The 61,300-nt window shown below is 48.7% G+C and overlaps 3 protein-coding genes across 4 annotated transcripts in view; 2 read left to right on the top strand and 1 right to left on the bottom strand.

Annotated features, from left to right (window-relative positions):
* The first annotated feature begins 12,167 nt into the window (after positions 1-12,167).
* GDAP1L1 (ganglioside induced differentiation associated protein 1 like 1) lies at positions 12,168-32,740 on the top strand. Its single transcript, XM_032605674.1, has 6 exons — positions 12,168-12,347; positions 17,785-17,977; positions 19,010-19,183; positions 21,940-22,037; positions 22,844-22,958; positions 32,370-32,740. The coding sequence occupies exons 1-6, from the start codon at positions 12,168-12,170 to the stop codon at positions 32,711-32,713; spliced, it is 1,104 nt and encodes a 367-aa protein (XP_032461565.1). The 3' UTR covers positions 32,714-32,740.
* Positions 32,741-40,381: 7,641 nt separating this feature from the next.
* FITM2 (fat storage inducing transmembrane protein 2) lies at positions 40,382-46,203 on the bottom strand. The gene is made up of 2 exons (XM_032606956.1): positions 45,941-46,203; positions 40,382-43,931 (listed from the first exon to the last, which is right to left on the bottom strand). Exons 1-2 carry the CDS (start codon positions 46,111-46,113, stop codon positions 43,316-43,318), a joined length of 789 nt encoding a protein of 262 aa, XP_032462847.1. The 5' UTR covers positions 46,114-46,203; the 3' UTR covers positions 40,382-43,315.
* A 13,897-nt stretch (positions 46,204-60,100) lies between these two features.
* Positions 60,101-61,300, top strand: part of R3HDML (R3H domain containing like) — a 13,657-nt gene continuing 12,457 nt past the window's right edge. Inside the window, exon 1 of one of the 2 annotated variants that reach the window (XR_004345996.1) lies at positions 60,101-60,273. The gene's annotated coding sequence lies outside the window, so the exon portion shown is untranslated. The remainder of the gene's footprint in view (positions 60,274-61,300) is intronic. The other variant, XM_032607201.1, reaches the window with a different exon arrangement.

The following is a 61,300-nucleotide window of genomic DNA, read 5'->3' as shown; positions in this document are numbered from 1 at the left end:
AAGATATGTATTGGATTAGGGTGACTGTTCTTTTTACCCCATAAATCTTAACCTTATCGGAGTCACAAGACCCTCTGAAAAAGACCCAAGGTTAAGAACTTTTGCAGCAGCAAAATGGAGAAAAGGAGCTAAGCACGTGAACAGAGAGTTCACCGAAAAAAGAAATACAAACATATGAAAAGATGCTTACTTTCAGTCTTCAAAAAAATGAATGCTTGTTAAAAGTGCACAGAGATACCAATTGTAACCTATCTGGTTGGCAACAATTCCAAAGTTTGAGAGCACATTCGGTGGGGTTGGAGGTAGGGGGTGGGCAGTAGGCAACAGGCTCGCTCAGATATTACTGGAGGGATTGTGAAATGACAAGTCTAGGAATCCACCCTGTAGATGACATTTGTAGATCCATGCAATGACTTATGTAAAGGGTTAGCCACTGCAGCATTGGTTGTAAGAGCGAAAAGATTGGAAACAACCCAGATGTCCATCTGTACAGGACCGGGCACAGAAACCGTGGTGCGGCTCCATGCAGAAGCGCTAGGTGGCTGGAAACAGAGGAAGCTCTTTGTGGACTGAGGAAAGCTCTCCAAGATACAGTAAGTAAACAACAAACAAACAAAAAACCAAGATGTGAGCTAAGAATATATATTTGTATTACTTGTGTGTGAATAAAGAAACACTGAAAAGGTATACAGGACAGCAAGAGAAGCAGGTCAGAGAATGGGGAGGGGGGGAGCCAGACTTTGTACCGTGGACCTTGGGTTCTGATTTTTGAATCCTGAAGTATCTTACCTATGCCAGACATCAGCCGCGGCAGATTTAAAGAGCCCTGTTCTGAAGCTGTTGAGCTAAGCTTCTAGGCTCTCATACTTATTATATCTGCCAACTGCACAATGGCTGGGTTTGGTTTTTTAACTTTGAATGAAGCTGTGTCTTGATGAGAGTCTTCAACTTATTCTGCATTTGAGCTGCTGTGTCACGGTTTCCCGGCTCAGCCTCAACTCCCAAGAATTCTTTCCTTGCCCTGCCTGTGCTCTAAACCAGTCTGCCGCCCTCTCAAGGGTTGACATCTACCTATAATTCATGAGCATCTTATTATGCCTGAGGGAAAAGGAAAAGGTTTCACCAAAAGAGTGCTCCTGTGCCCTCAGATGCCATCTGAGACCTTGGTCTTCGTCCGTTCACCTTTGCCTGTCTCTACCGCCATTCTTTTCCCTTCCCACCTCCTTAAAGTGTCTTCCCTCCAAGACCAGCCCCCACTGTAACGTCACTTTGGTTCCTGTCTCTTGCACCTTCTCTGGAAACTCACACCATTTTTTCTGTACGTGCTAACATACATCATGTCTTCTCCTGTATTTAAAAAAAGAAAAAATAAACAAAACACCCCCACAAAACCCAAACCCACAAAGCCCCTTTCTAGCTGGATTCCCCCTAAGTTCCCATCCTTTTTCTCCCCATTAGACCATAGTCAGTGTCTCTCCTTTGATTCTCATTGTTCAGTCTGCTGCAACCAGACTTCCATCCTCACTGAAACGCTTCTGGCCAAGGGCAGGAGTGGCTTCCTTGCTGCTGAATCCAGCGGCCCCTTTCTCAGCTCTCACGTTGCTTGAGTTCTGAGCACTGTCTGACGCTGGTCGTGGCCTCCTCCTCAACTCACCCCCCTTCCAGCTTCTGTGGTCCCTGTGCCCAGGGCCATCCTCGCCGCCTGTCCTGCTCCGTCTCCTCCCCAGGCTCCTCTTCTGCTCGTCTGCGGTCCTCAGGCCTCGCTGCACCACGCTTCTCACCTCATTCACTCCCTGGGTGAGCCTGTGTCAGAGAATAGAGAAATCCACTCTGACTAGCTTGAGTGGAAAAGGAATTTACTGGAAGGATATCAGAAAGCTCACTCAACAAAAGGGAATGCTGAACAGCCAGGCCTCATCAGACTGGGGACACAGCCTTTCCCAGGGGCCAGGAATTCGCAGGCAGCCTCTCTGGGGCGTCACCATCAGGTGCCATGCGTTTGTGATCCCGCCATGCCGCTCTGCACAGGATTCAGGTTCTGAGGGGAGAAGCCCTGGGTGGCCCTGCAGCAGCCGTCCGCCTTTGTCCCCCACTACCAGTACCCCGGGGATGACCACTGTCAGCGTTTTGTCGTAGAGCTGTGATGTGCCTAGGAGCCAGGCTGGCTCTGTTAGAAGTCCAGCTTCACCACACCCACCCCTCTGTGTGGCCTTGGACATGCTGCCCAAGCCCCTGTGCCTCCATTTACTGCTCTGAAAAATGGGGGTAATGATAAGACCCACCTCAGAGGGCTTGGAGAGGATCGAGTGAGTGATTTGATAGGACACTGCCAGGTTCCTGGTGAGTGTCCAACAAATGTTAGCTGCTATTATTATTATTATTTTAAATGTATCTATTTTTCTAATTTTTTTTTTTTTGGCTGCATCGTGCAGCATGTGGGATCTTAGTTCCCCGACCAGGGATCGAACCCGCAACCCCTGCAGTGGAATTGTGAAGTCTTAACCACTGGACTGCCAGGGAATTCCCTAAATGTATGTATTTTTATTGCTGATAAACTATGTATACAGTTTTATTTTTGCTTTTTTTTCATTAACTATTGTAAGCATCTTCCATGGCACAAAATATTCCTCAAAAACATTTTTTTTTTTTTTTTTTTTTTGGCCATGCTGTGCACGATGCGGGATCTTAGTTCCCCAACTAGGGATCAAACCCCTGCCCCCTGTAGTGGAATTGCAGAGTCTTTTTTTTTCTTTAAATTTATTTATTTATTATAAATAATAAACAAATTATTTATTATAAATATTATTATTTATAATAAATAAACTGGTTTTGGCTGCGTTGGGTCTTTGTTGCTGCACGCGGGCTTTCTCCGGTTGCGGCGAGCGGGGGCTACTCTTCTTTGCGGTGCGCGGGCTTCTCATTGCGTTGGCTTCTCTTCTTGCGGAGCAAGGGCTCTAGGCGTGCAGGTTTCAGTAGTTGTGGCATGCGGGCTCAGTAGCTGTGGCTCGCGGGCTCTAGAGCGCAGGCTCAGTAGTTGTGGTGCACGGGCTTAGTTGCTCCATGGCATGTGCGATCTTCCAGACCAGGGCTCGAACCCATGTCCCCTGCATTGGCAGGCATGTTCCTAACCACTGCACCACCAGGGAAGTCCAGGAAGCACAGAGTCTTAACCACTGGACTGCCAGGGAAGTCCCCAAAACATAATTTTAGTGACCGAATTCTAGTCCATTACTTATATTCATAATTTCTTCTGGAGTTAACCATTCCTTTATTTTTGGACAGTTGTGTCTGTGTGTGTTGTATATGTGTGTGTTTGCTATAATAAAGAACTCTGAAAAACAGCACATACTGTGTGATTCCATTTATATAAAGTGCAAAAATAGAAGTAATCTATGCTGTTAAAAGTCAGTATTGAGGTTATATGGTGCGGGGGGGCAGAAGTCACTGGAAGAGTGCAGGAGAGGGCAGTGATGCTGATAACATATAGTTTCTTTATCTGGGCGCTGGGCCCATGGGCCCGTTCTTGTTGTGAAAATTCATCAAGCTGTACTCTTAGGACATGTGCATTTTCTGTATGTATATTATACTTCAATAAAAACAAAAATAAAAATGAAAAGAACTCTGAGCTGAAAAATCCTTGTTTGTGTGTATATATACACATAAAAACGTGTGTGTATATATATCTAAGAATGATTATTTACTTAGAGTAGAATTTTACACCTGGAACACCTGAGTGAGAAGGAATGAGCTGTTTAAAGTCGCCAGTAACGCACTGATAAATTGCCTAAAAGAAAGGTTATCAGCCATTCACACACTCACGGTCCACCTCCCTACACCCTCTCCAGCAGTGAGATGATCTTGTTTAAGTCTGCCTGTTGTAGCTGTCATTCCTTTATAAGGTCACTTTTATTTACCACATTTCACTGAGATGGTAGGAGATGGTTCCCTGCCCAAGGTGCTTCTGCGTACGTTACCTTTTATAATGTTAATAAATTAACTGAGGAGTCCCATAAACCCTGGATAGACATATTAACTTGCTTCCTGCCAGAACCATTTTCCCGTGTGTGGAAATATAACCCATGGCACTGGTAGTACATTGGGTTTTCTTGTTTCCCTGTTCCCCCTGCCCTAAGATGTTTAGCATATGGCATCTCTTCCTGGGGACAGCACAGTTCCCCAATCCCAGTAATAGGCTCTAAAGGAACCTGGCTCAGGTAAGTTACAAGCTTAGATGGACAGACCCATTAATCTGAACTCTGCATGTGGCCGTCTCTTCTCAATACACCTGGCCAATCTTTGTCCATATTTCAAATTCAGATTTCCATTCAATGTACTGCTCTCACTTGCAGTTACCCTAGCAGTGTTATTCTAACCTCACAGAAAGGGAACTTTGTTAAAATGAACTACTGTTTCTAAGTCCTTTATATTTTACAAAATGCATTCACACACGACAGCTTGAATCCCCAAAACAATTCTGGGAGGTAGGTATGTTTATCTCCATTTTACAGTTGAGGCCCAGAGAGGTGAAGCCACTTGTCCAGCTGGAGATTGTCAAGGTCAGATCTTAAATCCCTGCTCTTCCTAAAGCATGGTGCCTTCAGCAAAGGAGAGCCAGAAGGCTGAGAATTACTTCAGGGAGAGGAGAACCCGCTTTGGTTGAAGGAATAATTGCTGAAGAGGAGTGGAGGATTAGAGGCCACAGAAGGAGTGCAAGCACGTTAGGCCTGTGGTTATGAGAGCCTGTGGCTGGACCTGCTCTCGTTATTATGGGGCCCGGGGGTGGGGGTAGGTCTCTGGGACTCCAGAGACCAGGGCTCCCTCTTGCTCTCTCCAGGGCCCCCATTTCTACCGCTTCCTGCTGCTCAGCCCTTGGGCAAGTCACTGTACTCTGAGTCTCAGTTTCTCCACCTGCAAAATGGATATAACTACCTCTCTCTGCCAATTTAGAGGAATTACTTTGAGGATCTGGTGAGATGGGGCATATGATGCTGCCCTGGGAATTTTATTTTATTATTTATTTATTTTTGGCTGCTTTGGGTCTTCTTTGCTGCACGCAGGCTTTCTCTAGTTGTGGCGAGCAGGGGCTGCTCTGTTGCGGTGACTTCTCTCATTGTGGAGCACAGCCTCTAGGCACGCGAGCTTCAGTAGTTGTGGCACGCTGGCTCAGTAGTTGTGGCTCGCGGGCTCTAGAGCGCAGGCTCAGTAGTTGTGGCGCACGGGCTTAGTTGCTCCGCGGCGTGTGGGATCTTCCCAGACCAGGGCTCGAACCTGTGTCCCCTGCATTGGCAGGCAGATTCTCAACCACTGCGCCACCAGGGAAGTCCCACCGCCTTGGGAATTTTAAAGTGTGGGGCACAAAGAAATCCCTTAAGCCATGTCAATTGTGCTGAGGTTGAAAAACCCTGACCTACACCTTTGCCAGTGCTGGATATTGCCATTCTTTTTAATCTTGCCAATCTGGTAGTTCTAAAAATGATACCTTATTTTACTTTGTACCTCTTCAGGAGAATGGAGTTATTTTTACTTCCTCCTTAATATGTTATTTGATTTGCTTGTTTGTTTTTTGGCCGAGGCTCACAGCTTGCAGAATTTTAGTTCCCCAACCAGGGATTGAACCCAGGCCCCAGCAGTGAAAGCGCCGAGTCCTAACCACTGGACCGCCAGGGAATTCCTTGCACTTGTTATAATGAACATGTAATATTTTTGTATTTTTTTGAAAAGCCATTAAAGGCTTTTTAAAAAGCTATATCTCTTTGCTGGTTTGTATGCAGTCTATTCTTAAGATTTGATCGTGTAAGTGCCTGCTTGTTTTTCCCTGATAAGATGTAGCAAGAAATCCTCAATGTGGGCCTTGAGAAGCTGTCAATATTTCAGGTTCAAGTACCCCATCCTCTGGCTTCAGAATTTCTCCATTTCTCTTCCAAAGTACCTTCTTCCAGCAGACACCCAGGCCCAGGAGCCTCCTCTGAGAATCATTTTAGCCAGAGACATTCCTCACCACAGACCAGGGCTCCAAGACAAAAGCTTTCCCAGGCTGACCTTAGGGCACCCGAACACCTGCCATGGACTCAGCTGCCCAGACGCCAGGAAAAATAAAATCCTCAGGCTCCTTTCTTAGCTGTGAAACCTGAGATCCATTCACCCTGTGCACCTCCCAGGCATTACAGCCAGTCAAGGGTTCTGCAGCCAGAACCTGGGGCTGCTGGTATCAGCTCTGGTGCGTCAAGGATGTGCTCACATTTCCCTCCTCTGGGTCCTGTCCAAATGGAAAAGGGCTAGAGCCCTGCCCCAAGCCCAGCCCAGCATGGCAAGGACCCCTAGAGAAGGGTCCCACTCCTTTTACTTGGCCCAGAGCAAGCCATAGCCAGCCTGAAGGAAGTGTCCATGGAGGACTTGTTGGTATTACCTGGATCCTCCTGAGAAAATGTCCCACATGGCAGAAATGGCATAGGCTTGCCTGAAGCCTTTGCACATGGCCCAGTAGCAGACTTTCAAAGTGGGCAGGCAGCTCCTCCTGGCCCAGGGCCAGGCAGGCAGAACTTCTGCCAGTGGTTCTACGCATTTGATGTGCAGCTCACTGTGGTTTTACAGGAAGTAAGGGCAGATGTGAGGCTGCCTCGTCTAATGGCTCTGTCCACTCTCTGGAATCCACACAGATCCATTCACACAGTGGGATGGAATGTCCACCCTGTGAGGCCATGGATGCCTGAGACACCCCTGCATTGTTGACTTAGAAAGAGAGAGAGAAGAGAAAGAGAGACTTAGAAAGAGAGAGAGAGAGAGAGAGAGAGAGAGAGAGCGCGCGCGCTGTTAAGAGGCTCCCAGAGGGAAGGGAAGGGAGTGATGTGAGGGAAAGAACACCCACCCACAAGTCAGGGCCTGAGTTCTGCTCCTGCCTGGCTCTTTCTCTGGGACACATAAACCACTTTACTTCTTTGGGCCTCAGCTTTCTTGCTAATCGGTTATGGATAGCACTAACTCTTTTCCAATTTGCAATTTTCTTAAATAAAAACATTGTCTAGATAAAGCTGGCTAAAATAAATGAGAGATTTTAAATGAAGTTTAGAACCAGTCCAGTTCCTGTTGGTTAGTTTTTCTTATTCAAAAGTAATAGGTGCTCAGAACAGGAAAAAAAAAAAAAATAGAAGATACAGCCAAGCGAAAAGTAGTTCACAGAGAATTCATAGAGAACACCCAGAATTCCACCAATCCAGAGACCGTGCTTGTTGGTGTCTTGTTGGGATCCTTCCAGAAAAGAGGTTCTTAACGTGTATTGGTGGATAGGCTTTGGGGGAAGAGAGCCCCTAAATGATTTAACAAACCCCCTCTCATGAGCCATTTAGGATATTTCCATTATTTTACCATTACAAAGAATGCCGTGCAGAGAGAAGCCAGATGAAAAAGAATTCGAACTTAATGAGAAAACAAGAAGAAAAACACAATCTGAACACCTGACCAAAATGCTTTAAAGGGCACAAAAGGAGTGCACAAAAGTTACCATTCAGAGACAAAGGATTAGTGCTCATTTTCATCCATTTACATTTAGGTCAACAAATATTTACCGGGCAGATGCTATTACATGCCAGACCCTGTGCCAGGTGCTTCCCACCTGAAGAAGAGATCTTCTTCAGGTGAAGCAACCAATCCCACGGTCTGGTCCTCAGGTCAATGCCCAGCATCTGTGATGTCCTGCCCTGGCAGGAAGGGCCTGCCAGCTCTCTGTTGAGTCATTGACCTGTGAGCATGCCCAGACCTTCCAACAAAGTATCCGTGAACAGATGGCCACGGCATGGGGGCAGCAAGGCCCAGACCTTTGAGGACAGACTATGCTGGTGACGCTAGAAAAGGTTCTGCAGCCTCAAGAGGGGATGAGTGGGGATGGAGAGAAGCTGAGTCAGCCCTGACTGGAGGATATAAACTGCTGTCCTCCCTGCAAAAAGCCCGTGTGCCTGAGAGCAGTGCTTTCCCACTCGTGTGTGTTGATCTCCTGGGGGTCTTGTTAATTGTGGATTTCGATTTAGCAGGTCTAGGGTTGGGCCTGAGATTCTGCATGTCTTACTAGTTCCCAGTGATGTGCTGATACTTCAGACCAGACTTTGAGTAGCAAAGCCCTAGGGCAGTGGAATCACAGTCTCCTGGAAGAACTTTAAAAATATGGAAAGTTTGGGGCTTCCCTGGTGGTGCAGTGGTTGAGAGTCAGCCTGCCTATGCAGGGGATCCGGCTTCGTGCCCCGGTGCGGGAAGATCCCACATGCCACGGAGCGGCTAGGCCCGTGAGCCATGGCCGCTGAGCCTGCGCGTCTGGAGCCTGTTCTCCGCAATGGGAGAGGACAAAACTGAGAGGCCCGCGTACCGCAAAGAAAAAAAGAAAAAAAAAATATGGAAAGTTTGTTTTCCCCCAAACCTACTGATTCAGAATCTTCTGGTCCATTTATTCAGTAGTTCTCAACCTGGACTGCATGTTTGAATCATTTGAATGGTTTTTTAAAAAGCCAATTCCCAGGGTCAAGAATCACATGATAGCCTCCCTTCCTCCTTCCCTCCCTGCCTCCCTCTCTCTCTTGCAGCTTTAGTTTGAAAGTCTCCCGCAGGTGACTCTGATGACCAGCCCAGCTTGCTTGGGGACCTGAGGCAGTGTTTCTTAGTCCTGGCTGCACATCAGAGTCACCCGAGAGCTTTACAACATGTTGATATCAGGGCCCCTCCCCGAAGACCAATTGATTGAGAATTTCTAGGGGCTGAAGCCAAGTGATTAGCGTTTCACAAAGTTCCCCAGGGTGCAGCCCCTAGGGTAGAGACTGATATAAAAATCATCTTGGGATTCTCAGTGGAAGTACAAGTTACCACACCCTCTCCCGAACATTCAGTTCAAGGTCTGGGGTGAGGGCCAGGAACCTGTATGTTTAACAACAGATGCTCATGAGATGGCAAGTTTGGGAAACGTTAAGGTAGAAAAAAGATCCTTGGCTTGGAGTCAGAAAGACAGTGCTCCTGGCTGTGTGACTTCTCACAGGTCACTTAGCCTGAGATTTGTATCTCCATTGATAAACCAGGGATGATAATAACTGCCTGAGGCAGGCATGGATAAGATCTGTTTACCCATCCATAGGACAGTTGTTGGAAAGTGGCTGCTACAGGCCAGGGACTCACATACCCGGCTCTGCTTTGCATTTGAGTGGGGCAGCCACAGGGTTCTGTCCAATGGAATGTGAGGAGTGCTCACCTGGTGTTCTGCTCTCTCTTTACTATCTGCCCATAAAGATCAATGCCCATTGGATATCAATGCCTGGATGATCTTGGAAGCCACAAAGGCAGGTTGACAGAACCCCCTGCCCCTCCCCCCACTGGCTGCTAATTGGACTTAATGTGAGTGAAAAAAAAACTTCAACTGGGGAAAGAAAGTCACTGGGATTTGGCAGTTTAGCTGTTACAGTAGCTAGTGCTATATTAACTAACACACTGCCTCGAGGATTGTGGCAAAAACTAAGTTATCAAAAGCAGAGGCTGCAAACAAACTACACGAGGGCTTAGCTCTGGCTCACAAGTATGTTTGTTACAAGACCAACTTGGGGTCTATGAGTCGCCACAATCCCCACCACACCCTGTGGGATCATACCTGGCCAGCCTCATATCTACAGCATTTATGGCATTTCTCTGATCTCTGTGGCTTCCTGAGTCAGCGGGCCCTGATGGGAGGTGGATTCTTAACCACTGCGCCACTAGGGAAGCCCCAACTTGAATTCTTTTGAAAAGATACAAATAATGCGCTTCTATTGTAGGTATATTAATCTGCCCTGGCTGCCATAACAAAATACCGGAAATTCGGTGGCTTAAACAACAGAGATGTAGAAGTTAGATGTATCCGCTGTTAGGATTTTTCACAGTGAATTCCTTTAGGTGACTTTTAATTCCCAGGAGAACCATTCATCCTGCCCAGAATTTGGAAGCAAAATCTCCTGAGTGATCCTTACTGGCTGAAGGATGTCGTCCAGTCCCACCCCACCCTGTGACCATTTCAGCATCTGTTCTATGGAGGTAGCAGGAGGAGGAGAAAAGGACTCAGGTGCTGGGACTTCCCTGGTGGCCCAGGGGTTAGGACTTCACCTTCCAATGCAGGGGGTGCGGGTTCGATCCCTGGTCGGGGAGGTAGGATCCCACATGCCTCGTGGCCAAAAAACCAAAACATAAAACAGAAGCAATATGGTCACAGATTCAATAAAGACTTTAAAAGTGGTCCAAATCCAAAAAAAAAAATCTTTAAGAAAAAACAGCAACAAAACCTCAGGTGTATCTGGGGATCAGGTAGACGCGGATCCCAGCTCCAGCTCTGCTGGTTCCTAGGTGGTGATACAAGGTGAGACATTTTCTGTTTGCCGAGCCTGTTTTCCCCTCTGTCAAGTGTGGACATTAATACTCTTCTTGTGGGATTTCTGTAAACCACCTGGCTAAAGGACACTGAGATGACCATGTTAATTCCTCCCTCTTTTCCTGTAGTGTGGGGACCAAGACCAGCTTTGCCCCCAGTAGTAAGGGGAAATCCAGTAGTATCTCTTTTTTTTATCAACTTTGAATTCTTTTTTTTTTTTAATTTATTTTTGGCTGCGTTGGGTCTTTGTTGCTGTGCGCGGGCTTTCTCTAGTTGCAGCGAGCGGGGGCTGCTCTGTTGCAGTGCGCGGGCTTCTCATCGCAGTGGCTTCTTTTGTCGCAGAGCACGGGCTCTAGGCCCGCAGTCTTCAGTAGTTGTAGCACGCGGTCTTCAGTAGTTGTGGCATGCGGGCTTCAGTAGTTGTGGCACGCGGGCTCTAGAGTGCAGGCTCAGTAGTTGTGGTGCATGGGGTTAGTCGCTCCGCGGCATGTGGGATCTTCCCAGACCAGGGCTCGAACCCGTGTCCCCTGCATTGGGAGGTGGATTCTTAACCACTGCACCACTAGGGAAGCCCCAACTTGAATTCTTTTGAAAAGATACAAATAATGCGCTTCTATTGTAGGTATATTAATCTGCTCTGGCTGCCATAACAAAATACTGGAAATTCGGTGGCTTAAACAACAGAGATGTATTTTCTCACAGTTCTGGAAGCTGAAAGTCCAAGATCAAAGTTGCCAATGGAGGGCAAACTGAGAAGCTTATTTTCCTGGTGCATCTAGTTGCTCAATGATAAATAAAACATTATAGCAAGGTAAGCAAGGATATATTAAGGAATTTATGTAAAGTTCCCATGAATGTTTAGGATAAACTATGTGTCAGCAAAGGCATTATGGGGCTCCTCTAGTCATGCCTCAGTCTCCTGGGGTGAAAGTGTGACCTTGAACCAATGAATGACTTGACATCGCTGAGCCTCACCTCCCTCATCTGGAAAAAATGATTACTGTGCAGGTGAAATGAGGTGATGCATGTAGAGTGCTTGGGTTGATAAGTGCTTGCTGTGCTGTTGTTTACATTAGTATCATGTTATGACCTTATGGCTAAAAACAGAGACTCTGGAGCTGGTCAGCCTGGATTCGAATCTCAGCTCCACCACTTTCTAGCTAGATGACCTTGGGCAAGGTCACTTAGCCTCTCCGTGCCTCAGTTTCCTCCTCTGTTAAGTGAGGCTAATAGGATTATTGTGAGGGTTAAATGAATTGATGGTGCCTGGACACACAGGAGTGCTATGTAAGTGTTTGTTCAATAAATCATAATGTGTTCCCTTCTGCCCTTAGAGGTCCTTCTGGAGAAAAGTTAGAAAATAACAGCTTCAAAGAGAGACGAGCTATTTCCAGACACTGATTTATAAAAGGAATGTATTTCTATAACACCAGTTGTCCTATTTGCCTTTTAGAAGATTTGAGAGGCAGAATGCGTTTATAATGGTGGGATCTTCGGCAGGTGGCTGGCCAGATTCGAGCTATCTGGGGACATGGCCCACTTCTGGTGCCCTTCCACCGAGCCTGACCTTGGACTGGTGGCTTTTCTGGCACGGGCCAGGGGTGGGCCAAGGGGAGGAGGAGGAAAGGAGCTCCCGGGATCCCCCTCGCCCCTCCCCCAGCCAGTGAGTAATGACATTCACGGGGATGGGAGGGAGGGAGCGAAGGAGAGGGGCAGGCTCGGCGAGGCCATGTGATGCTGGGCGAGAGAGAGCCGCCAGCGCCGGAGCCTCCTTCTTTCTTCCCTCTGATTTCGGGCTGTCATGGCGACCCCCAATAACCTGACCCCCACCAACTGCAGCTGGTGGCCCATCTCGGCGCTGGAGAGCGATGCGGCCAAGCCGGTGGAGGCCCCCGAAGCACCCGAAACGGCCAGCCACGCCCATTGGCCCAAGGAGAGCCTGGTTCTGTACCACTGGACCCAGTCCTTCAGCTCGCAGAAGGTAGAGCCCGGAGGGAGCAGGAGAACCCGACCGATGCACCAGGAGGCGTGGGGGAGGGGATCCGGGAGGGCTTAAGGGGTCTGAAGACCTGGTGAGAGACTGGAGGGTAGAATCGGGGGCTTCGGGGCCCGGAGGATGGGGGAAGCTGGGCTGCCCTCCCGGGAGGTGACTGGCCCTGTCTTGGGCCCCAGGAGCACCGTCCCTAATTCTAGGAACACCCGTTCTGCCTCTTTCCCTCCCAGAAAGACCCGGTCTGTTGAAGAGCTGAGAAGAGAGACAAAGGCAAGGGGAAGGGAATGGGCACTGCTGGAAAGGCGGCCTGTTGGAGGGGGCTGCTGCTGCGGGGAGGGGGGAGGGGCGCTTCCTGGGGTCCAGCCTCCGGCCCCAGTAGTCCCATCGCAGACCCTCCCCCCCACCCCCGCGCTGCTGTCCCCATGCCACAGGCCTGCGGGTCAAAGCTCCTCTGCCCTTCTGCCCGGCTGGGGGCCTTCTGATTGGGGCTTGAAGGGTCTGACCCTAGCCCTCCCCCCACCTCACCCCCAATCTTGAGCTGACAAGGAAGGAGTTAACCCATCTCCTCAAACCAGCTCAGCAGGCCCGTAAGGTCTGTGCTTTTCGCTCTTAAAGGCACAGACGGCCACACGGTCCCATCTCAGACTCAGGGGAGCTAGAAGGCGGTTGGGAATGCAGCCTGGTGTTGAGTTATCGGGGTTCCCGCTTCCTGGGGGTGAGGTCCAAGCACTGAGCCTGCAAGACCAGGGGCCTCTAGGAGCGCAGTCTCTCACCCTGGGCTGTCCTCTCTGTGGGGTACGAATTCAGCACCATGGCCAGGTCCCAGCAGCCGGTCCTGCTGGAGCCTAAGGGTCACCCATTGCCTGACCCTTCGACTTCTCTTCTCCCTGGAAGATCCTTTTGTTCCATTCACTCATTTTCCAGATGGAGAAACAGATTCCTTAAAGAGAAATGGCCTTGGAACCAGGCTCTTTGGTTTGATTCTTGGTCTAGGCTCAGTTCCATCATCTGGAAAATGGGATAATAATAACAATAATAGCAACTTCTTCTAATTGCAACCCCCTCTCAGGATTGCTGAGGGTTGTGGAACAGGCGGTACTGCTTAGTGTTCTACACTGGCACTGGTCAAACTTGAGCATACATTACTGGTTCAAGCACAGAATACTGGGTCCCACCCCAGAGATTTTGATTCAGCAGATCTGGAGTAGGGCCCAAGATGCTGCATTCTAACAGGCTACCAGGTGAGGCTGATGAAGCTGGTCCACTGATCCCCCTTTGAGTAGTTCCTAGTTTAAAGTACAGACTATGAGGCCAGAAAGTCCCCAGCAGGAGAGCCATCTTCTCCAATAATTCACCATGGAGTTTTTGGCAGGTCGCTTTGCTTCCCTAAAGTCTCAGTTTTATATTCTGTAAAATGGAGCTAGTGGCAGTACCTTCTTCAGAAGGCTATTGTGATGGTGAAATGAGATGACGCACAAAAAGTGCTGATCGCAGTGCCTGGCATGGTGTCAAGGCTCTGTTCATAACGGGTGTTACGATATCACTAAAGTGCTAGGTAAAGGAGGGGTTGGAGTTAACCAAGGTCACGCTGGGACTCTTCTGTACCTGCATGCTGAACACCTACTGCATGCCAGGCTCTATACAAGTTGCTGGGGGGTTTGGGAATGAATCAGACTGACCTCCAGATGCCAGGATGTCCTCCTCCCCAGAACCTCAGGAGCCAGGCCCCCCCCAGTGAACAGGAGGTAGGAGGGTGGCCCTTCCCATCACCATTTCCTGAGGGAGCCTCCTGAATATTCCTTATTCAGCATGAGCTCAGGGCTAAGGTGGCCCTTTAGTCAGGGATGGGACCACCCACTGCAATCCCATTTGTGACCAAACCTCTGACCAAGGCAGCCTAGCATTCTCCTGCCTCTCCTACCAGGGCCTTCCCCTTGCCCAGGGGCCTGTGGTGGGTTCTAGAGGCAGTGTAGCCTGATGGAAAACACATGGGCTCTGCAGTCAGATGGTCCTGGTTCCAGTCTCATCTTGAGTGCTTACTGGCTCTGTGACCTTGGACAAGTCACTTCACCTCCTCTGTGCCTCAACATCCTCATCTGGAAAAGGGGACGTTTACATCCGACCCTGTAGGATTCCTGGGGGACTGAAAGGACAGGGACACGTGTTAAGTGTCTGGCACACAGTATGGGCTTAGCAGGTGCATTTCCTTCTTTCGCATCAGTCCTAGAGGGCCTTGCCTGCATGCAGAGGGCCCTCCCAGACATGGCAGAAGGGAAGTAAATGACCTCTACCTGCCACCCTGGCCTTACTTTTCAAGCTCTTGGGCACTGGCGCCCCAGCCCTGTCCATGCTGCCCTTGACCATTTACCACCCCCTCTCCCACTCCCAGGAGGTCCACAGGCGAGAACTGCACATCTCACTACTCCTCTGCTCAGAAGCCTACAGTGGCTCACAAGTCCTTCCAGGAAAAAGCCGGAGTCCTCATAATGGCCTCAGGCCCTACTGCAGGATCTAACCTTGCCTGGGTCATGGACCCACTCATCATTCGGGGGAAGCCTATGGACTTTTCTCAGAATAGTACTTTTAATTGAATAACATCAAATACATAGGAGTATTAGATTAGAAGGAAAACCAATCCTACTGAAGTAAAGCTATTGACATATTTTCAAAACAAATTTGTTACATAATAATATGTGTTTCTGCATTAACCCATAGTATCACATGACCTAGTGGCAGGACTAATAACTGCTGTAATGCTGAAGTCGTGACGGATGTAATTGCAGCAACTGTGAAGTGATGAAAATATCTGCTTCCTAGTGGTGACAATATTACAGGCACTGCTAACACCACCATGCTTTGTTGCCTACACTCATAATTGAAGAGAATGCTAAGTGTCAGCTTGACATGACTGAAAATAAACCTGTAATTTTCCCATCCTAGTTTGAGGACTCCCTGAATTTATTCATAGACCCCTGGGTCTAGGAGTCTCAATTAAATGTCCCTGTGCCTGACCCTTTCTGACCTCCTCTCCTTTTGTCACCTTCATCCATCCTGCTCCAGCAGGATGGCCACCTCACCATTTTTCAAACATGTCAGACATGCTCCCACCTCAGGGCCTTTGCACTGGCTGTCCCCTCTGCCTGGATCCCTGTGTGGACTACTCTCTCTTTGTTCTTTGCTCAAATGTCACCTTCTCAGAGAGGCCTGCCCTGATGGGTCGCCCTACTTAAAATTGCCCTGATGCCCTGGCACCCCCAATTTCCCTTACCTTGCTCTATTTTTTCTTTTTTCCGATGAACTCACTATCTTTTGACACACCATCTCATTTTAACTGCTTCTCATCTGTCTGCCTCCACCAGAATGTCAGCTCCCTGAGGGCAGGGATCTTTGTTTTGTTCACGGCTGAGTCTTGAGCACTTAGAACAAGACCTGGCACAGAGTAGGCACTCAATAAATAAGTGTTGAAAAGTGGCGCATTTGTAAGCCATAAGATGTTACATAAAAAAGGCATTTGATTCTGTAGGCCTAAAACTGGTGTAAGAAATAAAGCTTATTAATTTTTTTAAAGTATTTGTGATAAATAAACTAAGACTCAGAGACTCTAAGTGTCTTTTACAAAGTCACACTGCAACTAAGTGGCTGGGCAGAGACGCCAACCCAGCCCATCACAGTTTTCTCATAAACATGGGCCCGGGTGAGCGGGGACAGTACCTAGCCATGACAATGAAGCACCAGTGGGTGACTTTCAGGCACCCACAGGGGGGATAGTTTGCCCAGAGTTGGCTGATGTCTGGTCACACTGAGTGGTGACCACCTAAGTCTGGCGCAGTTCCAGGAGGCAAAGAAGGCAGATGGCCTTGGTGGCTGCACGCCCTCCCCCTGGGCCTGGCTTCCTCCCCCGCCCCCTCCCCTGCAGGATGGCACATGGCTCTGGCCTGCAGCTCAGCTAAAGGAGAAAGTCTCCTTGGCTGCTTGCTGGTGTGATCCTGAGGCAGCTCCAAGCAGGACTGTTGTTCCTCTAAAGACAGTCCCCTCCCCAGGCAGGAGCCCCACCAGGCACCCTCACTGGAGTTCAAGGGCAGTGCCCAGGGAGTGGTCCCTGGGAGCAGATGCCCTGCCAGGATGGAAGGCCAAACGTCTGGACCCGCCAACGGCAAAGGCCTGATTTAGTTTCTGTTTCCGTCCGTTCAGAGATCCCAGCTTGACCCAGACGCTGGGTGGCTGGGCAGAACCTGCCAGGAGGATGCCAGGGCAGGCAGGAAGGGAATAGGAACTGCCACCTAGGTATGTACAGGGGTCATCGATGCTTAACAGGAATAGACCTTTGCCTCTCTCAGGGGTGCCCTCTCTTTCTCCTGGGCTGGAGCTAGAAGTAGGGAGGAGCAGGTGGGAGTGGAGCTTGCCATCCTTTTGCTGGGGGACCTTAGACAAGTCTAGCCTACTTTCTGCGCCTCAGTCCACAGGCAGGGGATAGTTGGGCTAGGTGATCGTTAACCACCTGCCAGCTCAGAACTGTTGGGCTGGGTCAGGAGGCTCTCCGTTCGCATCTACCAGGCCATATGTTTGTCTGGGACCTCCTGGAGATTAGGGAAAGACTCAGGAGGGGCCAGGCCCAGGACTCCCTGGAAGGATCCCCCGGGGCAGAGAACACTGGTCTGAGAGTCAGGAACCATTGCTTCTAGTTTTAGATCTACTGCTAAATTGGCTGTGTGGCTCTGGGTCAGTTAGTTGCCCTCTCTGGACTTTCGTTTTCTCATCAGCAAAAACGGGAGATAGTCTCTGCTCTGCCCTCCTCTGGAAGGCTATTGTGAGCATCCAACAACCAGATGGGAAGGTGTCTGGGGACGATAAAGGGCTAGGCTGATGTTGGCAAATTATTTTTCACTTCACTTTGTTTCTCAAATAATTTGAGAAATTTTGCTACTGATCATGGTGATGATAAGAATTTCTGCAAATTTCATGGCCAGATTCACGTTTGGAGGACAGGCTGAGAGCCCAATCCTGATAATGAGAATTATGAACTAAGCACTCTCTATATACCAGACACTGTGTTGGTGCTACTATTAATACTTCAATTCTGCAAATAAAAAAACCATGAAGCCCAGAAAGTGTAACGAATCCGCCCAAACTCACACAGAAGAGCCAGAAATCCTATCCCAGGTACGTCCAGCAGTGACACCCAGCCCCGTAACCACCAGGCAGCTCTGCCCCTTGTCCCCAGGGCAGAGCTCTGTTCCTCCCACCACCAGACCCCGGGGATGTATCTCCCCATCCCGTACCCCAGGGGCCCAAGAGTGGGCTGGAAGCAACACGGTCCCCTCCAGTGTGGGACCTCTGACCTCCCTCCCCGCGCGCCCCGCCCCACCTGGGCAGGGTGTCCCCGTGTGTCCGCCCGCCTTCCCTGCTCTGACCCTGGCGCCTGCAGGTGCGGCTGGTGATCGCCGAGAAGGGCCTGGCATGTGAGGAGCGGGACGTGAGCCTGCCGCAGAGCGAGCACAAGGAGCCCTGGTTCATGCGGCTCAACCTGGGCGAGGAGGTGCCCGTCATCATCCATCGCGACAATATCATCAGCGACTACGACCAGATCATCGACTACGTGGAGCGCACGTTCACGGGAGGTACGGCGGCCGCACGGGCCCAGACAGCGCCCCAGAACCTTGGGAAGCCTGGGCAAACCCCGCGGGCCCGGGCTCCCACACAAGGAACCACGGGCTACAGGCAGGGCTCAGATGCCCCCCAGGAACCACAGAGCATGGCCACAGGTCCCCGGGGACCCCATAGATCTGACCCCCCCTCCCCGGTACTGAGGGAAAGGGCATGGCCCAGACACCCCCCTTGGAGCGGCTAGGGCTATAGCCTCCTTGCCAGGGGCCTCTGGAGTCACAGGCTCGGCCACAGACACTCTGGAGCCCATCAGGCATGAACGGGACCCAAACCCCCTTCTAAGTCCCCACAGACAGGATCCAGATCTCCCGGGGATGCCAGGGCTCAGCCAGGACCCAGCCCCCTGAAACCCTGTAAGCATAGTCAGGGCCACAGGCTCTTCCGGAACCCCACAGACATGGGCCCGGATACCCGAGAACTTTGCAGACATGAGCAGGGCCCAGCACCCCAGAACCCCACAGAACCCTATGTCCTCCATCCCTCCTTCCCTCCCTCTGGCCTCGCTCAAGTCCAGAAGCTCAGTGCCCATGGCAGAGGCTGCCGATGCAGCTGAAAGGTCAGGGCCCGGACATGCACTGTTTTAAAAGAATATGAATTAGTTGCGAACATTTAAAAACCAAGGAGAGTGCAATTTCAAACATCCAGGTTTCCAGCTTCTCTCCAAGTCTGGCAACACTAGGCCTAGAGACCCACCTGGCAACAAGCCCGGGCAGGTGAGGAGTTGCCCCTCAGGGGACGGCTCGGCAGGGCTCCAGTGAGGAGAGGTAGGCGAGCAGGATCACTAGGGTCCCCTGTCAGCCTGGTGGGGACTTTCTCTCAAGAGTCAAGGAAAGGGGATGGGCCCCAAACTTCTGGACATGTCGCGGTTCCGGGATGCTGAGGTTGGGGGATGGGATGCCAGAGGCTGGCCTCTCTGAATCAGGGGGGCGGGAGGCCCGACACAGGGCCCTGCGTGGCGCCGCCCAGCCCCCGGCCGTGCCCCGCAGAGCACGTGGTGGCGCTGATGCCCGAGGCGGGCAGCCCCCAGCACGCACGGGTGCTGCAGTACCGTGAGCTGCTGGACGCGCTGCCCATGGACGCCTACACGCACGGCTGCATCCTGCACCCCGAACTCACCGCCGACTCCATGATCCCCAAGTACGCCACGGCCGAGATCCGCAGTGAGTCCCGGGGTCGGGGTCGGGGCGCAGAACCCTAGGGTAACCCGGTCTTCGCCCACCTCCTCCCTCTTCCTCCCATTCCTGTATCTCTTACTCACTTTCTTCCCTTTAACTCTCCTCTTCCCCATGGATATCCCTCTGCCTCTGCCTCTCTCTCCATCCCTGTGTCTGTCTCTGTCTCTCTCTCTCTCTCTGGCTCTCCATCTCACTCACCCTGTTACGAGCTGAATATGTCTCTCTCCCTCTCTGGCAGTCTCTCTCTCTCATTCCCTTCTCCTGCCCCCTCCTCTTGTCCTGCCATCCCATACAGAGGCCATAGGGCTATCTGTCCCCCTAGAGGCTTGCCTGTCCGTGGGAGCTGGGACACCTCCCCACAGGCATCTCAGCCCCAGACACCTGGGGTTGGCAGCCCAGGGTACTGAGTGACATCAGGGCTGGCATCACCAAGGAAGATTGCCCAGATATTGCAAGGCCCCGGGTCTCTGAGTTCTGATTCAAGCATCCCCATATACTGTCCTAACTGCCAGCCTGATTGTGCCCACAGCCTACTTTATCCTTTCATTTTTTTCAGTACTCAGTAAATAAGTGTTGGATTAAATCAGATCATCCATCAACAACTGTTTACAGACTTTGGTCCAGGCTCTGTGCAGCCACCATGGGGTCCAATACACAGATGAAGCATGATGATTCCAAGTAGATAATAGGTGCTCAGTAAATGGTCACTTCCTCTCTCTCAAAGGAATGAGGCTCACGTCCAAAGGTGGGCCAGGTTGTGGCACTCGATTTTGTCTCTTTAGAGTGCCCTTGAACAGGACTCAGGACATATTTATGTTGTCCTGTCCCCATTGAGTCAACAATATTTAACAACATTTATGAAGTCTCCTATGACCCAGGCCCTGGGCAGGGGGCTGGGGACAGAAGGGGACTGTCACAGCTTCTACCCTCCCAGGGTCACAGTTTCATGGAAGCAGAAAGACAAATGACCAGATGATTACAATGCAGGACTAAGTAAATTTGAACAACCTCTCAGGAGGGCAGTCTGGCCCTCTATATCGAGTATTAAAAGGCCCACACTTTGGAGACTGTCCTGCAATGACACTGGGATGTGTGCGCCAAAGAAGTACGTACAAGGATATGCATTGCAGCATAAGGGGTAATAGCAAGAGGCTGGAAATAACCCAGTTGACCGTGATTTGGGGACTGGGTAGATAAATTCTGGTACATACAAACAATGAAATACTGGGCAGCTGTTAAAAAAATAACAGGCATGTGGAATGCGCTCTAAGATATATTAGTAAGTAGGAAGAAAGTGAAGGGCAAAAAAATGCATCTAGTGTACTATCATTAATATATGTAAAAGGGGGGTCGAATGGATACACAGTGCTTGCAAACACAAGGAGTACTTCTGGAAGGACGCATGAGAAGATTGGGAGAGCAGAACTAAGGGACTGCAGATTGAGAGGAGAGAGATTTACTTTTCACTGTACGTTCCTTAATATTGTTTGAATTTTTAAACAAGCATGCATGTATAATCTATTCAAAACTAATTGATTTTGGGACTTCCCTGGTGGTCCAGTCGTTAAAACACCGTGCTTCCATTGCAGGGGGCATGGGTTTGATCCCTGGTCAGAGAACTCAGATTCCGCGTGCCACACAGTGTGGCAAAAAAACAAACAAACAAACAACCCACACTGATTAAAAATTTTCTAACCTAGTACCAATCAGTGTTATGATAAGGGGAACATAGAGGCAGTGGGGCCAGAGAAGATGCCCATCCCAGTCCAAGAGATGTCCAAGGGGGACTGGGACCCGGGGAGAGGGCAGGCCAGGTTTGGGTCCCACCACACACCTGCCCACCATGTCCCATACTTACTGGCTAAGAGTTTCCAGAGAAATCCTGCCCCAATCATGGAACAGACCTTAGGATTCTTATCCCACGTAATGCTTCCACCTCCTCTTGTAAAACCCACAGCTTACAGCTAGACTTTTAATGTCAGATTATAGGACACTTTGTCTCTCCCATTAAGTATAATTCTCAAGGTGCTGCCTTGAGTTCCATCATTGATCCACATTCCATCACCCAGGCCTTTTCAGCATCTTTAAAAGGCCAATTTCCCAGGAAAGGTGGTCAATACGTCCCTGAATCTTCAGGAAAGTTGCCTCACCAGAAGTGGAAGTTTCAAGACACCAAGCTCTCTATAGTTTTTTTTTAAAAACAAGTTTTTTCCCTGTGGATTACAGTGAGTGAGCTCTAGACTGAGAATTGGACAGATCCTGATTCAAAATCTGCTTGTCGTTTACTGGTGTGGAATTTACTAGCCTCTCTGAATCCGTTTCTTCACTACAGAAAGGGGTGAGGGAGACGTTCACTGAAGCATGAGCTTGTCCACATTTAGGGTGATATTCATTTCCGGCAAACTCCTACTCATCCCCTAGAGTCTCCTCCTCAGTGAGGTTTCTTGACCCCTTGTGCCCCAGGCAGGTGGCCCTCTGGGTCCCACAGCATTCTGTTCACTCTTCATTAGAGATTGATCATGCTATGTCGTAGGTATCTCTTTTATGGTCTAGGGCAGGATGGCATCTCATCCATCCCTATGTCCCAGCCTGTAATGACATAGTGTCTCCCAGTTATGCCTGTTGATATTGTTACTTCCTGGACTAGTGTTTGAATTGGACCTATTCCAAGTTGTTGGGGGGAAGGGAAAGGAAGAGTACCAGGTATCAGAAGAACGGGACCTTTCCTATTCTCTCCCCAGGACATTTAGCCAACGCCACCATGGACTTCATGAAATTGGACCATGAAGAGGAGCCCCAGCTCTCTGAGCCCTACCTTTCTAAACAGAAGAAGCTCATGGTGAGTGACCCCAGACCTGCTCATTCCCCTTTCCCACCATCTTTTCCATGGAAAAGAAGAACTGGAAGAAGCTGGTTCTAAGTAGAGAGTCAGCTGATGACATGAAATGGGAAAACCACTGGTTTGCTTTCCCAATCCTGTCTCCTCTGTCATTTACTGACTCTTTGACCTTGAGCAAGTCACTGTTGCCCTGGAGCCTCACTTTCCTAATGTCTTAGGTTGTGTCCCTAAGAGCAGAGCATTGGACAGAGGTTCTGGGGTAAGCGAGGTATTGAGGGAGTGCTCTGCGAGGTATTGAGGGAGCGCTCTAAGGAGAACCCAGTAAGGATGAGATAGGATGAAGAAGGGGCTAAGTTCACCTGATCCCACAGGGAACCCCGGAGGATAAACGGTGCCACAAAGTCGATCCACCTTGAGACAAAGGGACAGACTTTTATACCCTTATATCAGCCAATCATTGACCTATTTATTTCCCAAGTATCTCCAGGAAACTCCTCATTGGCTGAGAACAATTCTCTGGAGAAGGGGAAAGCTGTGAGCCACTGTCAACCAACTCTCATGGCAGCTGGTGTACGAGAGTACCAGCCCCATGAAAGGGATCTGGCCAGGACAGTCAAGCTCACAGGACTATTGTGAACACCAGATGAGGATCCTTTGTAACAGTGGGGGCATCCTACACACTTAAGGGGATATAAGGAGACTGGGTTTGCAGAAGGGGATTTGGGCCAAGAGTCTTCCATCCCTGGTCATCCTTGCTCTATTGAGGCCAACTCAGCTCCTCTAGCACCTGCCTGTCCTGCCCCCAGGCCAAGATCCTGGAGCACGATGATGTGAGCTACCTGAAGAAGATCCTGGGGGAGCTGGCCATGGTGCTGGACCAGATCGAGGCTGAGCTGGAGAAGAGGAAGCTTGAGAACGAGGGTGGGTGCCAGTTCTGGGGTAGGTGAGTGCTGGAGCCCATCCAGCCCACTCTGTCCATGAACGTCCCAGCATCTTTTCCCCCAAAGGTCTTAGAGGACCATCCAGGTGGTTAGGATCATGGGCCATGGAGTCAGAAAGACCTAAGTTTAAGTCCTAGCTTGGCCACTTGCTAGTTGAATGACCCTGGGCCACGTGCTTCACCTCCCTGGACCTCAGTTCCCCATCCATAAGATGGAGATAATAAAAAGACCGACCTCAGAGAGATGTTGAGACACCGCATGAGATAATATATGTAGGATGCTTAGATCAGCGCTTAGCACACATAATAAAGGCTATTGAAGATGATGATGGTAATGGTGGTGGCGATCGCTATCCACTACACCATCTCCCCTTTCCCCGACTGAAGGACGGATTATGGCTCCTTCATGCTGTAGGAGCCAGACATCTAGGCTTACCCGGACTCTCTGACCTGGACTCTTTCTGTTCTCAAGTGCCTCTCTTCTCTGGACGCTGAGCACGCCAGCTACATTTCCACCTCCACACCTTAGCTCCTGCAGCTCTTCCAGCCTGGAGCGCCCTCTCCTTACCACTCTGCTCCTTTTTGCATCTATACATCATCCTTGCCGCCACCCTTCTTCAAATTTCATTCGGGACCTTCCCATTTTGCTCTATTTTAGGTACCCTGTTAGTCTGGTCTCCTCAACAATGCAAATTTGTGGAACCCATTCAACATGCACTGCTACGCTCATAGCTTCACACACACGCACAGATGTCTGTGTATGTGGGAAGGTTGTGGAGCACAGTGTTCTAAAAGATGGGTTTAGAGTGAGACAGATATGAGTTAGGGTCCTAGCTTTGCTGCCTATACCGCGTGACTTGGGCAAGTTCCTTTCCTTATTGGGGCCTCAGTTTCAACATCTGTGAAACAGGATGGTAATAGTAGAATTTAAAACCTAAACTCCATCTTGTTGAACTCTTTAAAAAATGAAAAACACTCAGCACAGGGCCTGGAACATACTAGTTAATTACATATGACAGCTAAAGGCACATGCATTCTCCAGGTGAGAAAACTAAGGCTCAGAGAGATAAAGTGACTCGCTCAAGGTCACACAGCTCTTAAACGGCATAGTTGGCATAAGAACAGGTTCCCTCTCAATGGGTATAATGTTCTTCCAGCATTTCACAGCTGAGGCCTCAAGCAAATGGCACACACAGATACCTAAGGTCCTAAACAGGAACACTGTCACGCATGCTGAAGCCAGCTGCCGTAAATCCTTTCTAGAAAAAAGCGGAGTATGGCTAAATGAGTAAAAACAATGCATACCTCAAGAAGGAACTTTCTCATTTCTATCAGAGAGGGTGCTGGGGAGGGGCCATTACAGAAGAGTGTTCAGGGGCCAATGGAAGTAGCTGGACCACATGTTGCCCATCATCCAGCAGGTTAAGCCAGGCTCTTCATATGATGGTGGTCACAGGGATACTGAGAGCAGCAAGAGAGCAAAGCCCCAAGGTGCAAATATGTTTTAAGCCTCTACTTGTGTCACATTTACGAAAGCCCCATTGGCTAAAGCAAGTGACATGGCAGAGCCAGGATTAAAAGGGTAGAGGGTTGGACTCTGCCTCTTGATGGCAGAAGCAGTACAGCCTTTGCAAAGGGGCAAGCGTGCAGGAATGGGAGGAATTTGCAGCCATTTTTGCAATCTACTCAGGGGTGAGGTGTTCTGATTTTACTTTTAAAAGTACTCTGGTTGCTGTGAAAATGGATTTCAAGGGAGACAGAAGCCCAGATGAGATGGTGGTGGCTTGGACTGAGGTGGTGGCAGTGGAGATGGGGAGGCATGAAAGGCTTGAGAGGTATTTTGGAGATAAAATGGGCAGGAACTTGCTGAAAGGTCGAGGGTATTGGAGGGAGTGGAGTAAGAGGGGATAAAGGAATCAAAGATGACTCCTGAGGTTTTGTCTGAGCTACTGAGTGGTACATTTCCTGACATGGGCAAAGGGGGACCCAAGAGTTCAGGTTTTTTTAGATTCCGCATGTTAAGTGTCATCCCCAAGAGGGGATGTCACATAAGCATTAGGTATTCTAGTCTGACTTTCAAAGGAAGAGGTCAGAATTTGGAGATGGAGATTTGCAAGTCTTCAGCATATACACGGTGATTAAAGCCGTAGAATTGGATGATGTCACCTAGAGGGCAGTGGAGAGAGACAGAAAGAGGAATCAAGACCTGCTTATTAGTTATTTATTGCTTATAACAAACTGCTCCCAAACTCAGCGGCTTAAACAAACAAAAAAAAAAGCATTTGTCGGGCTTCCCTGGTGGCGCAGTGGTTAAGAATCCACCTGCCAATGCAGGGGACACGGGTTCGAGCCCTGCTCCGGGAAGATCCCACATGCCGTGGAGCAACTAAGTCCATGCGCCACGACTACTGAGCCTGTGCTCTAGAGCCTGCAAGCCACAACTACTGAGCCCGCGTGCCACAACTACTGAAGCCCGTGCGCCTGGAGCCCATGCTCCACAACAATAGAAGCCACGCAATGAGAAGCCCGAGCACTGCAACGAAGAGTAGCCCCCACTCGCCGCAACTAGAGAAAGCCCGTGTGCAGCAACGAAGACCCAACACAGCCAAAAATAAATAAATAAATAAATAAATAAAAACAGGCAGCAGGCTAGGTTTGAGCTGAGGGCCATAGTTTAAAAAAAAACGAAAAAAAAAGCATTTGTCATATCACACATTTTCTGTGAATCAGAAATTCCGGAGCAGCTTGGCTGAGTGTTTCTAATTCAGGGTTGCATGATGCAGGGATAGATGCATCTATCCCTCCCCCCAACTCTTCCCCCGTCTCTAAGTCAAGCCGTTAGCTGGGGCTGCAACACCCTGAGCTGAAGGGTCCACGATGGCTCATTCACGTGGGTCTTCACTAGAGGTGTCAGTTCCCCACTGCTGCTGGCCGGAGACCTCAGCTTCTCGCTACACGGGCATCTTGTTAGGGCTGCTTGAGTTTCTTCACAACACGGCAGCCGGCTTTCCCCTGAGCAAGTGATCCCAGAGAGACAGAAGCAGCGGAAGCCACATGATCTCTTATGACCTACCCTTGGAAGTCATTCTGTCATTTCTGCTACATTCTATTCATTTGAAGCAAGGCATTAAATACAGCCCATATTCAAGGGGAGAAAAATTGGGCTCCATCAAAGAGATAAGTATCAAGTAATATGTGAGCGTATTTTTTTCTTTTTCTAAATTGAAGTATAGTTGATTTACAACTTTATATTTATTTATTTATGGCTGTGCTGCATGGCTTGCGGGATCTTATTTCCCCCACCAGAGGTTGAACCGGGCCCTGGGCAGTGAAAGTGTGGAGTCCTAACCACTGGACTGCCAGGCAATTCCCTACAACGTTTTATTAGTTTCGAGTGTACAGTGTAGTAATTCAGTATTTTTAGATTGTACTCCATCAAAAGTCATTACAAGATAATGGCCATAATTCCCTGGGCTATATATACAGTGTATCCTTGTTGCTTATCTATGTTACACATAGTAGTTTGTATCTCTTAATCCCATACCCCTAATTTGCCCCTCCCCCTTCCTTCTCCCTTTTGGTAACCACTAGTTTATTTTCTCTCCCTCTCTCTCTCTTTTTTTTATGGAAAGGCATTTTATTTTAAATATAGCAGTGTATACATGTCAATCCCAAACACCCAGTCTATCCCTCCCCCCAATCCTTCCCCCGTCTCTAAGTCTGTGAGTCTGTTTCTGTTTTGTAAATAAGTTCATTTGTATCATTTTTGTTTTAGATTCCGCATATAAGCGATATCATACGATATTTGTCTTTCTCTGACTCACTTCACTTAGTATGATAATCTCCAGGTCCATCCATGTTGCTGCAAATAGCATTATTTCATTCTTTTTAGTGGCTGAGCAATATTCACTAGTTTATTTTCTATATCTGTGACTCTGTTTCTGTTTTGCATATACATGTGTTTACATTATTTTTTAGATTCCACAGAGAAAGACAAGCACTGTTTCGTATTTTAAAACTACCACATCTGCCCCGAGGCTCCCCCTCATTGAGAGAAGGGTAAAGACAGACGAGCTGGCAAAGCTGATGGGATACAGTGGCCAGTGAGGCGTGAGGACTCCTGTGTCATAGAACCCAGAAAGGATTGTGTTTTAAGGAGGGAGAACAGTGTCAAATGCAGCTGAGAGGCTGAATAAACCAAGGATAGGAAAGCGTCCCTTGGGTTTTGTCCCATGGCTGTTGGTGGTGACCTTGCCAAGAGCAGTTTCACTGGAATGTGAGGGCAATGGCTGAAGAGTGAATGGGAGGTGAGGTGTGAAGATGGCCAGTGTAGACAACCCTTTTGAGAAGTTTCGCTGTAGAGGGAATAGAGAAATGGGGTGGTGTCTGAAGAAGGCTGTGGGGCAAAGGGAGGAATGTTTTCAAGATAGGAGATACAACAGCGTGTTTTCAGGCCGGTAGAAATGCCTCAGTGGAAAGGAGAAATCAGTGATGCAGGACCAATGAGGATTGAGAAGGTGTGTTTCAGGCAGGGTCCCCAGGGGACACACAGGGCACCCTCAAATTGGGTAAATCAAAGAGGCCTTCATAAAGGGACTGTTTACAGATGTGTGGGCGGGACACAGGGAAACCACAAGGAAAAGTGCAGTACCTGGACCTGGGGTTGTGAGCGATGGGGGCAGTTTCAGGAACCAGGACAAAGAGGGCCACCTGACAGGAGCTGTGACTTTCTGGGTTCGATCCCTGGTCGGGGAACTAAGATCCTGCCTGCTGCCTGGTGAGGCCAAAAACAAACAAATAAGCCAGCCCGTGGCAACCTGCAGAGAAAAAACTGAGGGAAGTAAGACTCTGACCTCACCCTCGCCCACCATCCTATCTCCCACCTCTGCTCCCCATTGGCCAAACACCCCTGGAGCCAGAGGGCACGGAGTCCCATCAGTGTACCCGTCAAGTTGGCCTCCTGGGGGGCGCAGAGCAGCGTGGGGAGGGGAGGAGAGTGGCTCTAGAAAGGGAAAGGGAGCATGTGCAGCGTTGGGTGGGTGCAGAGGACCATGCAGGGCCTGACCTTGAGCGTAGGTGGCTCACACCCTCCCTTGTGTCAGCAGGTGGTAAATGCAGGGGCCTGGCGTTGTGGGTTTCATGGTGGGGGGTAAGGGCTTTCATGTCTGAAGGTTCCTGTTTTCTGAATGAAGCATGAGGTGACGTCATCAACAGAGAAAACCACCGGGTGCGAGGAGAGAAGATGAAAGATGTGCATCTCTCTGCAGGGGGCGGTGAAGCGAGCATCCTCCAGGGCTGCTACAGGACTGCTACAGGACCCGGGCAGGGCTGCCGGCCCTCCCGGGCTTTGTGGTCAGGATTTAAAGTGTAACTGGTAAGGGTAACTGTCTCCGGCACACTCAGCTGGCAGACTTGGAGAAGGCACAAGACAGGGTTCATCCAGGGCTGCGACTTGGCAAAGGGAACCCACAGCTGCAGGAGCGGGGGAAACCGAAGACCTTCTGTTGACATGCCAGATAGCTAGCTACCCGTGCCCGTGGACGTTATGCAGTCATGGCTAGCAGTATTTGCCTACAAACAGAAACACAGGAATGGACGTACTTAAATAGCGATGTACACTTACACACTCATGAACATCTGTCTGCAGGCAACCACCAAGTGCACGTGGGCATACACTTCACTTATGCATGTGGTAATCCCCCCACTGCATGGACACAGATGCCCATGTGTGCAGCTGTCTACATGCTAATACACAACCAGTTTCATGGATTTGAGCAGGCATTCACATGGGTAAACATACACACCATGCTGGATGCAGACACATAGGTCCCCATACATACCCAAATAAAAATGTACCCATTGAAAGAGGCCTACGTGTCAGTGGAGATACATACATATGTATGATGAAGTACTCTCTCAGGTAGATGTCTTACATTTGACAGCAGCTTAGATTTGTTGAGAGACGGTGCCCTGTACTCCCTCTTGTTACCAAGGATAAACTGTTCTTGAACTAGCTAAGACTAGTCCCTTCCCTTGTGTACTTGATGCCACCCACGCTCATCCCTTCAAGGACACCACATCAGTAATTCTCTCCACTCTCTCCTGTAGCATCACCTCCTCTCGGCTCGATCATTCCCATCAACGTGCTGTTTTCTTCTTCCCAACTTACAAAGGCACTCTTTTAAAAAAATAATTAATTAATTTATCTTTTCATTTTTGGCTGTGTTGGGTCTTTGTTGCTGCGCACGGGCTTTCTCTAGTTGCGGTGAGCAGGGGCTACTCTTCGTTGCGGTGCGTGGGCTTCTCATTGCGGTGGCTTCTCTTGTTGCAGAGCACGGGCTCTAGGCGCGCGGGCTCAGTAGTTGTGGCGTGTGGGCTCAGTAGTTGTGGCGTGTGGGCTCAGTAGTTGTGGCTCCTGGGCTCTAGAGTGCAGGCTCAGTAGTTGTGGTGCACGGGCTTAGCTGCTCCACAGCATGTGGGATCTTCCTGGACCAGGGCTTGAACTCGTGTCCCCTGCATTGGCAGGCAGATTCTTAACCACTGCACCACCAGGGAAGTCCCCCAAACACTCTTGACCCATCTCACATTATCGGCATATCCCTCCCATGACAGCAAAACTCCTTGAAAGGGTGACCTTTGCTCACCGTCTCTGATTCCTCTCCTCCCTTTCTTTCTTAGACTCCCTCCCAACCAGGCTTTCAGCGTCAGCATCTACTCCCACTGTTCTTGTCAAGGTCACCAGTCGCCAAATGCAATCGCCAATTCTCAGCTCCTTTTCTGTGACTTCCCGGCAGCGTCTGAGGTCAGCTGAGCACTATGTCCTTGGAACACTTTCTTATCTTGGCTTCTGGGACACCACACTCACCTGGGTCGTCTCCCACCTCACCGGCTACTCCTTCGCCCACTCCTTCACTGGTTGCTTCTTGTTGCCCAATATCTAAATCTTGAGGCCCCAAAGCTCAGTCCTTGGTTCTGTTCTCAGCTCTGTCTCCACTCACGCCCTTGATGATGCTGTGCACCTGTACCTCTAACTGCAGACACATCCTCTCCCCTCAGAAGTCTAACAGGCATCTGGAAGATTCCGTATTCAAGAATAAACTTCTGATCAGTGCCTTCATTACACTTTAGCTCCTCCTCCCCTGAGACCGTGAGCCTCTGGAGGGAAGACATTTGTGTCTTGTCATGTCTTCATGCCCAGCACATACTACCAGATAAACATTTGTTGGATGAATGAATGAACATGAGGACACAGTGAAAGGGGCAGGCTCAGGCAGTGAGGGTGAAGGGTATTAGACTCATGGAATTTCTGAGCTGAAAGGAACACCTCTACAAAAGGGCAGAAGCAAGCTTCCCAAGAAAGCAGGCCTCACCGGAAGTGGAGAGGAAGGGGAGAGCATTCCAGGCATGGGGTGCAGCAGGGGCAACGGCCCAGAGGCCAAACTGGGCGTGGCTTGCTTGAGAGGAACAGTGGGCAAGTGGGCAATTTGTGAGAAGTGAAGATCAGAGAAGTACTGGGTGGGCCAAAAAGTTCGTTTGGGTTTTTCGTAAGATGTTCTAGAAAAAAGCAAACGAACTTTTTGGCCAACCCAATACATTGGAGCTCATCCAACTACTGAAAGGGCTTAAAAGCCACGCAGAGGAATCTGGACATTAATGTGTAGTCACTGGGGAGAATTTCAGGTTGTTGAGCCAAGCAGTGATGAAGGAGACCAAAGGGGCTCCAGAATTTCAAGTCTAGTGTTTCCTAAATACACAGGCTAATTTTAGATGTCACGTGACCATGGCGATACATGATATAAAACCACACGATGAGAATTATTCTCTTAATTCTGTTGATTGTATTAAAGAAAGGGTGTTAGTATGATGCTAGCATTTAATTCCCATAGAGGGGTTATGTATTAATACCTGCCCTTTTCTTCAAACAAATAAATAAGTCTTGGGCTCAGGGATTTTGGGCAGGCAGTAGTATCCAGCTGGAATTTAATAGCGTTTGTTTTGTTTCTTGTTAAATGTACTTTCATCATTGCACATAGGTTATGGCAAATGATACTCTTAGTGATAGTTTCTTTTCTCATTCAACACTCATTAAGTAAAGATTTAGTGAGCCAGGCACTGTTCTAGGTGCAGGGGATACAGCTGTGAACAAGACAGACCCAAATTCCTGCCCTCATGGAGCTTCCATTCTGGTAGAGGGTGGCAGCCAATAAACAAAATGAGCATGTACAGTATATGGTGGAACACTGGGGAAAAGTTGTATGGAAGAAAACAGAGCAGGGGAGGAGGACAGTGACTGCTGGGATTGGGGTTTCAATTTTAACTGGGTGGTCAGTGAAGCCCCCCGAGAAGACGGCACTGAGCCAAGACCTGAAAGAGGTGGAGGAGTAAGCCCTGTAGCTCTGTGGGGGAAGAGTGTTCCAGGCAGAGCGAACAGCAAGCGCAAAGGCCCTGGGGTGGGAACGTGCCTAGAATGAGGAACTGCAAGGAGGCCAGTGTGGTTGAAGAAGGGTGAGTCAAGGGGGGGGACTTCCCTGGCGGTCCAGTGGTTAGGACTCAGCACTTTCACTGCTGTGGCCCTGGGTTCAATCCCTGGTTGGGGAACTAAGATCCCGCAAGACATGAAGCAAAAAAAAAAAAAAAGAGTGAGTCAAGGGGGAAAAGGTAGACTCCTAGGTCTGAAAGGTACCTGGGGGCCAGATCACGTAGGACCTTTAGACCATTAGAAGGGCTTCAGCTTTGACTACGACAGGGGGTCATTAAAGGGCTTTGATCAGAGAGAAGGACATGATCTGACTTAAGATTTAACAGGAATCCTCTCTCTGCTGTGCTGAGAATAGACTCTAGGGAGTCAAAGGCAAATGATAATGGTCGTTAGGACCAGGATGGTCACATCGGAGGTAACATCTAACTTCGGATGTATTTTGAAAATAAAGCTGATGGGAACTGCTGACAAAGTGTATGCGGGGTGTGAAAGAAAGAGAAGGATTCAAAATGGCCCGCGTGCTTTTGGCCTGAGGGGCTGGAAGGATGGAGGTGCTGTTACTGACGTGGGGATGAATGTGGTGGGTTTGGGGGTGACGGTCAGTTTTGGACATGTCGCGTTTAAGATGCACAGCGGACTCACAAGTAGAGCTGGAAAATGGGCAGTGGGGCATACGAGTCCAGAGTTTAAATACATATATTTGCATTTAATAAGTCAGTTGATTTAAAGAAAACAAATAATAGAGGTAGTATATGCATCTGGCAAAAATCATGAAAGAAGTGCAGGAGTGGGTGACCTTGGGGGAACACTATAGCGGGCAGACAGCCAGAGGCGTCACTGAGAGAGGAGGGCGTGTATGGCGGAAGAAGAGCTGACCCCTCCCCTCCCCCATCTCCTGTCACTTCCATTCTAGGGCAGAAATGTGAGCTGTGGCTCTGCGGCTGTGCTTTCACCCTTGCTGATGTCCTCCTGGGAGCCACCCTGCACCGCCTCAAATTCCTGGGACTGTCCAAGAAATACTGGGAAGATGGCAGCCGGCCCAACCTGCAGTCCTTCTTTGAGAGGGTCCAGAAACGCTTTGCCTTCCGGAAAGTTCTGGGCGACATCCACACCACTCTGCTGTCAGCAGTCATCCCCAACGCGTTCCGGCTGGTCAAGCGGAAACCCCCATCTTTCTTTGGGGCATCCTTCCTCATGGGCTCCCTGGGTGGGATGGGCTACTTTGCCTACTGGTACCTCAAGAAAAAATACATCTAAAGCCAGGCCCCGGGCTTGGTGTCTGACTGTTGGTGTCTCTGTCCTGTGTGATTCCCAGTGAGCTCTCAGTAACGCACCGTCTCATGCACACTTGGACAGCCCCTCCCACCCCTTGTTTGGAGCAATTCTATCGTCAGTCTGAAAACATTCCATAGTTTAGGAGTAGATGTTGCCAGTGCCGTGAGTTGAGGCCACGGTTCTACTGAAGGAGAGAAAGAGTGAGTGGGAGAGAGAGAGAAAGAGAGAGAAACAAAAACACGAATGCCTTTTTTTTTTCGATTCAAGGTCTCAAGATGGAACTGTGGGGACTGGTTAGGATCCAAGGTGAGTCCCAGGTCATTTCATTCACCAGGGCCCAGATTCTGGGAGGTGCTGGGGGCTCGGAGGGCCTGACCCCTCACCTCCCCTTCCCTCTTGCCCAGGGAACTCTTCCACAGGACAAAGCCAACATCAAGACTTGACTCTTCTAAGCGCTACCTCCAGGTGGGGCTGGAGATCTGGAGACCCCACGGGAGGCCCCTGAAGACTGGAAGGGGCTTCATTCTCCTCTTGGAAGTGAACTGAGACAGCACTGGCCGAGCCAAGGCAGTGACTTCCAGCCACAGGCCATGTCTGGGGCCGACGCCATGAGCACACCCTCCCATTCCCCTCTTGATTTGGCCAGTGTGCTCTGGTCGGGCACTTTACTGGAAGTCCCTGAAGGCAGTGTCCATCCTCCTCTTCCCACCCGGAGCTGAGTTCTCCCACCATGTGAGGTGGACTTTCAGGAAAAGCCACATTGATCTTCTCTCGAAGTTCAGCCCTGGCCAGAGAGCAGGGGTGGGTCTGGAGGTGGATGTCCCTCCTCCAGCCTCTGCCAAAGCCATCTGTTAACGTCTGCCTTCCCCTTCACTCTCGGGGCTCCCCCCACGCCCTACCATGCCACGCAGGGGGGTTTCCGCGTCCACGCTGCCCGTCCTTGCGGCGTCTCACTTCCCTGTGCCTTTTGCATGTTGGGAGAGGGTCTGGGTGTCACTGCCGCTCATGCTTAGAAACCACTGAAAGCCCCCAATAAAAGCATCAAGGAGGAGCAGCTGCTTTTCATTTCTAAATCTGTGTTGCCCATCTAGTTCTCATTTCCAGAGTTTGGGGCCAGAGGGGTGGAGGTACGACGTTGAGACTCAGTGAGTCTGACTCTCACCAACGTTTTGACCATTTCACTTCTGGTGAGAAGGAAGAGATGACTGATGGCTGCTTGGGGGGCCCAAGGCTGGATCTGGGGAGGCCGGGTCTTTTGTTTGTTTTTTGGCTGCACCGCATGGCTTGAGGAATCTTAGTTCCCCAACCAGGGATCAAACCCGGGCCCAAGGCAATGAAGCTCTGAGTCCTAACCACTGGACTACCAGGGAATTCCCACAGCCAGGTTTTATCCAATAGGAAAGGATAGACAGGATGTTAGAGCACATGTCCAGTACTTTAAGGCCCGGCTGTTGAAGAGGGTCATGTGACTTCCACACGCGGTCCATGGGTGAGAATTTAATTACCAGGCTTCACCCAGCTGCAAAGGAGGCTGGGAAATGTAGTCTGTGATTGGGCAGCCTATTGCTAAGGAAGGAGAGAACAGATCCTGGTGGACAGCCAGCAGCCTCTGACATAAGGAAGCACTGAATGGGAAGAGGCCCAGGTAGACTGCTGGAGAGAACCATAGACTCAAAGACTCCACAGGCCCCACCTGCCAGTTCCACATGTGCAGAAACTGAGGCCTGGGAATGGGCATGTGTCTGGTTTGGTCAGGATCGCACAACAAGTGAGCTAGGGCTAAGTGTCCTTTCCCTGGTCCCTTTCTGTCTCGGAATGTCATGGAGAGCAGCTCGGGTGTGGAAAAGCATCAACATGCGTACGTTTACTCAGGATCCATCAGCAGCTGAGCCTTCTACCAGGTGCCATGGAGGGTTGCAGAGATGGACAGGGTGTGGGGCTGAGTTCAGTCTAGTTGGGAAGACAGACACCACCACCGCCAGGACTGCGGTAATGGGCGCCCCCAGTGTTTACAATGCTAAGAAGGTCTATCCCACATTCACAGAAGGATGCCTGTTGGGGAGGACGGTAAGGGCTGCTGAAGGTCATATCTCCTTCAGCTCATTGGCTGCTCACTGCCAAAGTCACAGAATCATCTGCCCGGGCCATTCCAACGTTATCTCCAAAGACCTGTTTGGTCCTTCCCTAGCAACCTGGGCCCACATTGCCTAAAACCCTCAGTTTTCTCATCTCTAAATGGAGCTAATAATAATAATGGCAGCCGTCCTTTGAGTACTAACCAGGTACTAGGAAATTCACAGAAATTATTTCTAAGTCTGCAAAGCATAGCTTTTTATGTCTCACTGATGAGGAAACAGAGGCTCAGAGAGTTAGCACCCAAGGTACAAGTGGTAGATTGGATTTTTGGATTCCCTAATAGGGTTATACATCCACAACCCTTGCCATGTGACTTTGTAGCACCTCCCACCGTGGGTGGAGTTTATTCCCTGCCCCATCAGGGTACTGTCCATGTGACCAGCTTGGGCCAGTGGACTGTTAGTGGAAGGATGTGATGGGAGTAGAGGCTTTAAATGTACCATGTGGGTGCCTCAGTGTTCATCACGAGAAGAGCAGGCCCCAGGTAGTTGCTGCCCTTTTCATCTGGACCTTAGAATGAAAGCAGAACAGACCTGAGCCCAGCTTGTGGCCTCGAACCAAGGCCAGCTGGCCCACTGCCTGAAGCAGAGCTCACCAGCTGAGGCCAGCCCATCTCTGCAGAGCTGCAGCTACCTGTGAGCATTTGCTGTCATAAACCATCAGGTTTGGGGGTTATTACTGCAATAGCTGACTAATACAGTAGCAGAGCTGGGATGAAGCCAAAGCCCTTCCTGTTTTCTCTATGGCCTAGGCTGTTGGGAACTACAGCTGAGATAATTCAGTAAAAATATCAGGCAGCGGGATTCCCTGGTGGCGCAGTGGTTGAGAGTCCACCTGCCGATGCAGGGGACACGGGTTCGTGCCCCAGTCCGGGAAGATCCCACATGCCGTGGAGTGGCTGGGCCCATGAGCCATGGCCGCTGAGTCTGCGCGTCCGGAGCCTGTGCTCCGCGACGGGAGAGGTCACAGCAGTGAGAGGCCCGCGTACCGCAAAAAAAAAAAAAAAAAATGTCAGGCAGCAGATTTAAAAATTCAGAACAAATGCTGCTAGTTGTTATTGATTTTAGTCAATGCTATATTTAAAAAATTATATTAAAGACACCGAGCCAGTTCAGGTTATTGGGGACATGTAGAAGTTACAGTGCCCAGGCTTCTGAGAGAGACATTCACCAAGCAAAGTAAATCTCTTCAGTAAAAAGCAGTCCTCATAGGCACCCAATATTTTAAAGTTTAGAACTTATTTTCCTACCCATCATTTCATTAAATCAGTCAAAGACCAATGACGTAGAAAGAATCATCCCCATTTCATAGATGAGTAACAAGCCCAGAGAGGTTAAGTGACTTGCCTAAGATCACACAGCTGAGGGAATGATAGGCAGGATTTGAATACAGTCTGCTTGCTCCAGTCCAAGGCTTCTAATAACTCTAGATAACTCAGCTTCCACCCTGACCTGTTCAGCCCTGCATCACTCCCCAGCAGCATGGGGCCCGTGGCAGATGAAACATGCTCAGGAAATGCAAATGGAAGGCAAGAAGGCATGAAAGGAGTGGAGCTGGGAAAGGGTGACAGCAGCTTGATCAGACAGGGCCTGAATACCTTTGCTCCAGAAATTAAGATGTCAATCAGGGGTGGCTCCCAGGCTCCCCCACCTACTCACCTCCTAGGCACTCAGACACACCCTTGGGGAGCCATGCCCTGGCAGAGAAGACAGGAGAAGTGATAAGTCTCCCAACTCAGTCCCTCAAATACGCAGTCTGGAAACCAGGGTCAGGCAGCCCTTAGCTTACCTGCAAGTGGACAGCACCTCAAACACCTACTTTACCTTGATGCAAAGGAGCCCACAGGTACACGGATGTCCTTTCCCCTCAGCTCTCCCGGAAAACACTTCTCTCACTCTCCCCCACCTCCTAGTTAGCCCTGAAACCAGACTATAGTCTTGGAGACTCCATTCATTCTAGAGGTCCTGGGACATGGCCTTCCACATTTGACTGTATGTTTTAACTACCTCTGAGTCAATAAAAATTAAAACACTGACATGTATGGGGTTTCTTTTTCCTGAATTTTTTTTTTTTTTTTTTTGGCCACACCATGCGGCATGCAGAATCTTAGTTCCCCAACCAGGGACTGAACCCGTGCCCCCTGCAGTGGAAGCGTGGAGTCTTAACCACTGGACCGCCAGGGAAGTCCCTCTTTTTCCTGATTTTAAAGTAGTTATAGTATAGATGGCACATTAGGGACTTATTGTGCACTTGAAAGACTTTTATATAGTGCCTCCCATAGACTAGGTCCTGTCCTAAGTAAGCCCTTTTCAAGTATCAATTCATTTAATCCTCACAACAACTCTACAAGGTAGGTACTTCTATTATCCCCATTTTACAGATGAAGAAACTGAGGAACTTGTTCAAGGTCACACAGCCAGTGTATATGGCAGAGGCAGAATAATCGCCTCCGTCCTTTGCTTTTCTGAGTGTGTTATGTAAATCATCTCTGCCTGAGCTGGGACAATGTTGGGGTAGCGTAGGGGAACACTCCGCTTTTGACGCTTAGCACCCTGTTTGGATATGCTCATTTCATTGCCTGTGCCTGGCTAGACTGAGGGCAGAACCGTGTCTCTGAATTAACACCGTGTCCAGCATAGTGCCCCTCACCTAGCGGGGCAATGGATGTCGAATGAGGTGAGGCATTATCCCCACCTTACCCTTCACAAAGAGGCTCAGAGATTCTGACCTGACCAAGGGCACACAGCTGTAAGTTCTAGTCAGCACAAACGCAGAGTCTTTCTGCCACCAGATTCTGTGCTAAATATAACACCATTTATTCTTTGTCGTGACTGCATTATATTCCTGATATGGTTACCATAATTTATTTAACCAACTGGCAACAGTTAGATAAATCTTGACAACTTTGCACTACCACAAATAGCTGCAATAAAATCTTTGTGTTTATCTTTGCCCACCTCTAATCTTTGTGTTCATCTTTGCCCACCTCTAATCTTTGTGTTCATCTTTGCCCACCTCTATCTTTGTGTTCATCTTTGCCCACCTCTAATCTTTGTGTTCATCTTTGCCCACCTCTAATCTTTGTGTTCATCTTTGCCCACCTCTAATCTTTGTGTTCATCTTTGCCCACCTCTATCTTTGTGTTCATCTTTGCCCACCTCTAATCTTTGTGTTCATCTTTGCCCACCTCTAATCTTTGTGTTCATCTTTGCCCACCTCTAATCTTTGTGTTCATCTTTGCCCACCTCTAATCTTTGTGTTCATCTTTGCCCACCTCTAATCTTTGTGTTTATCTTTGCCCACCTCTAATCTTTGTGTTCATCTTTGCCCACCTCTATGAACATTCCCATAGCCTAAGTCCCTAGACTGAGATTGTTAGGTCTGCACATTTTTTTGGTTTGTTTTTGTTTTTGGCTGGGCCACACGGCTTGTGGGATCTCAGCTCCCTGACCAGGGACTAAACCCGGGCCACGGAAGTGAAAGCCTGTAATCCTAACCACAGGCCACCAGGGAACTCCCGGGTCTGCACATTTTAAGTTTGGATACGACAAGGTTACCATCTAATCATGTGGGCCCAATTTACCATCTCCCCTCTCCCTAAGGTATGGGAGGACCTGTTTTCTACGCTGTGTGTGTTCAATTTTAAAACTCCCCAGAGGCTGTATTAGGGATTTCTGGGACAATTTCTGAAGGTGACTATACTGCACGGAGTTTCCCTTAACAGAATCTACCCTCTCCTTGATATCGAAATTGGTTTGATTTTGGAGACCTTTTTAAAAAGACTTCTGCGGTTCATCCCTCTGGGAGCTAGGTCCAGCTCCCCATGTCCAGAAAGTCCCTATGAAGCCAAGCAATCAGGTCTAAATTGCATTAGGCTGTCGATGCAGAGAAAAGCAGGGGTATGATAAAGTGCACCCAGAGATCAGCTCCCCGATCACTCACCGGGAAGCCAGCTGCCACCTCAGCTGAGTGGGAGCTTCTTTTCACGTTGTTTCCTTAAATAAAAGTCATAACCAGCTTGGGAAGAACTTTTCATCAAGCGGAGCAAAGAAATAGAATAGAGCAGAAGAGTTGATGAGGTTAAACAGTCTGTGCCCATCATTTATCAGATAAGGAAGTTGAGAACCACAGATGTTGAGTGACTTGGCCAAGGTCACACAGAAGAGCAGAAAAAGCAGTGGTGGAAGCCAGCTCAAAGCCGGGCATTCACACTTCTAGCTGAGTGCTCCTTATAACATAGCAGGGCGCATCCAGGACCTCCATTGACAGTCCTTTCAGTCTGCCTTTCTTCAATCTCTGTTGCTCTTGAACATGAGGGGAAAGTTAGGTTTCTTGAAAAGGGATCTCTGGATGAAAATCGTGGCAGCTCATCTCCGTGCCTTTGTGCATGCTGTTCTCACGTCCTTGGAGTCTGTTCTCTGCCTAACTGCTTGAACTCCTTCTCATCCTTCAAGACCCAAAAGAACTATGTTCTGTGAAAATATCCCGTGATTCCCCAGGGCACCTGGTTGTCCCCTGCTCTATGTTCCCAGGCCCTGACCTTGGCCAGCACTCGGAACAGTCTATGGTGGTTGTTGACTCCTTATGCATCTTCTCCAGGAGTGAAAATTCCTCAAACACACAGAGGTGGGCTTCCCTGGTGGCGCAGTGGTTGAGAGTCCGCCTGCCGATGCAGGGGACACGGGTTCGTGCCCTGGTCCGGGAGGATCCCACATGCCGCGGAGGGGCTGGGCCCGTGAGCCATGGCCGCTGGGCCTGCGCGTCCGGAGCCTGTGCTCCGCAACGGGAGAGGCCACAACAGTGAGAGGCCCACGTACCACAAAACAAAACAAAACAAAACAAAAAAACGCACAGAGGTAGCAAAATCAAACTTTGCAACCCCACTCACACCTTAAGCTCTGAAGGGATAGACTTTGGACCACAAGCTCCAGGAGGGAGGGAGTTCATTATCCTGTCCTAGCTCCTGGCTCACAGGATAAACTCAAGAAGGGTTTGGTGCTGCCAACTGAATCTGAACAGGGAAGTTCTGCCAAAGGAGGAGCTTCAAATCCTGGAGCCATTGGGCTTTTGACAGATACTACCTGGAGGGGCCAAGCAGGTCAGGCTGACGACGGGAGAGGGCGCTAAAAGGTACAAAAAGTCCTCACAGGCGTATAGGCCTCCAGGGCATTTTCACAGATGACCTCATCTGAGTGAACTTTGTAACTGCTCTTGTGTAACCTTCCTCTTACTGCCAAGAAAACTGCTCCCAAATCCGGCCGATCCAGGCATCAGGACTCTGAGACGTAGATGTGGCACAAAGGGAAGGAGTAAACCAGGCTGAGAAATACATGATAACATATCCTTAGGTCACAGAATTGAGGAGAAAAAAAATAAGAGTGACTACAGCCTTGAAATTCCCCTATACACAACGAGTAGCTCCAGTAAGAATTACTCTCCTTTCATAAAATGGGCTGAGCTCTCCTGGTTCTGGGATTGAGGGTTTTGGAAAAGAACACACAAAATGCAGGAATGTGGGATTTCATTATCTCTAGTTTAATTTGCCTGTTTACACACACGATCTGTATGTGTACATAACAGTGGTAAGAGCCATTCTCTAAATACAATCTGGTACTCAGACTATGACAGATGCATGTGGAAAATGAGGCGCCAGTGAATGAACCTCAACACGGAGAGACAAACCAAGCACGGTGGTATTCTGTGAGCACAGATGCCCTCAAAACCCTCTTGTTCAGCACCTGGGGAAGAGACACTTTTCAAAAGACAATACAAGGCTACTTCAACAGGACACCCAGACCCCAAACGGCACTCCAAAGAACATATTAGTTTCCCTGCCTTCTCCAGAGGAGCCATAAAGTTCTAAAGGCTTAATCAAGAAAGAGGAGGCAGGGGGATTATCACCTGCTATGCACATGTGCTGGGCATTTTACATACATATTCCCTTCATCCTGACAGCACCACCTCCATTTTACAGATGGGGAAATTGAGGCTTGACCAGGGTCTGACACGATTTGGACCCACATCTCACATGTGCCTAAACTTTCAGCCTTGCCACGCTGTGTCACACAGGGATTGAGAGCATGTTCCCTAGAGACAGGCAAAGGTGCTAAGACTGAATGGGAAGTGGCGGAAGACTCCTCAATATACGAGATTCGGTAATGGACGCTTTCCGCGGAGTCAGTGTAAGGCTGAGCCTGAATCAGACGTGCAGGAGAGAGATGTCTGGACATTTAAGTGAGACAAGTGAACTTCTGGCGTCACCTTGTGCCTGCTCTCTTTTGGTGCTGAACGTGAAACGTAGGAGAGATGTCAATCCCTTCAGCAAGCCCCTGCCACCTACCCCAGCCCCACTTCCACCACCCCCGTTTTCAGATGTAAGCTCCGGGGGGCAAAACAATCCTCCCAGGGCCCATCATAGCTTGCCAATGCTCCCAAAGCACCATGGTGACACCTTCGAAATCTCACTGTCAGGTGTCTCTGCCCCCTTTGGGTACAATGTATCACACCCCACATTTTTTTTTTTTTTTTTTTTTTGTGGTATGCGGGCCTCTCACTGCTGTGGCCTCTCCCGTTGTGGAGCACAGGCTCCGGATGCGCAGGCTCAGTGGCCATGGCTCACGGGCCCAGCCGCTCCGCGGCATGTGGGATCTTCCCGGACCGGGTCACGAACCCGTGTCCCCTGCATTGGCAGGCGGACTCTCAACCACTGTGCCAGCAGGGAAGCCCCACACCCCACATTTTGATCGATATAGGTTAACCTGTGGCCGGATGAGATACGAACTACATATTTTAAGTACATATTTATACGCAATACATTTTACACTGAAGATTTTCCAGACCTCAAACTCCTACCAAGCTTGAGTTAAGCCAGGCGACTGCAGTGCTTACCAGTTAATGCTATTACCAGGCTTGACTGGGGTGGGGGTGGGGACGTCAAAGAAGCTTCCAGGATGATTATCCAAAACACAAGGGGCTTGGTTCGAAAGGCTTAAGGAGACACCCTGAGAGAGGGAAGGGGTATCTCATCACAGAGCGGTAACTGTGCCTTTGTGGGGCAGAGGGGACAGGGCATCTCACCACTCCCAGCACTCCCAAGGTGAGGGCCACACAAGAACAAGGCTAGAAATTGAGATGTGCTGCCAAGGGGAAATAAAAGGTTGAGTTCAAGGGCAGATGCACAGGCCCGTTTGGTCTGGTTTGGGTGGTGGTCCAAGTAAGAGGAGGGTAGGCCAAAGTCAAGCCGCCATTTATCAGGGACATTTTTGCAGACAGGTTGGCTTCTTGCCATCAGAAGCAAGGGAAGATATTTTCGTCCACTTCTGACTTAGCATAACCGTGTCCAAAAGGGTAAAAGTGCCTTGGGCCACAGCGATGAACAGAAGGCTTATTATCACACAGCCCTGAAGCGCCACTCAGTCTGCACCACGGACGGGTGGTCAGGGGAGGTTCAGTGCAAATATGCATTTTGCAAAATTACCCTGACTCAGCTTAAAATTCAACAGGTTATTAAAACATCTGCTCTCCGGGTTTTATTCTTAACAGAGAAAAGAGTCCCGTGTGCTTGAATTTAATACCGTAAGCCAAGAGTGTTCTAAAAAACCCTCAAAGCAATCTACACACGTGCCGAAGTGCAGAGTCGTGAGTTACTTTCGGGAGTTCTGTCAACAAAGAACAAACGCCATGATTGTTATCAAAAACTATAAAGCATTCACTCACAATGGGGGGGGGGGGGGGGGGGGGAAGTAACCTTATTGCTCCGAAAACCAATATATAATAGACAACATGGACAGAAAAGTATCAATGTTCGTTACCTAAAAGTCATCCAATACTCTGTCGCAGAGGCACTCCAGTTTAACTGTTTTGGTAGCTAATCACAAGCCACTTGCAATATTTGACACTCCACGGACAAAAAAAATACTACAGCCAGAATGTGTCTTTCAGGCAGTTGGTTGTTTTATAAAGAACCCTGCTGGAAATAAATGCTTCTGCAAAACTGACCAGAGGGAACTACTGTTAAATAACACCATTAATAGCCACGGACCCAGAAGACAAGGAAGAATCAGGGAGCATCTGATGGCAGCAGAAGAGAGTCCTGAGGCCCCGGCCCTACTTCAGCCACACAACAGAGGCTTTCCCGATCCCGCCCTCTCGCTGAGCCAGAGCTTGGCCCTCTTCAGCCAAAAGGGATGTTCCAGATTAAGGTCAAGTCTTGCCAGGAACGCAAAGTGCCTGACTGGGAGTGGCGGTGCTTGTGACACAGGACAATGCCACCAGGGACAGTCTGGGGCCTGACCTTGCTCGCCCCCCAGACTCCATCCCACCTCCACCCCACACACTGCCCGGTAAGCTTCCTCCCGGAAGCGGGATCAAAAATTTAGTCGATAACTAAGAAAGATAAGTGGAAAATCTATTAGCCACTGTCCTGCTGTCAGCCGTTTTGCTTCTCTTTTATTTCTTGTAACCGTCTTGCTTCAGATTCAAACTAGAGCTCTGGGGAGGAAGTCCTGGAGAGAAGGATTTCAGATACCAACACCCGTACGTCCCGTACCAGCCCAGCAGACCGAACAGGGTGCCAAACACTTTCTGGGACAAGTTGTGAAAGTACACGGCCGTGCACAGAAACATCCACACCCAGATGAGGGTCAGGAGGCCCAGGGCGACCCCCAGGGTGGTGACGGCCGCGTGAAGCCAGTGGCTTCGGTCCGTCCCCAGCTCGTGCAGTACAGCCATCTCCTCCACAATCATAAGGACACAGAAGGTGAGCAGGAAGGAGTGGCCTGAGATGTCAAAGCCATGCCAAAAGCCTCCTTCCCCGTGGCACTGCTGCTTACTCTGGTGCTCCTTTCTCACCCCCTCCAGGGCTGGCGACTGGTAGCAGCTGCCTGTGTAGTGCTCAATGTTGGCGAAGACGGCTGTGCCCACGTACCAGATGGCCGTGCCCACAAGCAGTGTGCTCAGCCGCCGCAGGACCAGGCCGGCCTTGCCCGTCAGGTGGTAGTTGGTGAGGGTGATGAAAGGCAGGAGGAGGCAGAAGGTCCAGGCCCAGGCCACTTTGACAAAATACCTGGCAGAGGAAGAAAGTGGAAGTGAAGACGGGGACATGGCGGAGAGGGAACAATGTCATCACTCAGGACTCTGGACTCTCGAGGGAGGGAAAGAGGAGAAATAGGTGATAAAAGCTATAGACCACAACTTCACTAAGTACCTTACGTGTATTAACTACTGAATCCTTACACAACTCTATGAGGTACGTACTGCTATCATCCCTATTTTACAGAGAAGAAAACAGAGGCACAGAGAACCATCGTGCCCAAAGCAGAGGTCATCAGTGGTGGAGCCGGGATTTAAACCCAGGCTCTGTGATCTTAAGCACTACGCCATTTGCTGAGGAACGTAATTACAGAGCTCTCACATACATCCACTTTCCCATAGAATACTCACAGTTACCTCGGGGGGAAGATGTCACTAGCCCCATATTATAGGTAAAGAATAGTTCAGTAACTTGCCAGGATCACACTCACATGACCAGCAAGCCCAGGTTAAACCAAGGTTTGGCCAGCCCCAAAGCCCATGCTTTTTCTACACCAAGGCTTTTTCCTACGTGGTGGAAATGAACAGACAGAGCTTGACTTCACGCTAGAAGACCCAGGTTCAAATCCTGACTCTGACTTATTACCACACCTCCAGGCCTCCGTTTCCTCAACTATTAAATAGAACTGAGGGGATCCAACGATTTTTAAATCCAGAGCCAATGATTCACTAGTTCCCTTTCAATAATTAACTAGCATAGAGGTGTGGAGCAAAACACCAGAATCCACGGCAACTCGCCAAAGACAGGGACTTGTCTGCTAGGCTCTTCGGCTCCCAGCTCACCCAGGCCAGATCAAGCAGCAGCTGTCTTGTCTGCCTCCCCTGCCCTCATCAAAGGTGGCTGAGCTAGGGACCAGGTGCGGTAAACACATATGCGAGAGGCTTGGAGCCATGACCACTCTCATAATCGATTCTCAGCCCAGCCTCCGTGGGTGGGTGAGGAAGGAAGGTGCGCAAAGGACAGAAGGACCCTTCCTGGGTTCCAAAGGTTCTTCAGACACTACCCAAGGGCCTGTCGCTAAAATCTTCCCTGGGACTGATATGCAAGGATCTGGCCACAGCCAAGACCTGTCAGGTATTTGATGAAGCTGCTGGAGAGAGGAACCAGGGTTTTAAGTAGATAACCAAAGTTGGACTGGCTTTTGAGAGATGCTACAGACACTGCACCTCCCAAGGAGAGTCGAAGCTCACGTCAGGGGAGGAGTTTTATCTTTCAGAGTTTCCCTTTACTATTGCAACGGTGTTTGCGTCGATAAACTTAAAATCCAAGAGATTTAAAAAAAAAAAAAAAAAAAAGGAGGGGGTGGGTGGACTTAAGGAGAAGTCTCAAAGGGCCCGGCTGGGATGGTGTCCCTAGGCCACTGCCATGAACTTTGAGTGACTGAGAAAATCCAAGCAGATCCAGGGGTAAGGTCACGGACTGGAGGGTTCCACTCCGGGGCGACTGTCTTAGAACGGGGGTTGGCATGGGCTAGGACAGGCTCTCAAAGGTGGGGGGCGGGGGGTGCTGGCGAAAGAAGGCAGGTCTGCTTGCCCCACCCAGGTGTGATGGGATTCTGTCACCAGCTGGGGGGTATCAGATTTAGGGCGGAGGCGCAGGGTCTGACATTGGCAGGCAGGAGGGAGGTGGCATCTCCCCCAGGGCAGGGGCCAACTCCTAACCCCCCAAAGGGAGGCAGGGGGAGCAGCGACACAGGCCGGTTCAACCCCCTTCCCACCCTCCACCCCTACACACACACAGACACACACACCACCCTGCCCAGTCAAGTTCAGACTGTCTGGTTTGTGTGTGCAAACGCGACCTGCTAGTGACACTAGCTATTCTGGGGTCCCTCCATCGCGACACGCGTGCAGACGCTGCTATCACGAAGGGGAGAAGGATCTCCCCTTCCAATGACTCGTCCATCAGGGCAGCTAACCCCCGGCTCTCTGGGCAAGGCGACAGCTACGGCAGGGACAGGAGAGGACCCGGGGCGCACTCACACGTTGAAGACGTTGCGCTTGTTGCTGAGATAGCTCTCGGGTAGAGGGGAAAGCTCCTTCAGGAGGGAGCCCGCCAGCATGGAGGCCACCAGGGCCCAGGGCAGGTAGCGCCGTACGGCCGCCCGCACCAGCGTCCCCCTGAGGGCCCATGCGCAGCGCTCCAGGTGCTCCATGCCCGACCTGTCGGCCTCCGTCAGCGTCCCCGTGCCCTCTCGGCCACCGTCTGGCCCTTCGTCTTGGCCGGCGCCACCGCCTCCCTTTGAGCGCACGCGCGCCGCTCGCAGGCCCCGCCCCCGAGGAGCGTGAGCGCTCCGGAGCCCGCGCGCTCCCCCTCCTGGCCACCGGCGGCCCCTGCAGCGCTCCTGTTTCCAAAATCCTCGCATGCCTCCTTGCCTTCTCGAAATCCCGCCGCCAGGGTAACATGCTCCCGGTAAGGAAAGGCACACATCCTCTGTGCCTTGCTCTGATCGGAGGAAAAAGCGCTTGTGGAAATATTTGCTGGAGGTGGGGAAGAATAAACGTAGAGTTGTAGGAATTGGAGCAGTGGTCCCAGCATCATTTAGTCTCTCTTGGAGATGCTTCCTCCATCTGAGCCTTAGTTTTCTCATCTGTAACATGGGGAGCCAAGAGGAGATCAACCTTTCCCAAGTTAGTTTATGAACTCGAGGTTCATTATGGTGGTCCAGACATACGGACATGAGAAAATAAATGCATAAAATAACCATTAGATTTGCATTTTAAATTATTAGCTTTATTTTCACTTTTAAAACAACTGTGATTGGTATTGAGAGAAAATGCTGGACGCTGGGGGTTAACGGCCATCAGATGAGGGTGTTGATGACTCAGTCACTCGTTTATCACAGAGTTAAACCCACTCATCCCCTGTCATGGCTGGGTGTCTAATTGTTTCCCAACCTTGCGGCGTTTCTTTGCCATTGTATTAGTTTCCTAGTGCTGCCATACAAATTACCACAACTATGTTGGCTTAAACGAACAGAAATTTATTCTCTGACAGTTCTGGAGGCCAGAGTCTGAAATGAAGCTGCTGACAGGATTGGTTCCTTCTGGAGGCTCTGAGGGAGGACCCTTTCCATAGCTCTCTCCTAGCTTCTGTGACTGCTGGCAGTCTTGGCATTCCTTGGCTTGTGGCTGCATCACTCCAATCTTTGCGTCCGTCTTCATGTGGGCTTCTCCCTTCTATGTCTCTGTGTGTCCTCTCTCCTTCTGTCCCTTATAAGGACACTAGTTATTGGATTAGGGTCCACTCTAAATCCAGGATAATCTCATCTTGAGATCCTTAATTATATGTGCAACGGCCCTATTTCCAAATAAGGTCACATTCCTAAGTACCAGGGATCAAGACTTTGACATCTCTTTTTTTGGGGGGGGGTGGTGGTGGTGTCACCATTCAACACATTACGTCCACCTTAACTGTTTTTGCTATGTCCATATACCACCAATACTATTATTTGCTTAACATTTTTCTTTAAACAACACACATTTAAAACTGAAATACTTATTCAATAGCCTCCCAAGCAGAAATATCCATGGAGTAATAGATTCTGTGTGCCAGTTATGTTTTTTCTATTACAAAAAAAACATTTCTATTGAAATATGCATCATCTCTAGCTGCCTAAAATAATCTCGTGTCCCTAAACCAAGGATAGCTACTGCACTTTGGGAAACACTGGCCTGATTTACACGTATAATACAATGTTGTTTAAAATCTCTCATGCTGGGAATCAATAAACTAATAGGAGTAAAAGTATTAATGCCTTAAAACTGTCTCAAGGTGATCAGTAAATTGCATTTATCTGATCATAGTTTTTACGTAGCAAGACGTCTCTGGGTCTTCAAAAAGCTAGGTTGAAAAAAGCAATGTACTGGTGATTATACTAATTTGCCTTTTCATGATTGGAGATAAAAACCACACAGCTGGCAAGATGTTAATTGTGAAGGCAGCTTGTAAATAGTATCTGAAACCGTCTGTATCTCCTGAAGATTGTCAGGTGCTGAATTATTGTTACTTTCCATAGCAAGCTGCATAATGGTTAAGAACAGGGAGGTAGGACTTCCCAGGTTGTGCAGTGGTTAAGAATACGCCTGCCAATACAGGGAACACGGGTTCGATCCCTGGTCCGGGAAGATGCCACATGCTGCGGAGCAACTAAGCCCGTGCACCACAACTACTGAGCCTGCGCTCTAGAGCCCGCAAGCCACAACTACTGAGCCCGCATGCCACAACTACTGAAGCCCACGCGCCTAGAGCCCGTGCTCCGCAACAAGAGAAGCCACCGCAATGAGAAGACTGCACACCTCAATGAAAATTAACCCCTGCTCGCCGCAACTGGAGAAAGCCCGCACACAGCAACAAAGACACAATGCAGCCTAAATAAATAAATAAATAAATTTATAAATGTATAAATAAATAAATAAAATAAAGAACAGGGAGATACACTGGACATTATTAGCTAAGTGGTCCCACTTGACGAAAATCCAGATGCTAATCCCCCACCCCCAAGAAAAGGGGAAAGAGCTCTAGGTGACAGAAACTCTAGACATCACCCAGAGGAACCAGCTAAAACATACCTCCTGTATGTTTCAGGATTTGTATTTCTCTAGAAAGGAAACGGGTTTGTTCTATTTGAAACTCTACAGCTTAATCCCTGGAGATTTTTGAAGACTGAGCTACACCCAGACCTGAAATTTTGTAGGTCTCTGAAGTTTTCTTTTCTTTTTTAAAAACTTCAACCCATGTGAAGAAATACATATTCATGCTGTGGGTTGCTGGAGCGAACTCGTTCTGATGGTGAGAACAGATTGTTAAATTTTACGGACTTCTGCCAGCTGATTGTTAAAGCCAGTATTAAAAGTCACATTATATAAATGAACAATTAAATGCACAATAAATATTCAAAACCCATCATTCCCAAATTATTTTACTCTGTTTCACTATTACCTATGCCCCTGAGGTTGCTTACATCTATTGTATAGTATGTTACCGTGCAACTTTTCCCAACTGTGTGTTCATTGGTCTCACATTTGTAGCTTGAAACCAGCCCTGGTAGGAGTATTTACACTAAGGGAAATGGCAGGTGCTATAAATCAGGGCTTTATTTGGTTTGTCGACTATCTAGACTGGTATGCAGCTCCATTTGTCAAACATGGTTGAACTGAAACTATAGGTTGGCAATGGATACAAGAGTCCAGCAAACATCAATGAAAGCATTCTGGGAGAATCAGTTCGCTATATGGAATTTACAGTAAAGAGAATTTGTATATTTTATTATTTTTAAATTATGGCTACACATTCTTTATATTAAGAGAAAGTTGGGGAATCCCTGATGGCCCAGTGGTTAGGACTCCACGCTTCCACTGCAGGGGACACAGGTTCGATCCCTGCTCGGGGAAATAAGATCTGCGGTGTGGCCAAATAAATAGTAAATAAATAAAATTTGGGGACGTCTCTGGCAATCCAGTGGTTAAGACTCTGCGCTTCCAATGCAGGGGGCATGGGTTCTATCCCTGGTGGGGGAACTAGGATCCTGCATGCCGCACAATGCAGCCAAAAAAAAAAAGAAAGAAAAGAAAAAAAATAGAGAAATTTATAATACACTTATGTACATACATACTTATACATTTTCCCCTAGAGAGATAGTTGTTAAACATGTATCAACAAATCACTGGTTGTGATCCAGTACACATATAAATATGTATATAAATATATATATTGTATATATATATATAAATATATATATTCATTCATAAGTGAATATATATGCTAATAAATATATAGGTATAGCTATAAATATAGCTTCATGACAGTTCATGACAGAGTTTGCCTCTACTATGTGTGAGGCATTCTAATAATTTCTATTCAATTATAAATTCAATTTTTTAAACATGCTGGTCATGACCCATTGAATTGATTTTACAACTCACTAAGGGGTGGGGACCTGTAGTTTGAAAAACACTTCACTAGATTTGAAGGCATTGGAGAACCATGACCTGCCCTTCCCCACCAGAGGGTGCTAGAAGACTACAAATATCAAGGCTCTGTCCTGCCTGAGACTTCAGTGGTATCGCCTAATTTGTTGGGTTTCATTCCTTCATTTATTTATTCAACAAATACTTGTTCGAATTATATGGCCTCTCACTTCCAGCAAGTTAAAATCTAGTGAAGGTGATCATCATTAATTTATTCAGCCAACCAACACTTATTAATAATTTGCTATGCACCAAGCATTGGGCTAGATGTTAAGACCTCCGGTGTTTTGGATAGATGAGTTTCCTTAATAACCGTAGATTTATTGCTGTTTATAAACACCATTTTGGGGATTTTCCTGGTGGCCTAGTGGTTAGGATTCCAGGCTTTCACTCCCATGGCCTGGCTTCAACCCCTGGTTGGGGAACTGACATCCCACAAGCCGTGCGGCCAGAAAGAAGAGAAAACACACACACACACACACACACACACACACACACACCATTTTTCAGGCTTGAGGCAAGATGAGGCCAGGCCATCTTGTCAAACCAGAAAGCAAGGAAACCATAAGCTATCAAACACTGCTAAGGTCATTTCAGGAGGACACAGAAGCCAATCAGAAAGGCTCACAGGCCAAAGATGGGACAGTTTGAGCCTCAATAAGAGTATTAACTGCAATGGATGGAAATACACACATATGTTTAAATCCAGACGTTCATAATGTACTTAAACTAATGGCTACCTTTGGAGAAATCAACTCATCATTTTGACAACTAGTAAATAAAGGGAAAGAATCAAGCATTTTTCCTGCCACTCCTATGGGAATTGAACCACGAATAACCAAGGAGCAGATGAATTTCTTGTTAAGAAATATCTCCAGGAGTAAATGAAGAGGGAACAACAGAATTAGACATGGAAGTTTAAAATGTTAGTTTGAAATATGGGTGAGTCAGATTCATCCAAAAGCAGAGTCAGTTTGCAGCTCTCCATAAAAAGAAAAGTTTGATACTGTGAAGCACTTGTCAACTAGATCTCTACAGATCCATCTCATGAGGTTAAAAATTTTTAATCAGATTATCATAACTGTGACCTTTGCTCAGAATTTTATATTTTAGGTTTCTTAGGGTCAGGTTTTATAAGCACATGGCTTCATGTTTATTACACAAATGGAGAACTAGAAGCAAAAATATGTCTGCTACAAAAAAGTAGCATTTTCTTGTTGAATGCTAAGTATATTTTCATAAGCAAATTCCACATGGATGTTACTTTTTTTTTTTTTTTTTTTTTTGCGGTACGCGGGCCTCTCACCGCTGCGGCCCCTCCCATTGCAGAGCACAGGCTCCAGACGCGCAGGCTCAACGGCCACGGCTCACGGGCCCAGCCGCTCCGCGGCACGTGGGATCCTCCCGGACCGGGGCACGAACCCGCGTCCCCTGCATCGGCAGGCAGACCCTCAACCACTGCGCCACCAGGGAAGCCCTGTATGTTACTTTTGTTGCAACAGTTTGGAGATGATAGAATTTATCTTGAAGTCTGAGTCTCTCTTGGACAAATAAACACTCTGCTTTTTGAATTTTTTGAAAATCACTTGTCTTTTATTTTTATGGCAGTTTCAGTTCTTTGAAAAATGTAAACTCACTAAATTTGTGAATGGTTGCCTGGAAATCATCTGAGGCTACAGTTGGGCTTCGGCCAGGTTGAACATGAATATATGAATATATGTAAACTAAAGATTAAATAAAAGGAAATGTAAGCTTTGACTGCCTTCTTGTAAATAATTTTTCTTCTTTATAACCATATTACATTATAATACCACTGATCCATAAGATTAAATTCTGCTGGGGTACAATCCCACTACTGGGCATATACCCTGAGAAAACCATAATTCAAAAAGAGTCATGTACCACAATGTTCATTGCAGCTCTATTTACAATAACCAGGACATGGAAGCAACCTAAGTGTCCATCGACAGACGAATGGATAAAGAAGATGTGGCACATATATACAATGGAATATTACTCAGCCATAAAAAGAAACGAAATTGAATTATTTGTAGCGAGGTGGATGGACCTAGAGACTGTCATACAGAGTGAAGTGAGTCAGAAAGAGAAAAAGAAATACCGTATGTTAACACATATATATGGAATCTAAAAAAAAAAAGAAAAAAAATGGTTCTGAAGAACCTAGGGGCAGGACAGGAATAAAGATGCAGACATAGAGAATGGACTTGAGGACACAGGGAGGGGGAAGGGTAAGCTGGGACGAAGTGAGAGAGTGGCATGGACATATATACACTTCCAAATGTAAATAGATAGCTAGTGGGAAGCAGCCGCATGGCACAGGGAGATCAGCTCGGTGCTTTGTGTCCACCTAGAGGGGTGGGATAGGGAGGGTGAGAGGGAGACGCAAGAGGGAGGAGATATGGGGATGTTTGTATATGTATAGCTGATTCACTTTGTTATACAGCAGAACTTAACACACCATTGTAAAGCAATTATACTCCAATAAAGATGTTTAAAAAAAAATTCTACTAGGGTAGAATACCAAAAAAAATGTGAGTGTTTCCACTGGAAAAGAGATCTTTATTTTGACAGTGATCTTGGTCTGTTTTGAGGGTCAATTGGCCTGTATCACTTGATTAAATGCAAAAAGCAGAAGGCCTTTATGGATTAGGAGTATCATCAAAGATTCTTTTAAAAACATATGTACTGGGCTTCCCTGGTGGCGCAGTGGTTGAGAGTCCGCCTGCCGATGCAGGGGACACGGGTTCGTGCCCCCGGTCTGGGAAGATCCCACATGCCGCGGAGCGGCTGGGCCCGTGAGCCATGGCCGCTGAGCCTGCGCGTCCGGAGCCTGTCCTCCGCAACGGGAGAGGCCACAACAGTGAGAGGCCCGCGTAACGCATAAAAAAAAAAAAAAAAAAAAAAAAAAAAAAAAAAAAAAACATATGTACTTATTTGTTTATTTTCTGTCTCCCTTACTTGAATATCAGCTCTAGAGGATAGGGAACATTGCCTGTTTTGTTCGCTAAGGAATCCCAAGCGTTAGAACCATATCTGGTGCCTACTAGACATTCAAAAAATATTTATTTTGTTAAATAAATTAAAGAATAGGGCTTCCCTGGTGGCGCAATGGTTGAGAGTCTGCGTGCCGATGCAGGGGACACGGGTTCGTGCCCCGGTCCGGGAAGATCCTACATGTCGCGGAGCGGCTGGGCCCGTGAGCCATGGCCGCTGAGCCTGCACGTCCAGACCCTGTGCTCCGCAACAGAAGAGGCCACAACAGTGAGAGACCCCGCATTCCGCCAAAAAAAAAAAAAAAAAAAAAAAAAAGAATAATTATTAATATGCTGATGAAAGAAAATGATTTTAAAATTTAAATTGCTTCCTTATAAACAGAAGAGAAAGAGCAGAAAATAATAATTATGGAATTAAAAAAATTTTTTTTTACTAGTAAGGGGTTCCCAAGATTTTAAATCGCTGTGAAAGGGGTTTCTGGTCCATAAGGCCTTGCAAGATGCCGCGGTAGAATGATAACGGGTTAAGGAGAAGATGTATGGGGCCATGAGAAGAGGACCCCGTAGGATCAGGAAGGGTCAGAGAAGAGTTCGTGGAAAGAGATGATTTCTGTCTAAGCTGAGATTGGAAGGACTGGCTAGAGGGTGGCCAGAGGAACAGTGGGAAGCAGTCATTCCAGGAAAGGCAACCAGCAGGTGCTTTTTTGTTGGCTGGTGTGCATGAAATAATTCATTCCCGCTTTGGCGGGAAGGGCCGTCGCAGCCCAATAATCCTCCCAGCAGGCAGCCCTCTTTGGCCACATTTCCTAGCCAGAGAGCAGAAGTATTCATCTCCAGCACAAATTCCTTCTCTCTGAGCTCCCCTCTGCCATGCCTCCCCCATTCTGAACCTCTGGCCACCTCTCTTGCCGGCCGGAGGGGATGGCTAGCCACTCCCTAGGGTGAGGCAACAGAGCAAAGCCAGCAGCTGCCAGAGGCCAGGCTGCCCGCCTGCCAAACTGGGAGGGGGTTATATCCACTGGCTGTGCCCCCAGCACACACAAGCCCAGGCTGCCCATCCTCTGGGCCCATTTGGGTACAGGGTCAGAAGGGCTGGTGCAGCAGGGCAGGGATTTGGCTTTGCTCATCTTCAGGCCACAGGGAGAGTGGCAGGAGGGGCCAGGGACCCCGAGTACCTTCCTGCTTTCTCCTCTGGCCACTGAGTGCTACAAACCCCAGACCCTCCTCTCTGAAGCAGTCACAGGGCTGAGGCTTGGAAGGAGGGGGCTGGCTTTTTTTTTTTTTTTTCCCCGAACGAGCATTGGTAAAGTTAGAAGAAGAAAAAAGCAAGGAAATGAATACCCCAGTGTCAGTACAGCAGTTACCTGTAGGACAGAGGGTAACTCTAACCCTAACAGTTGATAGGGTTTAGAGGGCATGGGATCAGAGGGTTTTGCAGGTGTTAGGCAGTGTTCTTTATCTGGGATAGTCACAGAGATGTTTGCTTTAAAAATATTCGTTAGGGGCTTCCCTGGTGGCGCCGTGGTTGAGAGTCCGCCTGCTGATGCAGGGGACACGGGTTTGTGCCCCGGTTCAGGGAGGAGCTCACATGCCGCGGAGTGGCTGGGCCGTGAGCCATGGCCGCTGAGCCTGCGCGTCCGGAGCCTGTGCTCCACAACGGGAGAGGCCACAGCGGTGAGAGGCCCGCGTACCGCAAAAAAAAAAAAAATTCATTAAACTATAATTTGTATTTTATAAATCTTGTACATTTGTTATATTTCACAATTTAAGAAATGGTATTTTTTTTAAAAAAGGAACACCAAACTGTGAATAAAATGTCTAGGTTCTGGGAAGAGCAAGTTGTTTTTGTTTTTGCAGTCTTTCTCACCAAAGCATAACACAGAATCCAGATGCACCTACATAATAATTTAATGCCCCTATTCTTAAACCAGAGTTAAACATGAATTTTCTTTTTCTAGTTTAAACATTTAGCTAGTTGTTTTGTTTGTTTTTGTTTTTTTATGGAAGTAGCATTGATTTATAACATACTGAGCCTTCACCAGGTGCCAGGCACTGTGCTAAGTGCTTTACTGTACTTGACTCTCTTGCTTCTCACAACAACCACACAGGTAGGTACTGTGATCACTCCAGTCTACAGATGGAAACGCTGAGGCACAGAGAGGCTAAGAAACTTAGCCAAGGTCACACAGCTAGCAATCCAGCAGAGCTTGGATTCAAACTAGGGTCGGTGTACCCCAGGGGCAAAAACCTTAATCACTGGCCCATACTGCCCTCCCAGGTCTGACCTCACCTGCCTGCTGAATAACAGCCACCTAGTCACAACGCTCTGCAAAGTTTACAGTTGACAGGGTGTAGAGGTCATGTAGTATGTTGGTGAAGAATACAGTCAGGACAGATATGGGTTCAACTCTAAACTCAGAGTTTATTGCCTGTATAACTAGTCATTTCTCTCTCCCCTGAAAAATGAGAATGGTACCCGGCCAGCTTTGTTGCCCAGACAAGTAAGGGAAACATTATTTGCCGGGTATCAGGCACACAGTAGGCACACAATAGATGATCACCTCTAGAATAAAGATGCTAATCTTTGGCGGCTCATAGCTTACGAAATAGACAAGGCCTAGTGTCACCATCCCCACTGAACAGATGGGACGTCTGGCTCAGTTCTCATGCCTCCGAGCAGTGAGGATTTCCAGAGGGTCCACGGGTCCCTAGCCGCCCCCCGCCCTGTCGAATTCTTCGGGTTGGGCCTCTGGATGTGGCCGCCAGCCCTCACTTGGCGCCCGGGGCAGGAATGCGGGGCCTGAACGGTGGCGAAGATGGGGCGCTGACGCTGAGGCTTTTCCGCTCCAGCTGCGCAGACCGGCGACACAGCAAATTCCGTGGCCACACCTGGCCTTGCTGCTGTCCGGGCTGGACGGAGAGGTGGATTTCCCAGTCCTCGGGCCGCCGGCCCCGGAGGGTACGGCCTTGACCCCGGGCGGCCTTGGGCCCGGATGGCTGGGCCAGGTCACAGGAGCACCGGGCGCCCCCTCGGGGTTAAGCGCACCGGGTCAGCCCCACCCTCCAGGTACTCCCCTTCACCTGGCCTTTTTGGAAGGGGGCTAGTCCTCTCTGACACCCAGGAGGATGAGGGGCTCCCTGGGTCAGAATGCTTACTGGGGGGCAGAGGACGGAGAGGGACCCCTCAGGAACATCCCTCTGGTTTTGGGGTTCTGGGGGTCCATGGGAAATCAGCTCCTAGGAGGTCACCCTGGGGTGAGGCGCTTTCATCTCCCTGAAGGGCTCAGCCATGGTCTACTTTCCTTGCTCCCTCCCATCTGCCATCCCCTACCCCCAGTAGGGCAACAGGACTGGGCACAGGGCAAAGCAAAGGAGAATCTGAGGTCCTCACCAGCTCTGTAGCTGGTGTGGCATTCAAGGCCTCCAGGCTGCAAAAATGGTTTCTGCGCACCTCTGCTCCCATCTCTGGACCACCTCTTACACTTCTGTCCCTTCTAGTCTTCCCTAACCTGTCATTTCTCAGTTCTGCAAATGAATCAAATGCCCTCCAGCCTCAGAGCCTTTGCCCATGCTGTCCCCTCTCCGTGTACTGCCGTCCCTCTCGACTCTCCCCTATGTCCCAGCTTCACCCTCCCTCCATTGTTCTGTTTTCTGCTTAATCATCACATATTACTAATACTGTGACTAATGGAGTATCTTGAAAATTCTTGGGCCATGGCTCTCCCACATGAAGGTTAGAATCAGCTTGCCAATTTCCTCTAAAAACTTGGCTGGAATTTTCTTTGGGATTGTATCAAATCTAAGATTAATCTGGTGAGAATTGACAACACATGCAAGTTTACTAATAATGACATGATGTGAGTCATCGAGGTTACAGAGACCAGTCACACAGCTCCTTCCCTCAATAAGCTTGTCTGCTCATGGTCTTCTTTTTTATTTTATTTCATTTCGTGTGAGAAGATCTTATTGGGCTCATTTCACAGATCAGGAAACTGAGGCTCAGAGAAAGTACATGACATGCCCTAGGTCCTATGGTGAGGAAGTGGTGGGCCAAGATTCACGAATCTCCCCAAGTCAGTTTGGTTTATGGGTTTGGTTTATGTGTGCCTCTGTGTGTTTGCATGTAAGGTATGTTTCCACGCACCCAGAGTGGAAGAGCATCTATATTTATAGATGGAGGTGCTGTGGGTTGAGTGGGAGTGCAGTCATGTCTGCTCTATTGGGCTGTGACTTCTGTTTGTGTTGACGTTGGGGTCTTTGGCTATGTGTGTACAGTGTTGGGGGTTTTAGTGGGTGTACTGGGGAGAATATTTATGTGTATTGGGTAGAAAGTGTGTGTCAGGGAGACAAAAAATGGGATATTTCTGTTGGCGTGTGTGTTTTTTCTTATGTAAGACTTTAATTTGATACTTGTTGAAAGAACTCTTTTAAATTAAACCAAGACTTTTAAAACCATCTATAACTCTAAATTTTTATTAAGGTATAACTTAAAGTGCCCAAATCTTAAGTGTACAGCTAGATGAATTTTTATATACATGCACCCATGTAATCACCACTTGGATCAAAATATAAAAGATACAGCACCCTCAGTTAGAACTTCCTCATGCCCCTCCCTCAGTCAGCACCCCTCAAAGTAGCCACTGCTCTGACTTTCACCACTGTAAATTAGTTTTGCCTGCTCCTGAGTACCTTGTCAATGGAGTCACACAGTGTTTGCTTGGGGAGGTTAGTAGCTAACACTAAACAAACCTGCTTTGTGTGCTGACACTTCCCATATCTCACTGAATTTATCATAACAGCCACATAATGTAGCGCCTGTTTATTGTTCCCATTATACAGATGAGGAAACTGAGGCTCAGGGAGGGCTCACGACTTGCCTTGGGTCACCCAGAGCAGGGTCCAATGCCATAGCTCTGGTCCTTGCCCACTACTAGACCATCCTGCCTCCTTCTGGGTAACCTGCCAAAGAGGTGACATGGCTTATTGGATGCAGAGAGAGCAGGAGTCAGACCTGGGAGCTCAAAAGTGCTTCTGGGTGTGCTTTATTTATCTTCCGAGGAGTCGGTGTCTCTGAATCTGTTGTGAGATCTCTCCAACTCCCCATTGCTGGATCAGGAACCACTCACCACCCGCAGCCCAGCCACTGCAGTGCTGCAGAGACACACCAACCGCAGGGCTGGCTCCGAGAGTTATTTGCTGGGTGACTGTGAGGAAGTTGCCTCCTTTTTTGAACCTCACATCCTTAACTGTTGAAAGAAGGTTAAAATCCTCATGCAGGGTTATGGTGGTAACAGATGGAAGGTACGACGGTATAAATTACCACAGCTGTTATTTTTTTAAAAGCCTTCTTATTGCAAAATAAAGCATAAATACAGAAAGTCACATAAAACAAACGTGGGACCCAATAAGGCAAACCACTTGTAACCACCAGTTAGATCAAGAAATAGAAGCCCCTTAAATGTTCCACCCCAATCACAGCTTGACTTTTATAGTATTTCTGTGTCTCTTTTTAGTTTTATCACCCAAGTGTGCATCTCTAAACAGTCAAGTCCATAAAAAAATTTGCCCATATATAAAAAATGTATATCTTTTGAGTCTCTACTGATTTCCTCCTCCATTATGTTTTGGAAGGGTCTGGAGCATTTGACTGAAGAGTTTTTTTTTTTTTTTTTGGTTTTTTTAATACGTTTATTTATTTTGGGCTGCATTGGGTCTTCGTTGCTGCTCGCGGGCTTTCTCTAGTTGCGGTGAGCGGGGGCTACTCTTCGTTGCGGTGCGCGGGCTTCTCATTGCGGTGGCTTCTCTTGTTGCGAAGCACGGGCTCTAGGCACGCAGGCTTCAGTAGTTGTGGCATGCGGGTTCAGTAGTTGTGGCTTGCGGGCTCTAGAACACAGGCTCAGTAGTTGTGGAACACAGGCTTAGTTGCGCCGCGGCATGTGGGATCTTCCTGGACCAGGGCTCGAACCCGTGTCCCCTGCATTGGCAGGCGGATTCTTAACCACTGCACCACCAGAGAAGTCCTGAAGAGCTTTGAAGAGTCTGGATCACCACTATTATTTTTCACATGTGTACTCCTCCCTCCAGCTCCTTCACTCCCTTGTTTGTATTTGGAGTGACATAGATCTGGGTTGCAGTTCTGAGTCTGCCAGTTGCTGTTTGACCTTGGACAAGTCACTCACCCACTCTGAACCTCTTTCTCAACTGGCAAATGAAGGGGTGACCCTGAAGATCTCTACGGGCCTTCCAACTTTCTCAGCCTCCTTGCTCAAGCACCAGGCTCCTGCCCCACAGTTTCTTCTTTTTTTTTAATCTCTCTTTTTAAATTATATTTGATGTACAATATTATATAAGTTACAGGTGTACAATATAGTGATTCGCAATTTATAAAGGTTATACTCCATTTATAGTTATTATAAAATATTGGCTATATTCCCTGTGCTGTTCTGATAAGAACAGCACAGGTTGTTCTTAAAAGCAACTTTACTGGGTGAAAAGAATACTGGGATAAGAATCAGAGACCTGGCATTGGAATCCAGTTTCCACTGGAACTAGCTGTGGGAACTTGGGTGAGGTACTTAACCTCTCTGAGTTTCCACTTCCTCATCTGTTGAATGGAGATCCTGATACCTAATCCATAAAACTGGAGCAAAACTTATATGAGATCATACCCTTACAATATTTAGTGCCTGGCACATAGTATGTGCTAAATAAATGTTAACTGCTATTGTTATTGTCATTATTTTTAGCTATTATTATAACTAACATTTATTGACTGCTTACTCAGGCTTTGTGTTAAGTGTATTAATTCACTGAATCCTCAAAACAATGCCACGAGGCAGCCCTATTTTATAGATGAGAAAACAAGGCACAGAAAGGTTAAGTAACTTGCTCACGGTCACACAGCTAGTAAGCCATGAACCTAGGCTGTCTGGATCCAAAGCCAGCAGTGTTAGTCACTGAGATATACTGCCTCAAATATTACTGCTATCTAGAAGAATTTCCTCTTCACTTGCCCAAGACCAGAGAGAATTCCAGTAGAGGTAAGGATGAAGCAATAGCTGAATCCAGTGTGAGATTCTCCAGGGGTGAGAAAAGTTCTTACCCCGAAATGAGATCCCAGCCCAGGGCATTAATCTGGGCCATCCCAGATTATTTCCCGCCTCCACCCCTAACATTTTTATCCACAGGCAGCCTGCCGAAGTGAACCTGGGAACAGGCTTAGTCAAAGAGGACAGCAGGGAAGGTCCTACCTGGTGGAGCGGCCAGGGGTGTCGCTGTGTGTTTGCCACCAGTGCGATTTTCTGGGTTTCCCTGGATGTGTGAACGCATGGGGTAAGAGATGGTGATTTTGTATATGTGGTTGGACTGTGAGGCTGTGCCTTCCTCAGCTGTCTGTCTGTCTGTCTCTGTGGAGAGGCAATGGGACCAGCTTGGCCCACCCCACTTCTGCCACCCACTGCGGCCAACAACTCACCTCTGTGTGCCTGTTTCCTCAAGTATAGAAAAATGGTTATGATGACAATGATAGTACCGACCTGATGGTGTTGTTCTGAAGATTGAATGGCCTCATTCCAGGTAAAGTGCCTGAAACGGTTCAGAGCACCGAGATAAGAACAAATACAGCTTATATATGTTAATAAGATTAAATGTGTAAAGGGTGGGTTTCTGTATATTTATGCAAGGGCACCTGAGGGCATCTATCAGAAAGGATCTGAGGGGCTAGGAAGCAGCTGTCTCTGTGATTCGTGGGAGGAGGGTATGCGTGTGTGAGTGTGTACATGTGTGTGTGGTGTGTGCACGGTGGATGCGTGTGCATGCTGTAAGTGGGCGAGAGTGTTCACTGCCAGAACCCTATTTACCAGACAAACTCCAGGCCCTAGGACAAATCACTGAGGCTCTGTGTCCCCATCTGTCCACGGGCGGGATTGCGGCCTCACAGGCAGCTGTGAGGACCAAGTGAGTCATGGATGTAATGCTCTGGACCATTGCAAGTGCCGGGGACATGGGAGAGGTCCGTACGAAGTGTTCTGAGAAAGCGGGGCATCATCGGGACGCTCCTGGGTCGTTAGTGCCAAAGCCGTTTGTTTCTGCCTCCTCTGGGCTGCAGAGCTCCCTCTGGTAGGTCGTGGATCCCAGCCCACCACAGGCAGAAAAGCCCTCAGTCCAGTTACTTCAATGGCCCAGAGAAGGATAGGGACTTGCCCCAGGACGCCCAGCATACTGGAGGCAGAGAAGGGCTAGATTGGAGCCGGTGCCTCTTTGTCCTTCTGGCGTGATGAGAAAGCTGTGTAGAGGTCAGGGTCAGCAGTTCCCAGCCCCCACTGCCTCTGTCTGCCCCACTTTCCCAGCATCCAGCAGT

The sequence above is a fragment of the Phocoena sinus genome, chromosome 15 (assembly GCF_008692025.1).
Source record: "Phocoena sinus isolate mPhoSin1 chromosome 15, mPhoSin1.pri, whole genome shotgun sequence".
In the NCBI taxonomy this organism is placed as follows: Eukaryota; Metazoa; Chordata; class Mammalia; order Artiodactyla; family Phocoenidae; genus Phocoena; species Phocoena sinus.
Note: the sequence above shows the minus strand (reverse complement) of the source record. Positions and strands in the feature narration are given on the sequence as shown.

Excerpts from the sequence above, each read along its gene's own strand:
- GDAP1L1 (XM_032605674.1), top strand. The coding sequence starts at position 12,168 with ATGGCGACCCCCAATAACCTGACCCCCACCAACTGCAGCTGGTGGCCC. Across the intron at positions 17,978-19,009 it reads GGAGCGCACGTTCACGGGAG|AGCACGTGGTGGCGCTGATG; the intron begins GTACGGCGGCCG and ends CGTGCCCCGCAG. Across the intron at positions 22,038-22,843 it reads CTAAACAGAAGAAGCTCATG|GCCAAGATCCTGGAGCACGA; the intron begins GTGAGTGACCCC and ends TCCTGCCCCCAG.
- FITM2 (XM_032606956.1), bottom strand. The coding sequence starts at position 46,113 with ATGGAGCACCTGGAGCGCTGCGCATGGGCCCTCAGGGGGACGCTGGTG. Across the intron at positions 43,932-45,940 it reads AAGCGCAACGTCTTCAACGT|GTATTTTGTCAAAGTGGCCT; the intron begins GTGAGTGCGCCC and ends TTCCTCTGCCAG.